At 32.6% G+C, this 72,089-nt stretch overlaps 1 protein-coding gene across 1 annotated transcript; it reads left to right on the top strand.

Moving 5' to 3' along the window:
• The first annotated feature begins 41,081 nt into the window (after nucleotides 1-41,081).
• LOC119604513 lies at nucleotides 41,082-67,956 on the top strand. The gene is made up of 3 exons (XM_037957192.1): nucleotides 41,082-41,113; nucleotides 41,178-42,313; nucleotides 67,760-67,956. Exons 2-3 carry the CDS (start codon nucleotides 41,245-41,247, stop codon nucleotides 67,954-67,956), a joined length of 1,266 nt encoding a protein of 421 aa, XP_037813120.1. The 5' UTR covers nucleotides 41,082-41,113; nucleotides 41,178-41,244.
• The last annotated feature ends 4,133 nt before the right edge of the window (nucleotides 67,957-72,089 follow it).

Here is a 72,089-nt window from a genome sequence, read left to right as displayed (position 1 = left end):
GGATTTGATGTACGATACATCCTCCTATCAACCTAACCTAGTTCTTGGTACAATAATAAATTCTGTTAAAAATTTGACAAACCGATCCACAATTTCTTGGATTTGAACCCACAATCTGTTAGTTTCTAGTTCTACGTTGTACCCGTCATACCATTACGTATTTGTAACATTATTTGCCAAAAAATGAAATTTTATTGAATGATATAGTGCAGTAGTTTTATGGTTGGAACAGAGAATTAACAAATTGAATATCGCCGGTTCGAATCTTGGTAAACCTTATGATTATTGTCAAACGAGGTAAGTGTGGATCGTTTTTAGACATTCTTATAATTCTCCATCAGTGGAACGGTTACATACAATACGTTTGTAATTTCATGTCTACTAGATACATGTGTTTGAATATTCTGTATCCTTCTATGTCGATTTACATAGCTATGTCCGTCTGTTCACTCATACTTCTGTTCATCTGTCCGTGTAAAACACGATCATATAAACAAACTTTACCCAAAATTTTCATTATACATTTTCGATATTGAATAGCAGAAAATTCGGTTCAATAAGTAAAAATCTCTGACAAATTCTAAAAAAATAATTGTTTTAATTTTTTCATACTTTTGGTACAAAGATGAAAAATGTTAAAAAAATCAATTAACAATTGCTTGTACCTCCCGTGCAAGATTAAATTAGTTCATCATTATTTCCATACATTTAACATTCATGCAGTTAACATAGTCTGTTAGGTGGTAGTTCTGTTTTAATGGGATATGGTAAGGCGTAATGAAAGTAAGTGTAAAATGTTAAAATAAATGTGAAACAATCCTTAAAATTTTGTAATTTATGCAACCAATTTAAGGTGGAAGTATTTAAAAGAATATAGCATTCTAACCTGTTTTTGCTTTAAAAATTAGAATTCTAAAAATTTCCGAAAATTTTTATGTAAATAATAATAAAATATACTGCATAGTAAATAAAATAATACAAATAGAATTTACAAAATATTTAAACTCTAGTTAAAAAAACAAAATTTATTATTGAGCACTTATTTTTTGGAGCCACTGTACGAGTATAAATATTGAAATTGAATTCTAATTTTGTTGATATTATTTAATTTACAAACATAATAGAAATAAATAATATAATAAAATTAATTATTTTAATTGTTTTTGTTTTTAAAAGAATAATAAGGCAGATCCTAATTTTGTCTGTTTTTGATTTCAAGCGTCCCTAATAAATGTTACGTCCTTTCAAACAAATTTCTGCCAACCACAAAAAAGAAACATTCGACAGTTGAAAGTTTGGGTAACCAAAGTTCGAAAATTTTTAAAAATATGGTAGGATGGTGTTTTAAATTTGTAATCTGTGATGTTATTAATTGAAAATTCCAGTTGAAATCCTCATCCAACAACAAGCCGTTCAAATGTCAATATCGAAGCAATTGATTCAAATTCCATAAAACTCCATATAGAATATATGTATTCACAATAGATATTGTTCAGTCATGAAAACAATATCTTTTATATCGCGTAGCGTTCCAAAAACTCTCTGCTGTCAAATTCTTTCAGCAGAGGGTTTATATAACTTAAATATTTATTTACTAAGGAGCACACAAAATAAATACATACTGAACATACCACCCTAATAGGTAAACATATGTACTTAGATATAACTAATTTGCAGTATGCAGTAATTTGTAACAATGTTTGCTTATTCCAAAAACAAATAGTCCTATAAAAATTATTTGTTTGTTTTCTCTTACCTCCTTTTTGTGATTAAAATTAAAATGCATAAATAAATATTATGCAATTTCCATAAATGAGCATTTGGCAATATTATTTTTTATCTATAAAACTATTTAGTTATATTTAAATTTAATTGAAATTCAATTTGAAATAATAATATGCAATTAAAATGAGATAAAAAAAATCATAAAATTTTCTGATGCTGCGTGTGAATACTGTATGTATAATAAATTAATAACTCGAAGGGATTTAAAATATTTTATATTGTGTTTTGTAGTTGCATGAATTAAAGCAAATCTACAAGAAATGCAAACCGTTAAACGTCGAATATTCCGCCAAAAACTGAAAGGAAAGTCGCTCCAACCAAAGGTCAAATATTCACATAATATTTCCCTAAAGCAGAGAAATATTAAAATATGTTTATCTAAAAACAATTTTACATATTTTATTAAATTTTATTGTTTATAAATAAAATCCACAAATAAATGCATAATAATTAATATTTTAGCTGTAAATACTAATATAGTTTAAATTCTGAGTTCCATATATTCGGAAATACCAATCGATTTTTTCAATTACTGCAATAGATTTATTTGCGGTTACTACAACGAATCTGTGTGTTTGTTATGTCTTTCCACCCATAGGAATGAACACCACATTACATCTCATCCACATGTATGTAATGTACATATATCATCCTAAGGCATGCCAAGGAATGACAAGATCTTCGTTATATCATCCGGTTTTTGAATATAGCTCGGGACAAAATGTAAAGTGGACAGAATTTTGCGAATTTGATTGGCTTCGGAGGAATCTTCAACATTAGTGCAGAAAGCCCTCCATATTTTTCTTTTCGCATGATGATGACTTCTTTGCCTCAGTGAATAATAAACGACACTCTTAGCATTCACTATTTCCGGACTCCATTATGAGAGTTGGGATTTACCCCTTTTAATGGAGGGTTAACAAGCAATAGTAGTTGCTAAACAGAAAGCATCCGTTAGGTTATGCACGGCTATCCTCAATACTTTCAGGAGCGACTGTACGCCTTAGTTGGTTTTCCTTCTATTTGGAATAGCTTTTGTATTCCCTCTTATATTACCAATCAATATACAGATGGTCCGTCAGAGAACAGTCATTAGATACAGTCCGATGCGAGATACATTCGCTGAGATTAGCACTCACGAGCATGACATTTTGTACCTTCCTATTATAGGATAGAATAAATATGGTTTCTAAATCCCTATTTACTTCTTACAAATTTATATTTATAATGAAATTGAAGAGTTGCTCACCTCTTATGTTTGTATTCGCTTCAACCCCCCTAATACAGTGGTGTGAGTTAGCGTCAACAGATATAATGACAGGGATAATGTGCCTGTTTGCCTTGGGAGGAAAATCGACATAGTAATGGGTCATGTAGCTGGAGATCGACCATGTTGTTACACCGCCATGTTCTAGTGCGGCTGCAACCGTATATTCATCACTGAAATCAGATAAGATGAAGATGTAGAAGAGAGCATTGGCCTTAGTACAGGACCTTACTTTACATTTTTATGTACACATAGTTGTAGTCTTAACACCATAAAACCTGATAGATTCATAATTCATGGACCATATCAGTATCAATGTTGCTGATACTGCTTTAGAGTAGTGAATATTGATTTGTGTCAATTACAACGTTAAGTAAAGAGCTTGATCAAACATCTTCTTTCGAAATCAGATAAGATGACCGGAGGTTTCGTGCACGGTCTCTGTATAATCACCCTGCATCTCCTCAGGAGTCACCACAAAAAGCTTCGATCAATCACATTTATTTGTTCACTATGAGAACTTGACAGAACACTTCGATAAGTTTTTGTTTTACCACATCCCAATGATGTCAATGATGGCTCAAACGAGTATGCGTCATTGACTGGCCTACATATACTGCCTGATCGCTTCTGTTTTCACTTCAGCGTGAGGAAAAGCATTATGTTTGCCAATAATGTGAGAGTTAGTCCACTGGATGGAAGCTTATTGCTCCGGTGTGAGTGAGTGACATATTACATTTTTAACCTAATGCCAGGTAAGTTAAACTGCCGTCCCCATATGGGAAATCAGAAGTAGATCACCAGTTCAATATGGGAACAGACGCTGGTGGATTCGGACGGACGATACCCCATAATTACAAAAATTGGTAGTATGATTTTAACTTTTATAAAATCCAGTTGTTAGGGTGGGTCGAAAATAGACTTTATGTCATTTTGTTTGCATATATTATTTAATTGCCTGTTAAGAATGATATTTTAAAAATATGAAAACATAATTAAATTTGTATGTGGTACAGTGAGTAGAACATTTGACTAACAAACCGAAGTCCCAATTATTTGTAAGCTAGCGTGGAAGAACTTGCCTTCAATGTCATCACCGTGTTAAAACAATGAAGAACTAGTGAAAAAAGGTATAATTAGCATTTTAACTAATTACTTATCAATGTAAGTTTTTTCTGGTTATATATCAGGGTTGGCAAAATTGGTACAATTGTTTTTTTTTTTTTTGTATAATTCGGTCTTCAAAAGTACAATTTTACACCAATGGCCCATTTTATACAATTTTAAATAACATTTCCTTAATGAAATAAAAAATTAAAAATTTTACTTTTAACACAAAGTTCAAAGAACTACCGACTTCGGTCAAATTTTCATTAAACGTCGGAAGAAGATATTGTAAAGAATCCTGGAAGAGTTTATAACTAGACAACATTTAACAAAGAGAGTACTTTTTTTATTATTATTTTTTTATCCTATCGCTTTTCTATTCTAGTCTTTGGATTAGTATCTAATGTCTAATCTGTAGACTATGCTCTTGTCTGGTTTATAGACTACTCTATCCTCCAGTACTATATCTAATCTATAGTTTTGAAGTACTTTTAACTAGACGCTTAAAGTATTTCAAGGACTATTCCAAGAAGTCTTTGGACTAATATAAAAAGACTAGATTACTGTCTGCATAGTCATAGACTAGTCACCCCTCTATTCTATAGAATAGCCTATTGCCTAGTCAATGGACTTGTGTATTGACTAATGAACTTGCTTATTGATATGTACATACAAATATTGATTAGTTCTGACTAAAGGAAGAAGTCGGCTTGAATGTAATTGTATTTTAATATAAATTTACAAAAAATATAGATTTGGTACAATCGGATTAAAAAAAGTACATTTTTATATGCTATTTTGTACAATTTGAAAATTACATTTGTCATCCCTGGTATATATACATAGTATTTGGCTTAACGTATGATTTATATGTACTACAAATAACTTCTAAGAAGATTCATCAACACCCATTAACAAATTAACAACATCATGCTTCAAGAACATAATGATTTTTAATTTTGGAAATTTGATCAGAAGACTCGGAAATAATAATAGCCATTTACTTAATGAAAATTAAGCAACAATTTGCAATAATATAATTTTTACTTAATTGTTGGCAGAAATTGCCTTTTTCCCGAAACCTTCAACTTCACATGTTTAATTCTTATATATGTACATATGTATATCCCTTATAACATCCAGTATAGAAAAATATAATTTTTTAAATCCATTTAACAAAAATTTTTAAAGTTTAAAAATGGAGTTTTGGAGGTTCTGTTAAAATAATGGCCCTTTTTTGACCACAGACTGAACCGAGTAACCGTTATCCAATTTGAACAAAAATTCGTACCATTTATGAATCTTATAAAGGTAAAGATAATAAATAAAATTTTTATTATATCGTGAACCTATATTCAAAATGTGCGAACTCAATTTTGGGCAAAGTGAGCTTTGATGCAAAAGGATTCCTCAATGCATGATCCACGTCTGGTATAAATTTTAAACCAAAAAAGTAATTTTTGAACTTTTAACAACAATTTTTGTTAATATGCTATCTCAAAGTTAAATATTTATTGAAGAAAATAAGTGCTAACTTCCATACAAATTTTACAACATTTTTTAAAACTTCAAATTTATTTAAAATTTATTTTGTGTATTAACAAGATGAACATGCTGAGCACAAAACAGGTGAAGATTAATAAATTGAATGTATAGTTTTTAAGATATGATCATTTATATATTTGTATATAAAGCCAGTTTTAGACTTTAAATAATGTTTTTCCGAAAAATGTAAAGTTATTTCAGAAATCGTTTATAACACTAAGATCTATAATATTCTATGGTTCCAATTTAGAATTTTGATTATAAAAAAGTCTTTAAATGTGCAAATTATGGAGTATTATTAAAAAAATATTGGTACTTTTTATATTCAAAAACTTTTCATAATTTAAAATATTTGTACTGAGAATAAGGAATAGTAAACAAGCAGATATGCCATGAGTTTTTCTACTTAAATGGTGTAAATGCATCTTATTGGACTTACTGGTTTGACTTATATCCCTTTAAAAAAAAAAAACATTTCATAAAATTATAAAATAACGCATATTATTAGAAGAAATTTTTGTTCTATTCTTTGAACAAAACATGCTAACTTAGAACAAATATTTGTTTATTTGTCGACCAAAAAGTGCTATCAAAATATTAAAATTTTTTCATAGGTAAGAATTAGCAAGGACGTAAAAAACGTATTATGGAAGAAATGTTGTATTTTAGTGCAATATTTCACGAATTAAATCGTTTTTTGCTTTCCTGAAAACTAGACTTTATTGATTTAGCACTTTTTGAATATAGGGTATCGATATTTACTTTTAGGTGAGAATAATAAAATTCTCGGGGGAATTTTTAATAACTCAAAATATTTTAACCAATTTTATTCTTTTGGATGTACTTCGATTTATTTTTGCTGGGTATAAGCTCTTGTTCTATAGGGGCTATGTTAAATAGTGTATTTCAACCAAATCCAATATCGTTCGCCAATAAAACACGTTTACATAATTATATTTAAAATTGTCACCTATTTTTGATTACAAGGTTTACATGGACGGACTAAGAACAGACGGACGGACATGGCTTAATCGACAAAAAAATTATTTGAAACCGATTGGTAAACTATAAATTGAGTGTAAGACCAATATTTTAGTGCGTTTCAAACATCTGCACAAACGCATACATAATATCATCCTCACAATAGTGGTGTAAGGCAATAATATATCATTGTTTGATTCTATGATAAAAACAAGTATGAATTTATAGTCAGGCATGATTGGCCATATAATACCCTGCGCCATTTAAGAAAATAAAATGTGGTTATTATACCCTTCACCTTCGTGAGAAGGGTATATATAAGTTTGTCATTCCGTTTGTAATTTCTATAATATAATTTTCCGACCCTATAAAGTATATATATTCTGGATCCTTATAGATAGCGGAGTCGATTAAGCCATGTCCGTCTGTCTGTCTGTCCGTCTGTCTGTCTGTCTGTTGAAATCAGTTTTAGAGGACCCCAGATATCGGCGAGATCCGAATCTTCAATAATTCTGTTAGACATGCTTTCGAGAAGATCGCTATTTAAAATCAGCAAAATCGGTCCATAAATAACGGAGATATAAGCAAAAATCCGAGACAACCTCTGAAAATTTCATTAAAAAAGACAATTTTTTCATGCTTTCATGCAACAACAACAACACTGCTTATTCATTGAGTATTTCGTTTCACATGTTTGGATGGCTGTGTGTTTCATTGGCATGTGTATATTGTTTTTGTTTCTTGGTGTATTCAGTTTTGTGTGTTTGGATGGCTGTGTGTTTCATTGCCTTGTGTATATTGTTTTTGTTTGTTGGTGTACAGTTTCGTTTGTTGGTTTTACTGCCTTGTGTATTTTGTTTTTTGAGTGTTTATTTCGTTTAGCGTTGTTGTTGTTCATTTTGTTTTGCTATTGCTATAATAATAATATAATCGGGAAAATTAAATAGGTACATAAATTTAAATTTTATAAAATTTATATTTTTTAAATACACTATGGTGAAGGGTATATAAGATTCGGCACAGCCGAATATAGCACTCTTACTTGTTTTTTAGTAATAAAGTATTTAAGATGAGTTGTACCTTGTCTCCGATATATTTAAGCAATTTATTGATGAAAAACAAATTTTCTGAAAAAGTTTTATAGGTTGGGTTATGAATCGACCTTCATAAAATTTGGTGTATAAATTTAAGTTTACATAGAATGTATTTATCCTGAATTTCATCGCGACATTAGTTTTTTTAAGGGAATTATGTTGAATTATTTGTCGAGATAGGAGTATATTAAACATAATTATAAGCACAAAAGCCCGATTTAAATATACTGATTTTAACCATTTTCAAAAGGCTTTGTTCATAGTATGATAGAAGATCATGTACCAAATTTGATAAAATTACCTTCAGATTTACCTTGTAGATTGATTACAAAGTTTACATGGACGGACGGACTAAATAGACTCAGAAAATTATTCTAGGCCGATTGATATACTTAAGTTAGGCATTGCTTTGCGTTACAAACATCCCTCCCCATTAAAATGGTGTAAGATATAAAAATATTTTGTAAAGTATTTATTTTTACATTATTCGTTTGTGCTGCTAAACGAATAATATCTTCCCAACCGTAGTGGTATAAATATAACTATTACATATATATGCATATATATACATATGTATGTACTTATAACTATGGATATGATTTCTGTTAGAGCAAAAGCGTTTATATATAACTAATTTTACAATTGAAGACCTATTGAAAAAGGGGTCTAGGTACTTGATTTTATTTTATTCAACCAACAATCCGAGTGCTAAAAAGTTTTTATTTTGTTGAATATTTAAAAGTTTTACTTATGTGGTAGATACATTTGTATATATGTATGTATGTATGTATATACGATTATGAGGTAGGGTTCTATAGTTGAAACGAAAAGTCGACTTTTCGACTTTTTGCATTTTATGAAAAGTCGATTTTTCGACTTTTTCATTTAATTAAAAGTCGACTTTTAGACTTTTCGACTTTTAGTATTTTATAAATAGTCGACTTTTCGACTTTTTCTGACTTTTCGATTTTTTCGACTTTTTGACTATTTTCGACTTTTTTCGACTATTTTTTTGAGTTTTTCCGACTATATTAGAGTTTTTTCCACTTTTTTAAGATCTTAGACTATTTTTGACTTTTTATACCCACCATCAAAACGGATTTTGTCATTCCGTTTGTAACACATCGAAATATTGGTCATAGACCCATAAAAGTATATATATTCCGGGTCCTTATTAAATTCTAAGACGATCTAGCCATGTCCGTCCGTCCGTCTGTCCGTCCGTCTGTCTGTTGAAATCACGATAGGGACCACACGAGAGGAGCTAGACAGTTGAAATTTCGCATAAATATTCTCTATTGTTAAGGTTTGTTTGGTATTGAAAATGGGCAATATCGGTCCACTTTTTCGGATAGCCCCCATACAAGTGGACCTCCAAAAAACAGCTTTAACGGGCATAACTGTTTTATAAGTAGGAGTATAGCGATGAAATTCGACATAAAAAAGTTTAATGTGAGCCAAAATCTTTCTACCAAATTTTTTGAGGATCGGCCTATAAATGACCCTACCCCCCATATAAGGTCCCCTTCTGAAAATTACTTTAACACTGATTACTGGTCTCAAAATGCAAGTAGAGCGATGAAATTCGGTATAAGTATGTTTCTTACGAACCAAAATCTCTCTACCAATTTTTTTTAGGATCGGCCCATAAGTGACCCTACCCCCTATATAAGGTCCCCTTTAGCAAATGACTTTAACACTCATTACTAGCCTAAAAATTCGAGTATAGCGATGAAATTCAGTATAAGTAAGTTTCTTACGAACCAAAACCTTTTAACCAATTTTTTTTAGGATCGGCCCATAAATGACCCTACCCCCCATATAAGGTCCCCTCCTGAAAATGACTTTAACACTCATTACTGGCCCTAAAATGCAAGTATAGCGATGAAATTCGACATAAATAAGTTTCATGTGAACCAAAATTTTTCTTCCAAATTTTTTGAGGATCGGTCCATAATTAATCCTACCCCCCATATAAGGTCCCCTTTAGAAAATTACTTTAACACTCATTACTGGTCCAAAAATGCGAGTATAGCGATGAAATTCGGTATAAGTAAGTTTCTTACGAACCAAAATCGCTCTACGAATTTTTTTAAGATCGGCCCATAAATGACCCTATCCCCCATATAAGGTCCCCTTCTGAAAATGACTTTAACGCTCATTACTGGCTAAAAAATATAAATATAGCAATAAAATTTTACACAATTAAGTTCCTCGCTAGCCAAAATCTTTTTAATAACTTTTATGTGGATAGGTCCATAATTGGCGCTACTCCCCCTATTGGGTCCACCTCAGGAAATAGCTTAAACGCTCATTACTGTCTTAAAAATACGAGTAAAGCGATGAAATGCTACACACGTAAGTTTCTTACGAGCCAAAACCTCTGTACCATTTTTTTTTGGATCGGCCCATAAATGACCCTTCCCCCATACAAGGTCCCCCTCTGCAAATAACTACAATGCTCATTACTGGCTTAAAAATATGTATGTGACAAAAATTGACGCACATAAGTTTAATGCGTGCCAAAATCTCTCCACCAAATTTAGGGAGGATCGGTCCATAATTTACCCTACCGCCCATATAAGGTCCCCTTCAGAAAATTACTTAAACGATCATTGCTGGCTTAAAAATATGAGTTATGAAATACGGTTATGAAATTCGCTCCGAATTTCATGCGGAATGTGTTGCTAATACACAAAAGGTTCCCTTCAGGAAAGAGTTTTGGTTAATAACTACGAGTGTTCCTTATTTAAAATACGAGTATAGCGCTTAAATTTTGCATAAACAAGTTCTATACATAATCTATGTACAAAATTTTATGAGTATCGGTTCATAATCGACGCTCACGGTTTAAGAATTGAAATAAAATATTTGTTTTTTTTTTAATTAATATTATGTTAGTTCAAAAGAGCTCGGGCCATAATTGACTTAAGCCATATTCCAAATATCACGCTGATGTTTATAGGGGAGCATTCCTTTTACGGCATACGGTTTGATGGTGGGTATATGAGATTCGGCACAGCCGAATATAACACTCTTACTTGCTTCTAATCGACTATTTTTGACATTTCGACTTTTATTTACAAAGTCAACTTTTCGACTTTTTTCATAGACGATAGTCGAGTTATCGACTTTTTTGGAGCAAAATAGTCGAATTCGACTTTTCGACTTTTTTCAACAAAAAGTCGATTGTTCGATCATTCGAAAGTCGATTTATAGAACCCTATTATGTAGTATTTGGTTTGCCAAAAATAAGTAATATGTATGTAAATTGTGAATCAAAACATGTGAATTTTTTATTATTTAAGGATTAGAAAATATTTTGCATACAAATGGATTCGTGCCAAGGACACCTAATTTAATATAATCGAAATTTAAGTTTCTGTGGTTTTGTTTGATAACATAATAAAACTTTATTGTTTATAGAATCTTTTACAAACACAACACGAAAATTCAATATATGGTCCAAGGCGAATTCACATAAGGTGGTGGCAGTTCGGCAACATCAAAATTTTATATGTATTTTGTTTTTGCATTTGCTCCACGTAGATGGCAAAAACTGTAAGTACGGCGAATTCATTTCATGAAAGTATTTGGTAAAATTTTTTTATTTTAATAAAAAATTAAACATAAGAAGTTAGAGTGCTATATTCGGCTGTGCCGAATCTTAAATACCCTCCACCATAAACAGGTTATATAAAGCATAAAATTTTAACGATGGATTTAAAATCACCATAATATATCTTTCATTTTCATTACTCCTTAAACTATACCATGTATGTACAACGGTAAAAATAATATTTTTAACTCATAAAAATGTAAGACCAAAAAATATAACTTCAGCCAAAGTATAACAAGTAGTCCGACTCTCACACATAGGAAATTACTCTCTCACATCTACGAGTTCCGTGTGAATTCAACTCTCTTGTGAGAAATTTAAACTTGTCAAAACACTCAAAAGTTTACTTTACTTTTTTGATCACTTTTAAGGATCGTACGCAAAATTTTAGCTATCCACAAAAAATCTATAATTTTTATACCCACCATCAAAAAAGATGGGGGGTATATTGATTTTGTCATTCCGTTTGTAACACATCGAAATATTGGTCATAGACCCACAAAAGTATATATATTCTGGGTACTCATTAAATTCTAAGTCGATCTAGCCATGTCTGTCCGTCCGTCTGTCTGTTGAAAACACGATAGAGTCCCAATGGAAAGAGCTAGAGTGTTGAAATTTCACATAAATATTTCTTACAGGTAAGGTTTCTTTGGTATTGAAAATGGGCAATATCGGTCCTCATTTTCTGATAGCCCCCATACAAGTGGCCCCTCGAAAAGCAGCTTTAACAGCCATAACTTGTTTAAAAATACGAATATAGCGATAAAATTCGACAGAAGTAAGTTTCTTATGATCCAAAATCATTATGCAAAATTTTATGAGGATCGGTCCATAATTGACCCTACCCCCCATATAAGGTCCCCTTCAGAAAACGCTTTAACGCTCATTAATGGCTTAAAAATACGAGTGTAGCGATGAAATTCGACACAAATAAATTTAATACGAACCAAATTCTGTCTACCAAATTATAGTAGGATCGACCCATATTGGTATTGAAAATTCAAACAAATTTAAAATTGTAATTTTTTATAAAACTCTGTGTGTTCAGAATGCACCAACACATATACATTTTTGTTACCAACACATATTTGGAGTTAGGTACTTTTTCACTAACACATGCTTAGAGTTAGGAACTGCTGTCAAAGAGTCGGACTACTTGTTATACTTTGACTTCAGCATTGAAAAAAATATAATTATTGTCGCTTCTTCGGAAGACATTTAACACCACTTTCACAGAACAATTTTATTCTTTTGGGAGAACTTCGTTTTATTTTTGCTGGGTAGTAATTATTTTCCAAATTGAAGAAAGTGCAATTTCAAAGAATTATTTTGATTCTCTAAATTTAAACATAGCTAAATCTACTCAAAATTTCAAAAGAATGTCTATATGTCTGTACCTTGTTGGGTCTGAGATTAATATTTTTCAGTATTACACTCAAAATAACAAACCTGCTCCAGTGATAGTGGTGGAGATGGGATGATCGATTATTCGACATTTTCCAAAAGCCGGTTTACAAATAGTTGACATTTGAAAAAAACCGGTTCATATTTTTTAAATACAGAAAAAAACGGATAACCGGGTTTTCATTATAAATAACAACATCTATTTTAATTTGAAAAATAACGTTTATGTCTAAATTTGATTAATAAAACATGGCCCGAAGTGATTTTTAACAGTTTAAAAGATTATAACTTTAGATATAGTCGTCTAATTTACATTATTTCTTTAATGTAAAAAAATGGAAAAAGTGGGACACTTCACAAATCCCTATTTAGACAATTTTCCAAGGCATTTTATCACTTCCATAATGTTTTAGGCGCAAATTAATTATTATAATTTGAATATAATCCAAAGATTAATAAAATTTTATGAAACAGTTATTCCAATAAATTTTACAAATAAAATTTGTTAATTTATTAGGATAATCAAATGTTTAATAAAAGGTATGTTAGAAAAATATACTCTAGTTCATAGACTACACTATTTTTAAAATTTAGACATTATTATTTACTACAAAGCAAATAAAAAAAATCTACATTTAGAAAAAATCGACACTGGTAAAGCAGAAAAAAACGGTTGAAAAACCGAGTCGATCACCGAGTTGAGGTTATAATAATTGAATTTTGTAAAGATACAGAAATTTTCCTTTCAGAAATCAAATTTTTGGAAGAAGAATTAAAAAAAAAACTTATAAATTTGCGACAACTAATTTTGATTCTTAAAAAATTTAAATATTTTTAATAAAATAACTTTAATAACTAATGTTAATCATATAAAAATACTATCTACATATATTATTTTTTGGGTGTAAAAAAATAGTCGCTGAAAACCTATTGAAAATGGTTACAATCGGTCCATTATTTCACCTAGCTCCCATACAACTGAACCCCTGAAGAAGGGCTTGTAAACCTTGTAATCAAACTACAGGTCGCAATTTCGAAGATAATTCAATAACACATATATACATAACACATATATTCTATAGTACCGGACACGAAACCTGTTGAAAATGGTTAACATCGGTCCATTATTTCACCTAGCCCCCATACAACTGAACCGGACGAATAGGGCTTTTAAGTTCATAATTATGTTTAATATACTCGTATCTCGACAAAAAGCTGCAAAACCAAGTTCTATACTAGCCTTGATGACCCTCATGAATTTTTAAATTATATGGTCTCATTTGACCATAGCCCCTATTCAAAGCCCCCTTCAAAATTCGACTTAAATGTCCACAATTTTATTCAACAATAAATGGCTTAAGTATATCTGAGGCAAGGTACAATTCAACTTAAATTCTTTATTATGAAAACTAAATCACATTTTTTTGTAACAGCTACCGGAGACGAAGCCTGTTGGAAATGGTTAACATCGGTCCATTATTTCACCTAGCCCCCATACAACTGAACTGGACGAATAGGGCTTTTAAGTTCATAATTATGTTTAATATACTCGTATCTCGACAAAAAGCCGCAAAACCAAGTTCTATACTAGCCTTGATGACCCTCATGAATTTTTTAATTATATGGTCTCATTTGACCATAGCCCCTATTCAAATCCCCCTTCAAAATTCGACTTAAATATCCACAATTTTATTCAACAATAAATGGCTTAAGTATATCTGAGGCAAGATACAATTCAACTTAAATGCTTTCTTATGAAAACTAAATCACATTTTTTTTTTGTAACAGGTGTAGGGTATTATATGGTCGGCCTCGCCCGACTATAATTTCTTACTTGTTTTTATCGCGCTTAGCAATGAGAAACGTATTTTTATGTAAAAACCACCAGTTAACAAGCAGAAGCAAGAGTAATTAATGGTGCAGTGGTCAAGTAAACTGTAGGGATCTAGGTTCAAACCCAGTCTGCTTGTAAAATTTTTATCTTTTTTTTTGGTAAAATAAAACAAGTTTTTGAATCCCCTTTTAGGGTTGGTATGTAAAATTACGGTAAATTAATTGATCCTTGTATATAAATCAATATATAATAGTTTATCTGCAGTGGTTTTTGTAAAAAATACAAAAAACAAGATTTAAAAGCAAGATTTTTTTAGAGGTTGTCTGAAATTTTTACTCACATCTCTGAACCTATTGGACCGATTTTGCTGATTATCAATACCTAACTGTACCGCTGAATGAATGTTTTGGGTGAATTTCGTGAATTTCCATTGCATCGCTTTAACGTGAGCGTGTTTTACACAGACAGACAGACAGACGGACGGACTGACGGATATAGCTACATCGACTCAGAGGATCAAGGATAAATATACTTTGTTGCATCTCAGATGAATATTTCTTGGTGTAAATCAAAAGCTTGAATCAGGTTAAAAATGCTGGAAAGAAGCATATTTTGGATCATTTCAATCTCATTTTAAGATTAAAGTATTTATTCGAAATTAAATCAAGAAAAAAATGTCTTAAATCAGGCACTTTCTGACATCACGTTGATCCCGATAAGGTGTACGTTCCAAATTCTAACTAATAATGAATTTGTATGTATACATATGTATATTTAATACGTATTTGTGTGTACGAGTTAGTGCCTCCGAGCCAGTATACATACCCTGTAAGCAATTTTGTAGTCGACTATGAAAAATAATACACTTCGCTAGCAAAAAATTATCGATTATTCCAAAAGATTTACATTTATCACTATTTCAAAAGTATCACTAATTGCATTCTTAATCATGCTTAATCAAAACTTAACATGTTTTATTCTTTATTAAAATTTTTATGAGTTAGAAAAATTTAGTATGGGTTTTTATGTCAAATGTGTGCACCTAATTGGCAAAACTTCGATTACAATTATAAATAATTGTAGTTGGTTATTGCTCAATTACACATTACAAGTAATTGTAATTGACCACGCTATGAATTACTTTATATAACAATTAACCCCAAGCCTGCTATTCAGCAACTAGCATTAAGTTAGTTAAACAAGTTTTAACTTTAAGCGAACTTTTAAGTAAACTTTAAGCTAGTTGGGAAGTTATGCAGAGTAAAATAACTGACTACAGCATATGGCATCGTAATGTTGAAATAATCAGTTGGCCCCACTAAAAATTATAAGCAAGTACATTGAAAGTTAATTGAGTTGCTGGCAGGTTATATAAAATGTATATATGTAATACATATTATGTATGTATGTATGTGTGTATGTATGTATGTATGTATGTATGTATGTATGTATGTATGTTTGTATGTATGTATGTATGTATGTATGTATGTATGTATGTATGTATTTATGTAGAAGTTCATAGTTACAATTTGTAACATACATACATATTTGTCTTGCACTTCTTTATTTCTGCACTGAATATAAACTACTTATTTTACTTTATTGTAAATACCTGTGTGTGTTAAATAAATTTCCAGCAAACACAGAGTAAACAAGTTATAGTGATATATTTGGCTTTTTTTGCATACATATGTATATGGAACTAATTTTCATCAGTCGCATAACAAATTAATGACCTTTTATGTACAAATTATCGGCTGATCCGAAAAATTTCGGAGGATGATTTATATATGTATGTATGTTTATGCAAAGGATATTCCTGTCGAATTTTACCCCGATATCGTTATTGATAATGACCTTATATATCTATGATTTAATTTTCGAAAATGAACCTTTTATGAGAAGTATGACCAATTATGGGCCGTTCCTAAAAAAGTTTTTTTCGGAAGTGGAACTTATATGAAATAATGAACATGGTTCATTACATTGCAATAGTAAACGGATCATGTTTTTCAAAAATGTTTGAGAAGAGTAGTTTCGGTATTACCTAAATGAATCATGTACTACATTTTGCAAAGTCCCAACAAATAACTTCCCAAAAAGCGAAAAAATATGTAAAATTTACTGTAAAAGACCTGCAAAATTGATAATTTTAACACAGGTTTATCATAGGAGGGATATCGTTTTAATTTGATTCCAAATTCACTACTTCTCAAGTCATTCCTAAGAAGTAATTATTATGTACTTTTTGAAAGTTATTTGGAAGTGTAATTGTATTATTATAGATTACAACTAATGTGACTTAAATAATATTAATATAAACCAGTTAGAATGCTATATTCTAATCTAAAATACCCTCCACCTTAAATTGGTTTCATAAATTATCAAATTTTATGGATTGATTCAAATTGACCTTAACATTTTTCACTTACTTTCATTACGCCTTACAATATGTAATTAACAAAAACTACCACTTAACAGACTGTTACAGAGCGTAATAAATTCAACAAATGTTAACCTATGTTCTGTATTTAAAATTATTTTATATGTTTAAAAAAATATATGGCAATATGATCAGTTATAAATCTTATATAATTTTGTACGGGAGGTACAATAGACTGGACGATTGAACGAGGATGCACGAGGGATAAGGGAGAAAGTAAGGATCTCTGGATCAAAATTCGTTCAGAATCCCTCCGACTCCTTCGTTTCTCTCAAGGCGTCATAAAGTACGGGCTCAACCAACTTCGGTTGATCTTGCCCGAGGAGAAACGCAGTGTTGAATCCAAGCGACCTGAAGGTGGTACAGATTAATCTGCAGGTGGTACAGATCAAACACTGACTCAGTCAGAATTCTTGATTGGAGAGTATCACTCGAATGCTCATTCTCCGATCATCACAGAATAATCTTTACGATACAGCTTACGCTGGCTAGGGAAACCCCCTTTAGAAATCCTAGGAAAAACGACTGGGTCAAATTCAGTAATCTGATTGATACCATACCACCTCCAGAAATGGATTGACTACATGGTATACAGGACTTGGACGACTCAGTAGATTATCTATCCAGCACTTTAAGGGAAGCCTACTATGCTTCATGTAGGGTGCGGCAGGTACCTAGAAAATTCCGAAAATTCGAAAATGCAGCTAAGGAAGGAATGTAGGAAACTATGATGAGAGATGATGAAATTGAAGGCTCCACTTTGAAGCACTTCGCAGCTTCACGAATCCACATAAGTGAATTAGTCAGTTCCATTGTTAGTATGGAGAAAATTTCGTGGGCGGTGTTATCCTTCAAGCCCTATAAATCTCCAGGACCAGATGGCATATTTCCAGCACTACTCCAAAAATCGATCACCACCATCATGCAATGTCTAATTATGATATTTAGGAACAGCCTGGAAACAGGATATATTCCTAAAGTATGGATAGAGGTTACAGTGGTATTTATCCCAAAGCGGGAAAAGTAAATCATAGTACCGCCAAAGACTATAGACCGATCAGTCTGTCATCGTTTTTATTGAAAACATTGGAAAGATTGGTAGACATCTATATCAGGAACATCATCTTTCCTGATAATTTCTGTAGGGCACAACACGCATACCTGAAAGGTAGGTTGGTGGAGACAGCCTTACATGACGTTGTCGGAACTAAAGAGAAGGCACTCGACATAATAGAATATGTTATGACATCTTTCTTAGACATTGAGGGTGCGTTTAACAACGTGAGCATATCCGCAATAGTCGATGCACTGGGTGACCAAGGTGTTGATCAGCGGATAAAAAATTGGACAGAAAACATGCTTAAGAGTAGGGCCATTAACTCTAATATGGGTATTGGCAAGACAAGGAAAGTTGTGACAAGGGGCACACCACAAGGTGGTGTCATCTCTCCACTCCTGTGGAATCTTGTCGTAAATAAAATTCTTTTCAGACTCAGTAGGATGGGCTTCAAAGTAGTCGCATATGCTGACGACGTTGTCCTTCTTATTCAAGGGAAATTTCTTCCCACATTAAGTGAACTAATAAAATCAACCCTCAGCGTTCTACTATCATGGGCCAAGGAAAAGGGTCTGGGTGTCCACCCGGCCATTATGTGCCTTCTATATATGTAAGAATACCTTTGGGAAAAGATGGGGTCTTAAACCACACATTGTGCACTTGATGTACACCGCGATCATAAGACCTATTTTGACCTACGGAGCTCTTGTTTGGTGGAGAGCGGTGGATACCAAGACTTATCTCTCTATTATAAACAAGGTACAAAGATTATGATGTCTTGCAATCACTGGCTGTTTGAGCTCCACCCCTCAGGTTAGTCTAGAGACGATGATATCTATACAGCCGCGAGAAGAACCCGGGAACTAAATCTCGAAAATTCGTCTATGCATATATACCTGGACAGCTTGGCATCAATCAAGGCTCTTAACTCCAATGTTATGAAGTCGAAATGTCTTCTCAATTGTATTCAATCATTGGCACAACTGACACAAAATCACGTTGAGTTTATATGGGTTCCATGACATGGGGGCATCCGGGGAAATGAAATATCTGATGAATGCGCAACCAAAGGGTCGTCCCTGGACTTAACCCTTGCGCAAAAGGATATTCACGCTCCCCTGACGACCCTATCAAAACTGATAGATGAATGGGCTCTGAGTGAGACGGAACTCAGGTGGTCAAATATCACCACTTGTAGAATATCGAGACTGCTCTGGCCCACTCTGACAGCAGATAGGACTAGGACTCTATTATCTCTTGATAAGAACTCGATTAGGCTTCTAACTGGTATAATTACTGGGCACTGTACGATTGGACATATGTCAGAACGTATGGGCTACCCAAATCATAGCTACTGTAGAAACTGACTGCCCAGCCTTACAAGAGCACAGACTACTCTATCTTGGTAGAGCTCTTTTCCATGATCTAGACTGTCTCAGAGATGCGTCACTAGTAAACATAATCGGTTTTATTAGAAATACCGGCTGGTTTTCACGGTTACCGCAGGAACCAAGTAGTCAAAGAAATTAGGAGGGGAAACCATTCTCTCAGAGTGAACTCGCTTGCCAGCGAGCAACCCACGTAACCTAACCTAACCTAAGTCAATAAACATCACTTCCACAGAATCTAAAAAAATCAGTTAGTTCTTCTTTTAAAGTGTTGATAAATGTAATTCTTTTGGAAGTACTTCTTTTTTTTGCACTGCAGAATTGAAGCCAATCCAGAAGAAGGATTTTCTAAAGTTTTATCTAAGAACCAGATTTTTTTTTATTTCATGTATTCGAAAGACGGTTTTTGTGGAAATATTAAATAATAGATCACCCTAATACATATACAGACATATATCTAGAGTGTGTGTGTAAACATTTATTTAGTGTTTTTTTTTTTTTTTTGGTTGTAGCTTGTTGTATTTTATTTTTATAGTATTTACTTAATTCTTCACTTACTGCTTTTTACAACATTTGAAATTAAGTTCCAAAGTTTTTTTTACTTCAGAAGATGACTGCTTGCTTGCCTGTAGATGAATGTTATTTTATGTAGATTTTAACCTATTAAGACTACAAAGTATTTGGATTTCAAAGTTGTAGAGGTTCAAGAGTTGTGTAGTGTTTATAATACCTTGAAAATGTGAGTTTCTTATATAATCTTCATACTATGTAACTTAAGTTTTTTCCTAAGAAAAGCACTTTTAAAGTTTATTGAATAAAAATTTATTTGAAATAGTTGAAACTTAAGTTTAAAAAATTTTAAACTTAAGTTTCAACATAAGTTATAACATAAAATTTTAAACGATGGATTTAAAATTATCATAACATATCCTTCATTTTCATTACGCCTTAAAATATACCTTGTAAAACGGAACACTTAACAGACTGTTACACAATGTACTAAATTTAACAAATGTTAAATTATGATTAATGTTTACCATAATTTGTATCAGTGTGAATATGGAAAAAATATATACTACAAAACTTTTTATATAATTTTGTTTGTAAAAACGCGTTATCGGATATAATATCAAAATATTTATGTCAGACAAAACTCATCATTGATCTGCATTAGTTTTTTTAAAAAATGCACAAGAAAGAATGAAAAATTTAGAGTGCTATATTCGGCTCCACTATAAACTGGTTGCATAAACCATAAAATTTTAAGGATTGATTCAAATTTACCTTAACATTTTACACTAACCAACAAACTACATAAGAATATAACTTAATTTTGGGTAAAGTTCATTTATTTGATCGTGTTTTACACAGCAGACGAAAAGAGGTTTGAATGGACATACGGACATAGTTAACTCGACTCAGAATTCCATGATGGTAATAACAGATTTTTGGAAAATACATGTACGTGGTTTTATGTATTCAGAAATCAATGTTTTTAAACATATGTATGTATATAAATAAAGTACAATAGCGCTTAAAAAATTCCACACTTAATTTGTTTTTAAACAAGATAGAGTGCTATATTCGGCTGTGTCGAATCTTAAATACCCTAAACAGGTAATATAAATCATAAAATATTATTGATGGATTTAAATTCACCATAATATATCTTTCATTTTCATTACGCCTTAAACTATACCATGTAAAACGGAACTAATACTTAACAAACTGTTACATAATATACAAAATTTAACAAATGTTAACTGTAACTGTTAACAGTTTAACATAATTTGTATTGTGTGAAAATGGAAATAATGATGTTTTTGCTGGACACTTAGTTCTACATGGAGTTAAAATTGTTGATTGAAAACATTTTTCATTATATTTTTCTGTTATAAGGAATAATTGGGAGTTCTTCTCTTTGTATAGAATACTGTTTTATCTTACCACCAAAACTAAATAAATACATATCGCTCATTTACTACAAGAGTGGCATAATCCAAAAAGTGGTTTTGAGAAAAATGGCTTTGATTATTTAATGAATTTTAATTTAATTTTAAACTACTGCAGATGAATGAATTTTGAATGAATTAACTGTGCTGAAAATCGGACCATAATTTCATATACCCACCATAAAATAGGTCAATATAGGTCGAGGAGTTAATAAGATGGTTTATTTTACCAAAGAAAAAAATAAAAACCTTTCAAGCTGACTGGGTTCGAACCTAGACCCTGTAGGAACAATTTTTAAATTAATTAATGTTTTTTATATTTTAATCAATTGATCAAGCATATTTATAATAAAAAAGTAAAATATTTTAAATCAAACAATAACAGGAATATATATTAATAAAATTATAAACTAAAGTGTTTTAAGGAAGAAGTTAGAGTGCTATATTCGGCTTTGCGGAATCTTAAATACCCTCCACCTTAAACTGGTTTCATAAATTATCAAGATTGATTCAAATTTACCTTAACATTTTACACTTACTTCCATTACGCCATACAATATGCAATTAAAAACGAAATTTTTTACACAAACAGGAAAGAAAGTTTCTATGTGAATATCATTAGTTTAGCAAACAATTCCAAAGGTGGTTAATAGTGAAGTGGGTAAGACGTAGAAGTAACAACTGGGAGGTTTTAAGTTCGAATCTTGTTCGTTTTGGTCAGTTTTTATTTAATTTTTTTCGTAAAATAATAAATTTTTTTATACAAGAAATTGTGGACCGATTTCGATTTTCAACACAGTGGATCCCTAAATCATATGTCTGCCGAAATTCAGCAATAGATATTTGTGCCAAATTTTTTATGGATATCATTATTTGGTAAGTAGTACTATGAGTTTAATTGATTCTCGTGAAAAAAAATTATAGTAAGATTTCTATAGATAAAAGCAATATTTGTGCCAAATTTTGTATGGATATCATTATTTGGTAATGAGTATTATGCGCTTAAGTGATTCTTGGGGACAAGGTCCCCTTTGTATGGGAGCTACGACCAATTACGGACCGATCGTAAACAAATTTTACAGTATCATTTCTGTATATAAAAGTAATGTTTGTGCTAAATTTTGCATGGATATCTTTATTTGGGAGTGAGAAATATGTGTTTAAGTGATTTTGAGAAGCAGACCTTGTATGGGAGCTATGACCAATTGTGGACCGATGGTGAAAAAAATTGTTAGTAAGATTTCTGTAAATAAAAGCAATATTTGTGCCAAAGTTTGTATGGATATCATTATCTGGTAATGAGTTATGTGCGTTAAGTGATTTTTCGAAGGGGACCATATATGGGAGCTATGGCCGATTCAAAAAATTGTTTCTTTATATCAATTCTATTGGTATAAAACTTAAATTTGTAAAATTTTGTAAAGATATCGGGATTATAACGGAAGTTATTAACAATAAATTAATTTCCGGGAATATGTACATTTGAATGGGAGGTATATGAAATCTCACAAAATTAATTAATTTATCTGCAGTAGTTTTTGTAAAGAATACAAATGTAAATGAATACAAAAAAATATGTGAAAAAACACAATTTTTTTCGAGGTTGTCTCAAATTTTTACTCATAACTCTGAACCTATTTCACCGATCCTGTTGATTTTCAATACCAAACTGCTTAGGATAACAATGAATATATTGGGTGAATTTCATAAAGTTCTGTTGCTTCATTTTAACGTGAGCGTGTTTTATACAGACAGACGGACATATCTAAATCGACTCAGAATTTCATAAGGACCAAGAATATACATATATACTTTGTTGGGTCTCAGATGAATATTTCTCGGTGTTACAAACGGAATGACAAACTTATATATACCCTCTATCACTACTGATGGTAGTCGAGGGTATAACAAGCTAGAATGCTATATTCGGCCGTGCCGAATCTTAAATCCCCTTCACCATAAACGGGTTATAAAAATCATCAAGTTTTAACGATGTATTTAAATTTACCATAATATATCCATAATTTTCATTAAGCCTTAAACTATACCATGTAAAAGGGAACCTACACTTAACAGACTGTTACATAAAGTACTTAATTTAACAAATGTTAAACTATGACAAATGCTTAACATAATTTGTATGTGTGTGAAATTGGAAATAAAGAAATTTTAAATTTTTACGCTTTTCAACATTGTTTATTCAATATTCTTTTTATTTAATTCCAAATTCACTACTTCTGAAGTCATTCTCAAAAATTAATTTTTATGTTCCTCTTTTTGGAAGTTATTTGGATTTGAAATTGCAGTATTATGTATAGAACATTATAAATTTTACATAAATAATATCTATATAATTAATAGGCAAGACGATTTTTTGTGACCTCTTTTACTCTTACAGTATACATCTGATCTTGGCAAAAAATATATCATTTTAAAGGTATTTGTTCGCAGATGTGCACAATATATATATTAATGAGATCGGTTCGAGCTATAAGCTTTTAAAGTTGTTACAAAAACATAGAAACAATAGTCACACATACGTATTCTTGAACTTAAAAACAAACAAAGCAAGAAACAAAACAAAAAGGTAAACCGTGTTGTTTACTTTTTTTTAAAAAGAGAGGAGAGTGCAGAAACGTTTTACTTCTCTGTTACTGTTTTCTTTTTGTATTTCGCATTGATATTTGTTTTATAAGAATTAGGACTCAGTTTTATATTGGAGGTTTTTCGTTATTTAAACTTTTCAAGATAATTAAATTGAAGTACATTCCCGAGGAAACAACGAGCTGGGAATATAAAAAGATGTGTAAATAATGCTTGGGGACACCTCAAGATATGTCAAACAATGTACTGATATTGGTATTTGACCTGGAAAAATATTGGTAGGACATCAGTAATTTTTTTTAATTTTAAGTATTGCTATCGTAAAGTAATGCTAAATATGAATTAACATTAATGAATTTTTAATTCCCTAACTTTTTAACGACCGTATAATATTTTAAAGACAAAGATCGGAAAAATATAAGAATGTCAAAAGTTATGTAAATTTTAAAAAACAAAATTATTAACGTGAACTTTTTATTGGTCGTTACACTGCCGATACCTTTCAATTATGTTTAACGAAAAAAAATCGGTGAAATAAAATACTGAATTGCGGTACATAATTATTAGTTTTGATTGATTTGGAAGATTTAAATGATGGATTAACGAATTGATTCAGTGTCAGTAAGTAATAAAAAAAGCCTGTATAAAATATAAGTAAAGTTTAGTTGGTCATGCCGGTAAATGATACACCGCAATAAATGGATAGGTATATCGCTTATATGCAGGTTTAGAACAGCGAGGACTTGATGATATTCTTCTTTTTTGGGTTATTCTAACCAATTAGGAGTGTAAAGTGAAAACTGTAAGTTGAATATGTGATGGTTATATGCTATATAAAAATAGATGAAACTGTTAGATAAAACTGCTAAATATAAATCATGTCTTTTGGGATGAAGAGTGTTTAACCGTACTTAGCAATTTATCGTTTATTTAATAAATGTAGGTCTGCTGAAGTCTTTGTCGAGTGTTATAAGGGATAATTTATACAGCATATACATATCTGATGTATGGACTACTAATGACATCCAAATAAAATTCATTTATAATTAAATAAGACATTATTTATTTTAAATATTTTTATTGTTTTGACAAATTATTTAGAACATTTCCACTCTGTATTTTGAACAGCTAACATTTTTTACTGGTGTGTACAGTATAGTACTCCAGCATTGTGAAGGTAGCGTATATGTGTAGGGAATAATAAGTTGATAGAAGAAATGTTCGTTATTTTTTTCTTTTAAAATAGTTGAAATACTTTTGAAAAACAAGTTATATAACTAATTTTGACAATTGAGGTTTTAAACTTCTGATGGGACTTTTACTAAAACCTATCACATTTTCTAAAAGAAAACATTAATCAAAGCAAATTATACACTTTGATAATATCAGTAAAGTTAATTTTTTGCCACAGATTTGACTACAAAAATAGGGTTTTATTTTAGCATATTTATGCAATATTTCCAGCATTGGTTCTGGTCCAATTTCGACCGCTGGGCGAACTCTAGTTAACATTAATAAGACTCAGCAAAACGTCTGAAATTTTTGGTAATGGTCAGTAGTTATTTCATACATTACTTGGTAATGAGTGTTCATTATCATCCACATTATTTCATTTAGCTGAATAAGTTATTACTGGTAAAGAACGAAACAATTTGGCACTGCTGGATACCGTTTATTTTTTTTTAAATTAAATTAATTTATATTTTTTTGTAAAAAGCCGTTTTCAAAATTAAAAAAGCAACATGTTAATGGAGCATGTAAAAATAGAATTATTTTCACTTCTTCGGAAGCAATTTAACATCACTTCCACATAGGGTTGCCAACCTGGCTGGACTTGGCTGGATTGTCCAGCTTTTTTGATGCTTGTCCAGTTTCAAGCTAAAATTTAATTTGTCCAGCTAAATAGAATTTTTTAGCACACTGCAATAATTTTTATGTTATCTTTGTCAAATCATGTTAGCCAACACTGATTGTACATTTTTTATACAACTAAGTTATGATTTCCCTCTTCTATCATCATGTCTTAACACTTGAACAGCTGATGTCGTAATAAATATTAGGTCTGTTCGCGTACTCGATAATTTGTAACAATTTGCAACAATTGTTACTGGATTCCGTTCGCGTTCGAGCGATAAAAATTACAGTTCGTTGATAGAGAATTTTTTGATTTTACTGGATATTTTTTCCCCAGTAAAAAATATCCAACTTATATTCACAGCATATGTTTGTTTTATGAATATGTAAACAAACCAAAGAAATCGAAAATTTGGTAAATTTTAAATTTTTTGAAAGAAATATATAAATTAATAACACACGAATATTAAAAAAATTATTTGATTTATTTTAATTTTATTTATCATAAATTAGTTTTTAAAAGAGTTTATTTGTTCTAAAAAATCATAAAAAATATTTCAATCTAGCGTTTTTAAAACAATTTAGTTTGTCTTTCTCTTAGCGATTTGTGTACATTTTTATTTTATTTAATATTTAATGTATCATAAAGTTTTAAAACAATTATATATTTTTAATGATACTACACATATTGTTTACTTTAAATATCCATTTATTTATAGGAAAAATCAAAGTTTCAATTATTTGTTTTTTTGAGATTTCAGCAAAAGAGCATTACTAATCTTTGTTTATAAACAAAAACTTGCACATTTTTTTAAAAAATTGGCTTTCGCGTACTTTTTTGGATATTTTTTTGATTGAGAGTAAATTAAAAATTACTCTCTATCATAAAGTTACTGGATATTTCTTACAGGAAAGTAAGCGTAAAGACATATTATTGCGAGCGATAATCAATTTCTTTACGTACAACTTACGTACTTATGATTTTTAAAATTTAAAACTTCTAAAATGGATATTTTTCACATCGTTTGCTTTTAAAAACTAAGTTAACGAAGTGATCGGGGAAAAGAAAAAATATATTCGTACTATATGGACTATAAAAAAACGGAATTGATATATGAGAACCCCTGCATTTTTTGGTGTATCACTGTGAAATTATTTACACAAAACCAAAATTAACATTTTCTCGGTATTTTTTATGTCCTTCGTTTATGAACTTCGTTTTATTTCGTCGATAGTAACTATTTTCCAAATTAAAGAAAGTGTAATTTCTGATTTGTCCCATGTATGGAAAAAATTCTTATAGAATTAAATTGATTTAAACGCTATAGCTAAATCGACTCAGAATTTCATAAGGACCCACAATAATATTCATATGTCTATACCTTGTAGGGTCTGAGATTAATATTTCTCAGTCTTACACTCAGAATAACAAACCTGCTCCAGTGATGGAGCAGGAGAAGTTTTCCTCTCAGAAGTCAAATTTTTTGAAGAGGAATTACAAAAGTACTTATAAATTTGCTACAATTAATTTCGTTTCTTAAAAAATTTGAACAATTTTAATAAGATTGACTTCATCAAGATTCGAACTACTGATGTTTCACCTCTCATTCCACTGTTATACCCACAATACTAGGCTGACTTCCAAAACGTCAGTTGCTTTGAATACGAACAAAGTATAGAGTTTCATAACGCCGCAGTACAAAACATTGACAATGCATACTGTTTCAAAACGTCATCGACAAGTATTAGAAACGCAGCGAAATTTAAATACCGCAGTGAAATTGTCTATAAACTTTGTATTGGTACGTTTTGGAAGTCAGACCTACTGTCTTACCTGGTTTTTTTAGTAACTAATGTTCATCATATAAAAATACTATATCCTTTTCTGTGTGTACAAAAACAAAAACAGTTGCTGAATACCCTTTGTCAGCACTGATCTTGCTGAATTGCATAAAAAATTACACAGATACGTTTTCTCAATGTGCGCATTTTTTTATCGCTTGGTAGCAACGAAAATCGTATTTTTATGTAAAAGACAACAGTTAGCAAACAAAATCGATAGTAATTAATGGTGCAGTGGTCATGACATAGGATTGTCAACTGCAAGGGTTTAGGTTCAAACCCAATCTGCTTGTAAAGTTTTTTTTTTTTTTTTTTAAATAAAACAAATTTTTTAGACTTATTTTATGGTTGGTATCTAAAATTATAATCCGATTTTCCCCGTAGTTGATCCTTGTATATAAAGCCATATATCTTCCAAAACTCGTTAGTTTTATCTGCAGTAGTTTAAAAAAAAATACAAAAAAAAAAGTTGAAAAAACAAGATTTTTTAGAGGTCGTCTGAAATTTTTACTCATATCTCTTAACCTATTAGACCGATTGCTTATTTTTAATACCAAACTGTACTGGATAATAATGAATGTTTTGGGCGAATTTCGTGAATTTCCAATGCTTCGTTTTAAAGTGAACGTGTTTTACACAAACATACGAACGGTCAGATTATAAGGATCAAGAATATAAGTATATACTTTTTGAGTCTTAGATGAATATTTCTTTGAGTTACACACGGAATGACAAAGTTATATATACCCTCTATCACCACTGATGGTGGTGGAGGGTATAAAAACAGTCCAAAACAGGAGTTGAACTTTTAACCTATAAGTTGCCTGTCCTACGTCACACACACTACACTACTACCTAGTTTCATAATAATTTGCCAACTTATGATGTTCACATAAATAAATAAAATGATAAAGTGTAACTGTTTAATTTTATCCTATGAAATAATGAAGTGGTGTGTTGGATGAAACAGGGAAATAACAAAAGAAACATCGCAAGTTCGATTCATGGTCGATTTAAGTTTTTTTGTCATTAATAATTGAATATTTTTTATCAAATTAAGTGTGGATTTTTTTTAACATTCTTGTAATTTCTCTATCTTTAAAAACATTTGAATACATAAAACCACGTACATAAATTTTCCAAAAATCTATTATCACCATCAAATTAATAAACTTTACCCAAAATTTGGTTATATCTCTATATAGTTTGGTATTGAATAACAGAAAATTCGGTTCAACAAAATTTCTGAAACATCAAAAAAATCATGATTTTTTAATTTTCTCATACACATTGTTTTTGGTACAGGGATAAACCATCTTGAAAATAGTAAAAATCGGTTTACAATTTCCTGTACCTCCAGTTCAAATTTGATAACATGATTATTGTTATACATTTTTCACACACATACAAATTATTTTAAATATTTCCCAGCAGTTCGGTGGGACAGTCCCGAAATCCCTATTTAACCTACCACATAGGGTTACACCTAGCTACCGACTGTCCAGGTAACTAGCTATTTTCCTACGAGGAAGTCAATCGTCACCCCATAGGTTACAAAGAGGCAGACAAGTGCTTTTTAAGTGTACCCTCTCTCGATTATCTTCACCCTCGTTTACAAAGATTACATCCGTGACGAAAGACGAATTAGAGCCAACCAGGTAGTTAGACGTTAACATAGGTTATCATCTGTTAAATATAGTACACGCTCTGTAACAGTCTGTTAAGTGGTAGTTTTGTTTTTAATGGCATGTTGTAAGGCGTAATGAAAGTAAGTGTTAAATGTTAAGGTAAATTTGAATCAATCCTTAACATTTTATGATTTATGCAACCAGTTTAAGGTGGAGGATATTTAAGATTCGGCAAAGCCGAATATGGCACTCTAACTTGTATATATTACGGGTTCACTCATATGTGCATATTTATAACGAATAGAGCTACAATAAAGTACTTTACAATCCTTTTCAGATTCGTTTATTATGAAAGTAAAGATATTTTTCTTTTAAGAGTTTTGGACCGATTATCGTCTTATATTAAAGGTGAATTTGTAAATCGATTCTAACCAAAATCATTTAAGTACGCCTTGTTATAGTGATTAGGGATAAAACTAAATGAGTAATAACATATGTAAGTTTGTATTTATCGTTATAAGGTAGGAAAATCATATATATCTTGGACGATGGCTGAGTTTTATGCTCCGAACTGTATATTAATGTAAATTTTTATATATTTACATACATATGTACATTGTACATATGTATGTAAATGTATATACATAATTGTGCATATAGAGTCTACTTTTGAGACACACACAAATCTATATACACATACATTTACATACTAATTTTTACATACTTATAGAGAAGTATAACTATATAAAAAAACACATTCATTTTAAAACACACATACACAACAAGTTCAAACGATATCAAGTCCTTGAGACTTTAAATCTACAAATCCCTTACATTCTCACATTTAATTTTATTGTTATTGTATTTTCATTGCGAGGGTTTTAAAGGCATTCATTTCTTTCTTTTTTCATACCGAATGGTATTAGGACGAACAACTCATTGGAGTATGGGAAGTGGTAAGGCGGTGAAAGTGGTGTGTGACAGCTCCTGGCCTCTTCGCATTGTTTAAACGAAGGCATAAATACAGAACGTAAGCAGAAAAGGACCAAAAAAATGTAATGAAAAAATAAAATAAAACGATAAATGAGGAGCAAAAGCAAACAAACTACTTTCAAAAGGCTTCAAGTTTATTTTTATTGGAATTTTTGTTGGGGTGGCTCCTTTTGGCATGTTCGTGGGTGAGTATGGGTAAGTTAGTGAGTGGCTCTGGCTGGGTGTTAGTATTTTGTTAATAAAGACGAAGGAAAAATGTTTTTCTTGTTAAGTTTAAACAACAACATCAACAAAAATAAAAATAAGAAAAAAGCGAATTTGATGATGTAGCTCTTCACTTTGTAATTTCTGATATTGCTGTTATTGTTGCTATTATTGATGTTGTTGTTGTTTGTGGTGGTGGTAGCTCATACTTTATTTCTGTTGTTTGCATATGCTACACACAAAAATACCAACATAAAAAGCAACAGCAGCAACAAAAAAAAACAACAAAATTAAATGAAAATTGCTACAAAATCTAATAAAATCTATTGTGGGGTCATTGATTGTATAGCAAAAAATCTATACATCTACACTGTATTTGTATGTATGTATGTATATGTTTAGATAATTTATTTTTTCCCTTTGTTGTGTTTTTGTCTGACATTATTTCTCTTTGTTCAAACATTATTTTCAACTGTATATTCCAACAAGGTAAATCCAGTGATGTTATTGTAGATTGTGATTTAAAATCATTTTCAATCATTTGAACGTAAAAATTTACGAAACTCAATAAACTACAAATAAATACATAATTTCAAAATCTCATTCGCTATTTTATAATAAAAAGTAATAGTAAACAAACTGAACACAAAAATTGTATCATCTGGTTTTTGTTAATGGGATTATAAAATGATACATCGGGGGATTAAAATAATAATTATTTTTTAAAGTTCTATAAATTTATTTAAATAAATACCTTAATCGTACATATGTAAATCCTTTTGAAAACCCTTGCACAGGGTATACAGAGGCTTCACGAGCAAAAAACTATTTGCCTCTCTTTCACACAAAACGATTTCAATGATTTTTAAACTGTATTTTATATTCCTCTTCTCACCAAATAATTTCAAAATCAAACAAAAGCTGATTTTAGACTTTTTTAAATGTCAAAAGTGACACCTCTGTATACTTTGTGCCCTTGCGAATTAAGAAAAATCTATGATTTGTTTGTTTTTCTACCCTCCGCCACCATCAGTGGTGATAGAGCGTATATATAAGTTGTAAAACACTTAGAAATACTCATCTGAGACCCAACAAAGTATATACATATATTGGTGCTTATGAAATTCTGAGTCGATTTAGCTACGTCCGTCTGTCTGTCGGTATAAAACTCGATCACGTTAAAACGAAGCAATCGCAATTAAAAATAGTTATTATTGTCCTAGGTAGTTTGGTACTGAATATCAGCGAAATCTGTTCACACTGGGAAAATCGCCACTTATTTGTTTCTAGACAAACACTTGAGAAAATTTGTGCACGATTTCATATATCCGGAAAATGAATTTCTTGTTAACAACTTCCTTTAGGTTAGGTTAGGTTGATAGGAGGATGTATACTACATCAAATCCGAAGAAATACACCTAGGCCACTATCGGGTCTGTTGTGCGCTCCAATTCAAGAAAGACCAAAAAAAAAAATTGTTCACTGAATGTATTATTTTTCCATGTTCAGAAACTCAGTTTCCTGGACGTAATTCCTAAGAATCTTCCAATCGGTGTTGATTAAGAATGTTATTTCCGGAATAACATCACTTCCAAGATACTTGGATCTAACTTCGACGAATGCCTGACAATGGCAAAGAAAGTGCTCCAGAGTTTCACTGTCCTCTCCACATGCTCTACATTCGTCTGAATCCGCACGTCCAATTTTGTATAGATGTGCTCGTAATCCTGTGTGTCCACTCAGAATACGTACCATCATACTAACCTCAGACTTGCTCATTTTGAGAAGATTTCTCGTCTTGCTCTCATCAGGGTCACCCCATAGAATCTTTGTGGTTCTACCCACCGTTTCATTATTCCAAGAGGCCTTATGGGATTCTCTCATCCATATTTTTAATTCAGCTTTTGTTGCGTCGAATGGTTTTGCGTTTGTCAGGTTAACTACATCGAGCTCCCTTCCCTTTAAAGCTATTACATTCGCCCTTTCGTTGCCGACTACTCCCGAGTGGCCTGGTACCCATATGATGTGAACCTTACCTCTGGGAGAGTATTCAGTTAAAGCTTTCTTACAATCCAATACGGTCTTAGATTTAATTCTATCACCTGATATCGCACAAATTGCCTTCTGGCTGTCGGTAAATATATTAAGCCCTGTGGGCGCCATATTTATTCTAATCCAATTTACACATTCCGTTATTGCTCGTACTTCTGCCTGGAAACTTGTGTTATGATTAGGTAAACGGTCATAATATAGAACCCCAGGCCCACTTTGTCCCCTAATTTAGAGCCATCCGTGTAGCAACGGATTCCTACTGGTATTTGCTCTAATGTTCCGCTTGACCAAGACATTCTATCTGGGATTAGCGTTTCAAAGTTTCCGACATATTCACAGCACCGATGTGCCTTGTTGATCCTATCTTCTATGTGGTGTCTCCATTTTAATTTCCGGTCAAGTATTACACCTAAGTACTTAACTTTGTCTGTCACCGGTATCTTCTTGCCCAGGAAGCAAGGTTCAGTATATGTAGAAATTTTTGTCTTTCTTGTGAAAAGACAGATTTCCGTCTTCGCCGGGTTAACATTGAGGCCTCTCGGTTGAGCCCAGCTCAAGGCCGTATTCAGAGCCTCCTCAGCTCTTCTACACAAGTAATTTGGATCCTTTCCCTTTAAAAGTATTACGACATCGTCTGCATAGCAGACAGGTCTAAGTCCTTTCTCGGTTAGGGTCCTTAGGAGGCTATTAATCGTGGTAACCCAGAGTAAAGGTGACAAAATGCCACCCTGTGGTATACCGCGAAATACCTTTTTCCTGATAGTTATATCGTACATCTCGCAGCTTATCCATCTGTTCAACATAAAACTGGTCTAGGGATTGGATAAGGGTATCAGTGTGCACGTTATTGAAAGCGCCTTCGATGTCAATGCATACCGCCAGTGTATACAGTTTGCTATCGAAAAATTCACCTATATAGTGGACAACTTCATTTAAAGCGGTTTCCACCGATCGTCCCTTTACATAAGCATGCTGCTTATATTTAAGGTCTTTGTATGGTATGCTGCTTTTAAGCATGCTATCGACTATCCGTTCCAAGGTTTTAAGTAGGAAGGACGTAAGACTTATCGGTCGATAGGACTTAAGTGTCGCATAGCTAGGTTTCCCTAGTTTGGGTATAAATATTACCCTTGCATCCTGCCATTTAACTGGGGTATATGTCAATTTTAAGCATGCAGTGAATATCTGTGACAGATGTACGGAAACCAGTCCCGCCTCCATCTGCAAAAGTGCCGGGAAAATTCCATCCGGCCCTGCAGCTTTATAGGGAGCAAAGCTCTTGATTGCCCCTTTAACCATGTCAGTTGTAATAACTATTTCCGTGTTACCCTCCCCTTCCTCCAATATCGGTTCATCTATGTTATTCGATATATCGGGTGGGAAATGAGAATCCATTAGGAGTTTCATTGTCTCCTCCATATCCTCAAGCCTCCTGCCCGTGTCATCGATCATAGATTCCGGTTGGACATGAGTTTTGGATAGGAATTTTTTTATCTTCGATACGTCATTTACGCTAGGAGGAGTCTCGTTTGGCTTTTCGAACGATTTTCTTATATTCACCAAGTTTATTACGATACTCATCCCAGTATACTGCGGTCTTTTTACGCCGTGCCCGGTTAAATAGTTTGCGAAGAGTCTTTCCAAGGTTCCGGATCTCCCCAGTTACCCAGGGTTTTTCCTGGGCAGATCTCCGCTCTCGCAGAGGGCAGCTGTCCTCGAACGATTCAACCAGGGCACTTGTGAACGTTTCCACTTTGGCATCTATATCCTCTTTATTTCGACATTGAAAAGTGTCCTGACCTAAACGGTTCTTTAGTAAGGTCCCGAACATTGTCCAATTAGTTTTAGACTTATTCCGAAACTTTATCGGCTTTGGTGGTGGCCTTAGTATTTTGAATCTTATGTACCGATGATCAGAAAAGGCGTGCTCGTCCGAAACTCTCCAATCCTGAATTTCGTTTATAAGCTCTTCTGAACATATAGTTATATCTAATACTTCTTCTCTGATTCTATTGACGAAGGTAGCTTTATTACCTAAGTTCAATGTTATCAAGTCTTTAGTATTAAGGAAATCCATGAGGGCTTGTCCCCTGCGATTGGTGTTTGTACTACCCCAAGCTACATGGTGCGAGTTGGCATCACAACCTATTACAATTTTCTTATTTTTTCTTTGTGCCTCTTCAACCAGTTTCATCAGATCCGACGTTGGTGGTAGTGTCGGAGAATCGAAAGGCAGGTAAATAGATGCAAGGAATATGTTGCCACGACCTTGCTTCAGCAGCGTTGCATCCGATGTTGATAATCCTGTTGAGAGGAGAAAACATAAGTTCTTGTGACATAAGATACATGTTCTCGGGCGAGATCCTGTATCAGCGTAGAAAAGTTGGAAATTTACGTGATTTAATCCAGAAACCTTGTTGCGAATCGTCCAAGGTTCCTGGATTAAAGCTACATGTATTTTACCTGTGTTGATTTTAGCCATCAGAGCGTTGGTAGCTGTCTCGCTCCGATGGAGGTTTATTTGGATAACCTCAATCATGGTCATCCATTAAACTGTCTTCCAGCGAGTTGGTGGTCACCTCCTCGCTCTTTGGATTTGACTCCTCCGGATAGCCTGAAGTGGCTATTAATGCAGTGGGTACTGTTGATGGCACTGCGGTGTCCTTATCAGGAATAGGAATAGCAGTATTTTTAATAGACACATTCCCAATTCTGGAGAGCACTGCTGTTCTGTCTTCTGGCTGGTGAGTGATTTCCTCCTAGCTTTTAGGATTTGACTCCTCAACATTGCTAGTACTTGCTAATGATGCTTTGGGTACTGTCTTAGGTGTTTCAGTGTCCTTGTCGGGGCCGGTTTTGACAGCCTTTTCAATCGGCGCCTTCCCAATTTTGGAAAGGGCAACTACACTTTCTTCTGGCGAGTTAATGGTAAATTCCTCGATTTTAGGATTTGACTCCTCAACGTTATCAGTAGTGGATACTGATGCTGTGGTCTTAGGTTTTTAGTGTCCTTTTCGAGGATTGTTGTAACAGCCCTTCCAATCGGCACCTTCCCAATTTTGAATATGACAGATTTAGAGGCGAAGTAAGCCCTACCTTTATTCTTGGCAAGACTAGTCATGGATTTCTGGTCGATACCTATTACAAATAAAGTTCCCTCAGGTTCCTCTTTCCTGTAAAAGACATCCCATTTTTCCACGACCAGCTCAGCATTTTGACCTCCAAGAATTTACAGTATACGTTCATTAGCCAGTTTACTGCCCCATCTTTTTATGTAGACAGTGGACTTAAGGAGCACCGGAAGCTCGCTCTTCTTTGCCAGTCCCAGCCTAGCGCCGTCCCAGGGAGGAGGGATACTTTCCACCAAGTTCTTTAGGGTGCTATCACATTGGTGAGATGCCAACCTCATTAACATCTCGCCCATGCTGAACTCGCAGCTCTCGCTCTCTATTGGCTGTTTGCCCTTTGAAGCGATTGCATGGTCCACAATCTTATTGTTGACCAGGTCTTCTATTTTACTCTGTTGGTCTATTGGAATTTTGCCTTTCGGATTACCGGCATCGTAAACTGCATAGCAGAGATCGTCCCGGTGCCTACTTCTGGCAACTTTGGCGTAAGATGGCGGCTCTTTTCCTTTTCCTCCGTCTAGCTTCTCCTTCCTCGTTTTTCGGGGCTTCTTTTGAGATTCCCTTACCTTCGAGGTTGATTTCGCCGACGTGTTCGTCTTCGGAATATCTGGCTTGGCGTTGTCACCCTTACTCGCAGGATTCTCACTTGAGATTCCTTTGAGTGAAGTATGGCTTGGCTTCGACTGTGTATTAGAAGACGGGAAGCTCTTTTTCTTCTTAGGTTTATTCTCAGTTGTCAACTCCTCGGGAGACCTGATCCTTTTTGCCTCAGATCTTGTGAGAGAATCCGATTTTTCCTTTGGAGTGTCGTGGGATTGACTAACTATGATTTCCTGAAGCATCTCTTTCAACTTCCTCCTCTGTGCTCCAGAAAGTCTTTTCTTAGTAATAGGTAGTTTAGCTATGCTATCACTCACCTCTTTCACCATTTGCTCTACTTCATCCTTTTTGGGATTTGCTATAATGGTATTATTATTATCATCTGAGGATTCAGAGTCGGAACCCTCACCTATATTTAAAGGCTGAGGTAGCTTAGAGCTCTCTCCGAGTACATCCTTCTCCTTCACCCCCATATTTTTGCGAGCGGAATGCTGTACACTTGACGCATTGTCCGCCACGGAGGCCAAGGTACCCACCTCCGTAGTAGTATTTTGCTCACGATTGCACGATGACGACGACACGTGACTCGCGAGTAGATCAACACTTGCCGCTGGGTTATTTAGGCCCTGCACCGTAACTTTTATCTTTTTATTTTTATTTTCCATATTTGTTTTCTCCAGTTTTTTGGTCCGCGGGGAATATAATATTCCCAGGTGGTGTAGTGGTAAAAAATAAATTTATATAAGTGAAAAAAAAAATATTATTTAGTTTTGTAACCGGCAGTGTTTGCCGTTGGTTACGCTAACACTTTTGCCGATCTTACCTTGATAAGGGCAAAAGGAGATTTATGAAATAAAATTCAAGGCAATGTAGCTGCCGATTTGAGTCTTAGTTTCAATCTGCTTTATTTGTGGCCAAGGGGCTCTTTTTATATAAAATTTACATATGTTCTAACTATTCTAACTTATTCTAATTTACATTCTATATTACTTAATCCTATTCCATACATGTACTTATTGTAATTTCGATAGTCGCAACTTGAAGAATTGACCAATCATATTGTCTTCAAATTGGGGAATTGAGTGACTTTATCAATGTCACTCAAACACCAATATGATCCCTTTAAGCATTCGTCACATTTCATTCAAGTGCAGCTTGATCGATTTTTGTTTATGTTTTGCAGTGTGAGGCGTGTATGTAAGTACGTGTGTGTGTTGATGTTTTGTACAGCGGTGTGTAATGCAAGAGCACACTACACCCTCGCCCTTAAGAGAAAAATTAGGGGATTGATTTTTCTAAGCACATGCATGGTAACAGTCAATTTTATAATATTTCTTATTAATATAGTTTTACAATTGTATATATATATATATATATATATATATATATATATATATATAAAATCTTAATATTAAAATTAATTAGTAAAAATTTATGATAAACTTATAAAATAGAATTAAATGGTTTTAATTGATTATTGTGAAATTGTTTGGTTTTTCCGTTATAGTCTATTGAAGTATTTACTCCATTTCTACTTATAATTCTATATGGTCCCTTATATGGACTTTGGTTTTTCTTCCTATTTTCTACTTTTAGTAATACTAGATGACCTACTTCTAAATCTAGCTTATTTTCATATTTATTATTTAATTAATTATTATTTAATTAATTTAATTTATTATTTAATGTTCTTTTTTCTTTGGTTTTGGTAATTATATTTTTGGCCCTATTTAATGCGAATTGTAGTCTAACTCGTAGCTCTTGTACATAGTCATCATAGTTGTAAATTTTATTTTTGTTTATATTAAAAGTATCAGATGGTAAGCATGGCAAGTTACCATAAACTAATTCAAAAGGTGAATAACCTGTATCTATATAAGGAGCCGTATTATAAGCGAACGTAAAATATGGAATCCACTTGTCCCATTCATAATCATTTGCTGTTGTCAGCAAAAATTCATTAAGAACTCTATGGTTTCTTTCAACTGAACCCAACGTTTCATGGTGGTATGGTGTTGAAAATATTTGTTTAATTTTAAGTAATGAGCATATATTGCTCATTAACTCATTTACAAATTCTGTTCCTCTATCAGATTTAAGTACTTTAAACTGTCCATACTTTAGAATAAATTGTTCAACTAGTGTTTTTGCTGTAGTGAGTGCATCTTTAGCTGACATTGGGTGTGCAACAACAAATTTTGTTAATTCACATTGCATTGTTAGTATGTATCGGTACCCGTTTGAAATACGAAGAGGACCTACAGTGTCGATTGAAATCACTTCAAAACTATTGTTAGGTGTATTTGTTTGTACAAGTGGTTCTTTAATGTGTTTTGTTTGTTTGTTTTTATTACATTTGTCGCAATACAATACAAATTTCTTAACCATCCTACTCATATTTTTCCATATGTATCGTTGTTTTAGTTTTATAATTGTTTTTCTTATTCCCAAATGACCTGAATATGTCGTGTTGTGGAATTCGTCAATCAGTTTATACTTCAATACGTCGTCTGCAATTTTTATTGGAGGCTTAAATATCAATATTTTTAATTGAGGGCTTTTATTACTAATTTTTATCTTCTCATAAGTTTCCTTAAATTCTTCTTTTGTATACAAAACAAATATTTTATCTTCATTTGAAAGCGCTAATTCTTTTATATTTTCTCTATTCATTTTAGATATCAGTTTTCTCAGAATCGAATCTAGTTTCGCTGAGTTTTCGCTGAATCTTTCATGCATATAATTATTTTTGTTTTCAATATTTCCTTCACGAAGGGTAGTCATCTTGTCGCGATGTGAAGGCTTAAGTGCAATGAATCCTATGGGCCATGCTGACGGAGTCAGCTCTGCCCAAGCTGGCTGGCTCCAAGGGGTCACCCTTGTCAGACGGGCCATAGGACGAGCACGAAACTAAGAACTACCCCTCCCAACTGACAGATGTCTGTTTCCCATATTGGGCGGTCTGTCAGTACCCGCTCTATCGATTGTTTTTCCTATCACTGAGATAGGGCAATCGATAGAGCAGTCCGATTGAATCCTTAAAGGATTCATGCACTTAAATGTGCAGTCCGAAACCCATCAAGCGTCTGTTCCATATTGGGCGGCTTGATGGTCTGTTTGATCCCAGAGGGACGGCAGTTTTTGTGTCCTGGCAGTAGGTGAAAAATGCAAACCTCCCCCCCCCCCAAATGATGTCTGAAGAAGAAAAATGCCCCTCGTATCCGGTTCGGGGCTTGACAATACCCGGAGACCCTATTCCCACAGCGGCGACACCGGGCTGTGGTGAATCGAATGTTACTGGCATCCGAGTTAGACAGGTGGTAGCACCGGGCCTGTCTAATTCGCAAGTTACTGGAGCAACAACAACAATAAAACCCGCAAGCAGCAAAAATGTCTCCCATGTGCCACCTTGTGCAAGAGAGGAATCGTCGACCCCGATGTCGGGTTCCTCATCCGCACCTCCCCCTACGCTGGAAAAGTCGTCGAACTCGATGTCGGGCTCTTCCAGCGTACCAGCAGATTCCCAACGGCACAAAACCCCTTCCCGTAGGGCTTTTGCACATCGGCGCGCCGCCGAGCGCATTGTTGAGCGACATGGCGCCAAGCCCAACAATGTATTGTCCAAGGACGAGAAATCGTCTCTTGAATGGGCCAAAAGTATCCTGGCTAGACAACAGGACTCAAATCCTCCAGCCAAAGCAGAAGTGACGAAGTCTGCTGCTGAGGCGCCTAAACGGCAAAGATCAGAGGAAGAGTCCCCTTCGTTGTCAACCATCCAGCCGACGACTAAACGTCCAAAGAAGGCGCAAACTGTCGTCGTTAATAGGCCTTTCAGTGAGGTTGCCAAAAATCCACTGGTAAGGGCTATTATCGACAGGAGCAATAGTGACGGGGCCATCTCTCAAGATAAATGGGGGATCATCCGTCAACGAATGCTAGGGGTGTACTGGAAAATCCTTAAGGAAAATCCAGGACCCGCCCCCCAAAATGATGACGCTGGCTGGTTCCAGGGTCATATAAAACTGCTGGCTTGATCGAATGAGCGCTCTGCGTTACTTCTCAAGCTAGCGATTGAGTCCCTTGGGGAAGTGTGGCCAGGTGCTATGTTGGACGTGGTCCCGGTATGTGAAATTCCTCGCAGACCGAGATCCATTGCCACCATCCCAACTGAGCCTCATGACCCGGCGGAACGACCGATAGGAACGATCAGAAAGGCGATTGTGGTCCTTAATAAGAAGTCCGTGTCGCCACTGCGAGAGTGCGGAAGCAAAGTATACTATGGCTTTGATAGTATTACTCTCCGTACCTACCGCAGTGACGACAAACGCAACGCCGCTGCCTCGAAGGTTAAGCTAGAGGTTCCGCCCAAGAAGGACGATGATAACATCGACGATCCCGCTGTTTCAGAAGGCGGGGAGAACTCTCAATCGACCACAGGTCAATTGGGAGAACTCCTCGGCGATCTGAAAGTGGCGGAGGACGACGACACCCTTTCGGATACTGATCCGGAAGATGTCGACGTAACCGTCGTCTACGATCCTGACTTAGGAGATGGTGAAGGTATTGCAGATTAACCTTCACCACTCCAAAGCAGCATCTGCTGCCCTCCTCCTCCGTTTAGCTGAAAGAGGGGAGGAGCTAATCCTGGTCCAGGAACCGTGGACCCACCATGGTAAAGTTCGTGGACTCTCGTTTAGAGGCTATAAGCTTCTTCATGCTAACTGTTCAGGTAATATAAGATCCTGTATTCTGGCTAAGAGCCATTTAAACATCTTTATCCTGTCTGATTACAGCGACGAAGATACTGTTGCGGCTGCTTGGGAGTCTGGTAACTCAAACATCTGGCTTCTAAGTAGCTATATGGCACACGACCATGGCGACCAGCCACCAAATCGCCTGGTGAGGGAAATTGTGTGTGAGGCAGATAGGCGACACATTCCGCTTCTCATGGGTGCAGATGCAAATGCGCACCACACGGTCTGGGGAAGCTCAGACATTAACTCAAGAGGTGAGTCTCTTTTAGATTTTCTATTAGATAATAACCTAGTAGTAGTAAATAGAGGTTCAGAACCCACTTTCATAGTTGCAAATAGAAACGAGGTACTGGATATAACGGTTGTGAATGCAAACCATATTGACCTAGTTCAGGGTTGGAAGGTCTCAAAAGAATGCTCCTTCTCTGATCACTGCTATATAGAATTCGAAATAGTGGTTCAGGCAAAGATTATAAAACCATTTCTCAATAGGAGAAAGACGAACTGGGAGGTACATAAAGCGACCTTGACTGATATTCTTCCTACTGCTCCGACGATAGAAAGTAGAAGTGACATTGATTTAGCCGTTAACTGGATCTCAAGCTCTATTAGTGTAGCCACAAAAAGGGCTTGTAGATTATCAAATGGTATGCTTAAGGGCAAACCCCCTTGGTGGGATCCCGAAATTGCGAAAACTCGAAGGTTATGTCGTAAATTATTTAACGAGGCAAAGAGATCTGGTAACTGGTCTCTTTATAAGTCAAAAGTTAATGAATTTAAAAATCAGGTACGAAGTGCGAAACGTAGCTCCTGGAGAAAATTCTGTAGTTCTATAGAAAATTCGTCAGATACGAGTCGTCTTCGTAAGATCCTGTCTAAATCTCCTTCCGTCCCAAGCTATATACAAAAAGCGGACGGAAATTGGACTGCAGGTAGTCAAGAGACACTTGAGCTTCTCTTGAATACTCACTTTCCTGGTTGTATCCCAACTGGTGAATCAATTGCAGATAATCAGCACGGTATTGAACTAGATAATACTGCTGAAGATGTTATGATAGATGATGACATCATTCGCTGGGCAATAAGGAGTTTTGACACCTATAAATCTCCGGGCCCTGATGGCATTATTCCAGCGGATCTACAAAATAATTTAGATCGTATCATTCCCTGGCTAAGTAATATTTATAAGGCCTGTTTATACTGGTCCTACATACCTGTACAGTGGACCAGGTGTAACGTGATCTTTATCCCAAAAGGGGGAAAGACATCTCACACCAAGGCAAAAGACTTCAGACCCATCAGTCTGGCGTCATTCTTGCTTAAAACTCTGGAGAGGATAATTGATATCAATGTCAGGATATCTATTGACAAATCTCCACTCTCAAACTCTCAACATGCATACATGAAAGGTAAATCTGTTGAGACGGCTTTACATTCCCTGGTTGGGTACATTGAAAAGTACATGAGCTATGGAAACTTCACTCTGGTTGCCTTTCTCGATATTGAGGGCGCTTTTAATAACGTCAGATCCTCACCTATCTGTCAATCCCTCTCACAGATGGGTGTGGAACGATCCATTGTGAGTTTTGTAAAGAACTTGCTATCTGAACGGACTATTGTATCTTCACTGGGTGATACAACAATCTGTAAAAAAGCCATCCGGGGCACTCCTCAAGGAGGGGTGTTGTCCCCTATTCTTTGCAATATGGCAATAAATGAACTATTGGTCAAACTTGACTCACTAGGTTTTAAGACGGTTGCCTACGCTGACGATGTTGCAGTAGCGGTAACTGGTACGCATCTTGAGACTCTGTCTCAGAGATTGGAAGAAGCGTTGAAGATAATAAGCTCATGGAGTGTTAAATGCGATCTCATCGTAAACCCAGGAAAAACGGAACTAGTATTGTTCACAAATAAATACAAAATTCCTCAATTCTCCCTTCCACGCCTCAACGGTGAGGTTCTCACACTGTCGGATAGCGCAAAATACTTAGGTGTTATTCTCGACAGAAAATTGTCTTGGAGCTTGAATATCATCTCCAGATCTTCCAAAGCCATTACGGCGTTATACGTTTGTAGAAAGGCTATTGGCCTGCATTGGGGTATCAACCCAGGAAATGTGAATTGGCTATATGAGGCGGTGATTAAACCGATAATGATGTATGGTGTAATTGTCTGGTGGCATGCACTTGACAGAATATCTAACAGAAACATTCTTACTAAAGTTATGAGACAATCTGCTCTTCTCATAACAGGTGTACTTAGGACTACGCCCAGTAAAGCGTTGTTTGCCATGCTGAACTGGCTGCCTGTGGATCTTCTTGCTAAACAACTGGCAATGAATACTGCAGCCAGACTAAGTATTACGAATAGATGGAACTACGGTTCCAGAGGTCATGCAAAGATTGTAGATCTTGTACCAAACCTACATCAAGCTATTGACTACCATATTCCGGAACCGTGCATATCGAGGAACTTCCGGTTTAGTTTAATCTGCGATTATAATGAATTAGCACCTGAAAGTGTTGGAAGCTATAATGTATATACAGATGGCTCAAAAACAACTAAAGGTGTCGGCGGGGGCATATTCATTGAAGAATTCGGGACGAAAATCTCTTTCCGACTCAACGACGAATGTACTATTTTGCAGGCTGAAATCTCAGCTATAAAAAGGGCTTCTAATTGGCTTAGGTACTATCGGATATCCAACAGAGATATCAGAATTTATACTGACAGTCAAGCCGCTATCAAATCCCTGATAGGTGTGTATTCTACATCAAAACTTGTCCAAGATGGCGAGATATTCAAGAATTACCCTTATTTGGGTCAAAGGACACGGGGAAACAATTGGCAATAATACTGCTGACATTCTGGCAAAAGCCGGCACGAGGATGACCATACTGGATATTGACCAGTTCTGTGGTGTCCCCTTAGCGGTCATCAAGAAGCAAATACTTGATTACTGCTTCAATTCAGCTCAGGAGCGATGGTCTCAGGAGCACACTTGCTCGATCGCTAGGTTACTGTGGCCTCGTATGGATTCTCATAAAACATCCTACATTTTAGGGCTAAACAGAATATATCTGAGTGCTTTGTTATCAGTTCTTACAGGTCATTCAAAGTTTGGAAACCACGCTAGACGTATTGGTATTCCATATAATGACTTTTGTAGGAGCTGTCAAAATGAAGAAGAAGAGGAAACTATTACTCATTTTCTGTGTAACTGCCCGGCCCTGGAATCGCTCCGTCATCAGGCGCTGGGTTCGTCTCACTTTTCTGATCTATCTGATCTGTCAGCTATTCAACCTGAGTGTATACTAGCATTCTTGAAATTGTCGAAGTGGGTGTGTAACTAAATACACACTATGATTTTTCTGGTAATAGAGTCTTAACTTCTTCGCTATTCTATACTCATCATTCTACTTTCTATATCTGTTTCTTCACTACTTTCTTTAGTACTACTCCTCCCCTTCCAAATGTTTTCCCTTATCTTTTCTCTTTACAGACGTTACAAAGGGACCGAATAGGACCCAAGTATAGACTTACTCGTGTTAGTAAGCAGTCTGAAAAACCTAACCTAACCTTTCAATATTTTGGGTTCGAGATTTCTTCATATTCGAAACGGGTTTCGTTGAATTATCATCACGACCTATGTGCACAATATTATTTTCTATATATATATATTCAAATTCTCTATATTCTCTACATTATTAAATTGCAATTTCTTTATATTTTTGACGTCATTAATGGAGGTGCATTCCCACATGTGAAGTTGATCAAGCTTCTGAGATGTGCATTTTTCCAGTTTATTTTCTTCTACACGTGTATTTTCTAATTCATTAAATCCATGTTCTTCATTAATATCATTTCCCTTATCTAATTCTTTCTTTGCCTCATTTTCTTTATTCTTCATGCCTCTTGTTGTTACTAAATTTTTTTTGTTTTTCGTCATATTCCTGTGGTATCATTTGTTTAAGTACATCAGAGTTAATTTCTATTCTGGAAAGTGCGTCTGCATTCGTATTCATTTTGCCCTTTTTATAGACAATTGAAAAATCATAGTCACACAGATCTAGTCTAATTCTAGTCATTTTTGATGATGGATTCTTATGTGAAAATAGTGAAATTAATGGTCGGTGGTCCGTTACTACTATAAATTGTCTACCATATAAATAAGGTTTAAAGAAATTTATACCCCAATGGATTGCTAAAAGTTCTTTTTCTATTATAGGTTTATTAATGTCGTGTTTTTGTAAAGATTTACTAGCGTATGAAATTGGTAGGTCTTGTCCAATGTCTATTTGTGATAGAACTGCTCCTAGTGCGGAATTTGAAGCATCTGTGGTAAGTATGAAAGGTCTGTTAAAATCTGGGTATTGTAATATTGGTGGATTAGTTAATTTTTCTTTTAATGTGTCAAAAGCACTTTGACATTCATTGGTCCATTCGAATTTAACTGATTTCTTTAATAAAGAATTTAATTGTTTTGCAATATCTGCAAAATTTGGTATGAATTTTCTATAATAGTTACAAAATGCAACAAATCTTCTGACTTCGTTTGTATTTTTGGGTATAGGGTAATTTTTGACTATTTCGTATTTAGATGGATCTGTTCTTACACCGTCTTTAGTAATAAGACGACCCAAATAAACCACCTCTGGTCTCAAAAAACAACATTTTTGTGGGTTTAGTTTCAGATTATATCTCTGAAGTCTGTCAAGAACCTTGACAAGATTTTGGTTGTGATGATTTAAGCTGCAACCATATACTATTATATCGTCTACGTACAGAAAAGCTTCAGAATCCAATCCAGACAATGCTATTGTAAGCATTCTCTGAAAACTGTGATACTTTCAAGCCGAATGAGAGTCGTTTAAACTGAAAATGACCATGAGGAGTGGAAAATGCTGTAAGTGGTCTTGAATCCTTTTCAAGCTCAATTTGGTGAAATGAACTAGTCATATCGAGTGTCGAAAACCATTTTGCTCTTCCTAGTTTGTCCAAAACATCTTCTAATCTAGTTAGTGGAAATTTATCATTGACAATTCTATCATTCAACTTTCTAAAGTCCACTACAAGTCTCCATTTCTTTTTATCCTCAGTATTCTTTTTCTATTGTAAGCATTCTCTGAAAACTGTGATACTTTCAAGCCGAATGAGAGTCGTTTAAACTGAAAATGACCATGAGGAGTGGAAAATGCTGTAAGTGGTCTTGAATCCTTTTCAAGCTCAATTTGGTGAAATGAACTAGTCATATCGAGTGTCGAAAACCATTTTGCTCTTCCTAGTTTGTCCAAAACATCTTCTAATCTAGTTAGTGGAAATTTATCATTGACAATTCTATCATTCAACTTTCTAAAGTCCACTACAAGTCTCCATTTCTTTTTGTCCTCAGTATTCTTTTTCGGTACCAAAAGGAGTGGAGCATTATATGGACTAACTGATGGTTCTATTATATCCTCGTTAAGCATCTTCCGTACTTGTTCATTTATTATTTGTGTATGTGAATGTGGAAGTCTATAATTTTTTATATACACTGGTGTATTATCAGAAGTTGTGATATTCTGTTTATAAAAATTATTTACTGTTAAACTTTCATCATCTAAATGAAATACATTTTGATATTTTCTAAAAATTTCTATTAATTGTTTTTTTGCATGTTCGTCACTATTGTTTATGTTAAGTGTATTTAGTATTTTGTTAAAACGCTCGTCATTGTTTATGTTATTGTAATTTAATATGTCATAATTTTTAAGTGGGTCAGTCTGGAGTTTACTGGTTGTATAATTTCTGTTCTTGGTGGTATTGTTATTGTTAATTCACTATATGTTTTTGTTTGCATAGGCAAAATTATTGTTGTATTGTTTACAAACAAAGTTAATGTAAATGTTTCATAATCAATTTTACAAAAATATTTCTTTAAAAAGTCTCGCCCAATAATACCATCTGTTTCAATTGGAAAATCTGTATCTACTAGTTGAAATGTATGTTTACATTCTATGTTTGTTAAATTTAGATTAAGGTCAATAGTTCCTATTGAATTGATTTCCTGATTTGTGATACCTGTTAATTTACATCTTTCTTCTGGAAAATATTCTTCATTTTCGAAATATTTGTTCATACGGCATAGGGATATGTCGGCACCTGTATCGACAAGAAATGTTAATGTTTTATTTTGTATGTGACGGTAATGAAATTTGTATTATTTTCAGTTAATTTAAAAATCCTTAATTTTGGCTTTCCGGAATATTCTCGTATTCCGAGCCTTCTATGTTTCTCGTGTCGTTTATTGTACGTATATATCTTCTGTCTCTGTTAGTGCTATTATTATTATTCCTATGTGTATAACTATTATTTCTGTTGTTAAAATTGTTGTTCCTAACATTTGTGTTACTGTTATTATTTGACCTAAAACTGTTGTTTCCAGCGTTATTGTTACTTGTCCTGAAATTATTGTTTTGTCTGAAATTGTTGTTATTTGGTCTGCAATTGTTGTTATTCTGTCTATAATTGTTGTTAATTGGTTTATAATTATTATTACTATTAGACCTATAATTGTTATTATTAAAATTTTGTCTATTCGGTCTAAAGTTATTGGTTTGCCTATAACCTCTTTCAAAATGCATAATAGAGCTTGGGTTTGCTTTTTGCTCATTTTCTAATTCAAGAGCAAGTTCTGTTGCTTCTTGAAGATTTTTGGGACGTGCAGCAAAAATTGCTGTTTTTAAATTGTCATTTATACCTCTTTTAAATGATTCAAGGGCTAGTTTATTATTCAGGGTAATTATAACATTTTTCTCCGGCTCTGTGGCATTATTCCCCAATTCTTCTATTCCCAATTTATTAAGGTTATCTGTTATATCAGTTAATCTGTCCCTATAGTTATTTACTGTTAAATTTCTTTGGTACAAATTGTTTAACCTATCCTGTAGTTGTGGAATTGTCTTGTTATTTCTGTATCTTTGCTGTAATGCATTCTTCAACGCGTCAAAAGTATCAGGCACAGCAACAACACCAATAGCCGTTCTAACATTTGAAGTTAGTTTAGCATGAAAAACGTACTGGAGGAAATCCTTTTTAGCTATTTCTGATAAGGTCTTATATATGAGGTCACCTGTCACCATAAAACATTCTAGTTCGTTGAAATTTCCTGAGAATAATGGGAGAGTTTTGGAAGTTGTTTCCAAACTAAATGCCGCCATGATGAATTCCTTATCTTCTTGCATTTGGGCCTTGTTCAAAAATTCTATTATTGTTTTACATAAATTATTAAATTCAATTTTCAGTGCAACTGTATTCTCAGTGTCACCTTCTATTTCCACCCAGATTTCTTGAGCTCTTTCCCATTGGATTGGGTTTTGCTCGTCTTTTACAATTCTTATATTCTCCGCGAGTTTTCTTCTTAATTTAACTAGTCGTCCACCTCTTTTTTTTATTTTCGTATCTATTTTTGGGATCGCTGTTAGTTTTTCCTCATTTAATCTTCCTTGCCTTCTTTTGTATTCTTCTATAGTTAATTTTTTAGGTCCTAATTTGGCCGGGACGTATTTTGGAATGTCTTCTTTTATTCCTGTAGGTTCATATTCTTCCATCTAAAGAAAGGATGGAAGAATCAGTATTGGCAGGACCAAGTTTGCAGGATCGAGATTGGCAGGATCAAGTTTGCAGGATCGAGATTGGCAGGATCAAGTTTGCAGGATCGCTATGTAGTGGTAAAAAATGTTTTTATATAAGTGAAAAAAAAAAATAGGATTTAGTTTTGTAACCGGCAGTGTTTGCCGTTGGTTACGCTAACACTTTTGCCGATCTTACCTTGATAAGGGCAAAAGGAGATTTATGAAATAAAATTCAAGGCAATGTAGCTGCCGATTTGAGTCTTAGTTTCAATCTGCTTTATTTGTGGCCAAGGGGCTCTTTTTATATAAAATTTACATATGTTCTATACTATTCTAACTTATTCTAATTTACATTCTATCTTACTTAATCCTATTCCATACATGTACTTATTGTAATTTCGATAGTCGCAACTTGAAGAATTCAAATTGGGGAATTGAGTGACTTTATCAATGTCACTCAAACACCAATATGATCCCTTTAAGCATTCGTCACATTTCATTCAAGTGCAGCTTGATCGATTTTTGTTTATGTTTTGCAGTGTGAGGCGTGTATGTAAGTACGTGTGTGTGTTGATGTTTTGTACAGCGGTGTGTAATGCAAGAGCACACTACAGTGGTGGACAATCTGCCCTCCCTCAGCTTAAGTGAAATTAAAGCTGGGAGAGGACAGATGGTCCATCACCACCCCCTATCCGCCACCCGGGGACGCGCTCGGTAGGAAAAAACTGGAAAACTCCCCCGAGACTTCCTTTAGAATGTCAATATCTTTACAAATTTTTACAAATTAAAGTTTTATGCCAATAGAATTCATAGTTTCAATCTGAATCGATCCATAATTGGACATAGATCCCATCCGAAAATCCTTAAAACGCATGTCCATAAAAAAATTAGCACAAATATTGTTCAATTTTGAAATCGTTCAACAATTTATTATACCTCCCATAAGGAGTTAAAATAAATGTTTATTTTTTTCAAAAAAAAAAAAAAAAAAAAAAAAAAATAACAAGTTAGAGTGCTATATTCGGCTATGCTGAATCTTAAATACCCTCCACCAGCACGCAACATTTTATTAAAACCCATATAACTATCTAGTTTTTAGATAACTCGGCATAGGTTTTGTTTCCATAGTGAGGGTACTATCATTTAGTAATTTCTTTATGCATACATGGAAATTATTTTGATTAGGTCGGAAAAATTTTATTTTAAGTGATTTTCGGATATGGTCTTTTTAAACGATGTTGTTGGCCTTATATGGGAGCTACGACTGATAACGGATCAATTGCAAAACATTTTAGCAGAATGATTTATCTATACACAGAATATGCTCATGTCGAATTCTATCTCGATAGCTTTATTTATCAATGAAATATGCGCATTTAAGTGATTTCAATAGTGGAATCGCGAATGCCAAACGTATAGGAAATTGCAACCGTTTAAAGTCGAATGGCATTTCCGATTTTGTTATTGGGATCCGAGGTAGTAATACATCCGTTCCTTTATATTGGCCAGTTATAATCGTTGCTTTGATTAAGTTGTTCATTAATTTCTTAACTGTTAATCGAGTACCATTACAAAGACGTGGTGGATCAATATTTCGCAATAAAATAATTGGAACGCCAATTTTCAACTTCAATTCGTGGGGTGGAAAGCCTGGTAAATCAAGTGTATTCAAAAATTCTACAGGATAATTGACACATCATCATTATTTGTAACAGTATCGATGGATTTATATGTTTTTAAATTACATTGACAAAATAATATTATTGATACAATTAACATCAATGTTTTTGGATGCCAGTAAAGCACGCTCACATAACCACTGCCTATTTTTGAAATTATGTTGAAGATTTGGAAAAACACAATTTATTAACTCAATCTTTGATTGTGTGATCCTGCAAAAGTTAGAGGGAAACTTTACACAATTTGTGGTTGGCTCAATTGGCATTTTTCCATTTCCTAAATCCAGCAAAACCTGAAGTTGAATCATCATTTTGCACTGTACACGCATTTTTGTTGTTAATTTTAACGTGTGAACATGTTGCCAGAGATATGATGATTTCTGGCAAGCATTGAGTTCATCAGCCGGTGTTGAACCAGACATCACAGGAAGTGTCTGGCGAAAACCACCCGCTAAAAGAATTAATGCACCTCCAAATAAATAAGAATTACTTCTCATGTCATTTAAAGTGCGATCAAGAGCTTCTAAGGATTTTTTGTGGGCCATGGTGCATTTATTCCATACTATTATTTTATATGTTTGCAGGAATTTACCCATTGAAGATTTTTCTTAACATTACATGCATAATCTTCAGAAAATTGTGTTTTCGGTAATTTGAGTGCAGAATGCGCAGTTCTGCCTCCATCTAAAATTGTATGCAATACCTGATGAAGCAATGGCTAAGGCAATATTTTTTGTGATCGAACTTCAGCTAAAATTAATGGCGCATCAATGAAATAAAATCCTCCTTGTAAGAAAAAATATATGTATGTACATAAATATCATTAATTAATAAAATACTTTAAACATCAAACTTTCTTTGTCTTATTACTTTATGGTTTTGGATAGTGACATACAAATATTAATAAAATGTTTATAAACTAAAAATGCATATCAATATATTTTGAAAATTTTTTATTTTATATCGACAGGAGTAGCAAAGCACGCCGGGTTTTAGCTAGTTTTTATATATATAGAAGATAGGTAGATTCATATGGGAGGTGCCAAGCCCTACTTATGAAAGTCCGCCCATTTTTCTCGCAAATATTCATATGGATGTTAAAGGTCTTCGTGCAAAATTTTAAGATTATAACTCCAATAGTTTTCCAGATAAACGAATTTTGGAATTTAATTCCTATGGGAGATACCACGCCCCCTATTGGTAATCCGTCCTAAATATTCATGTCGATACTACAGTGGCTCCGAAAAAATTTGAGGACTCTAGCTGTTATATTTTCTCAGATGTACTAATTTAAGATTTTCTTTATATGGGAGGTGCCACGCCCACTGTAGCTATGCTGCCCATTTTGTCAACATGTGTTCATATGAATGTCAAAGTTGTTCATACACAATTTGAGATCTCTAGCTGTTGCAATTTTTGAGATATGCTACTTTTAATACTTATTTTGTAGGTGGGCGTGGCACCTAGCCTACTTGAAATTCCAAAACAAAAGGTAGCCTATAGTTCCTTCCGGACATAGCTGAAGACACTCTGAAAATTTCAAGGAAATCGGTTCAGCCGTTTAGCTGTCTATAAAGTACAAACATACATACATACATACATACATACATACATACATACATACATACATACATACATACATACATACATACATACATACATACATACATACATACATACATACATACATACATACATACATACATACATACATACATACATACATACATACATACATACATACATACATACATACATACATACATACTACATACATACATACATACATACATACATACATACATACATACATTCATTTTTATATATATAGATAGATAATTCAATAAGAACGATGTGTGTTTTAGTTTATGTTTCTATACTATACCTATAGAATCTATAGGTTCAATTTTATCGAAAATTGAAGAAAGTACCAATTGAACAACCAAACCAACCAAAAAGGTCTCTCATACAGATTTTTTTAATCAGGACCCTACGTTCTTGATTTTTAGTTTCTAGGCTCAAAATTATCAGTTAATCAACGATAAAAAAGTAATAAAAAGTTTCCTTTTTTAGATTCTCATTCACTTCGTGCTTAATTTTAGTTCAATATTATAGAAAGTTCGTTGAATAATAAAAAAATATACTTCTTACAGATTATCATTCATTTAGGACTCTGCATGTTAAATTTTATTTTTATATGTTCAATAAAACATAACATTTAAAAAGTATCAGTTAAAGAACAAATCCAAAAAGTTCCGACATATACACATATATTCTTTTAATCGGGAGGGTAGTGGTTTAAGTTCTACTCTTGTAGACCGGAGGTCGTGGGTTCAATTCACTCCTGAGGCACTGGTAAAGGAGTAGGTGTGTATCTTCGGATTTGATATATAGACATCCTCCATCCAAACTAACTATGTACAAACCAATAAATAGAAAACAATGTTTTACAAAAAAGTACCAAAAATAAGTAAGATTTTTCTCATTAAATGTCCGAATTTTACAAAAGTACCAAACTTATATTCGTAATTTTTCGAATGTGATATTAATTTTATTTCTATGTCCACTGGTTAAAAAGGTACATAAGGTTCAAAAAGTACCAAAATACAGTTCATAGTGGATCTACATGACCAAAAATACATTTAGAGTCAAAATATCATGTTTCTAGGTTCAGCCGTTTAGGCTGTGCGATGATCAATCGTTCGGTCGATTTTAATACAGAACAAAATGTTTATAATAACTAGTTTTAGAGTTTTTCGATTCTTACTTTATCCCAAAAAGAGGAATTTTTATATGGCTCCGCTAGAATTTTTCTAAAATAGCTTTATATTTTGGTATTTTTTAACTGCATAAATAATGTTTTTACCTTAATACGCAAACGTACCAAATCCACTTATTATGGGACGATTTTAATACGGAATTAAACATGCTTATTCAATAAATTTGTTTGAAATTTTTAGATCGGAAGTAAACAACCAGATTCTGGAACTGCGACATTGCAACTAATAATATCGCCATTAATTCTGGAAACAGTTCTATCGAAAAATTTTGTGATTAAAAAGTTTCGATGAAATCATTTCTTTCAATATTTCCATTGTTACAAATATTTACATTGGAATACTAGTTCACATTTTAAAATGTGGACTAGTATTCCAACTTGTGGACTTCCGAACGGCTCATAACTTTAGGTAAACTGGCCAAACGCGGTTATAGGACACGTCATATATGTATACTGGACACATTGGAAGGCTATAAACAATCATCGGACCTTCCTGATCGTTGAGAAATTTAAAATAGGTTGAGATTCAACAAAGTTACTGATTTATAAGTGTATTAATGTACTAAACCCGTTTTTTTACCGTATCTTAAGATTTTGAAGGTGTTTGGGAAAATTTATTTATATTTCATTAAATTATTCGAATAAAAACTTTTATTCGTTCGAATAGTCGAATAATTTTTAAAATTTAATCGACTACTCGAATGAAAAAATATAGTACATTTTTATTCGAATAATTTTAAACACGAATAATTGACAACCCTAATACTATTCTATTTTTCTGAAATTTCTATTTTTTTGAAATTTTCACAGCGTATTCCTGTATGTCTGGAATAGGTTATAGGCTACTTTCTATTTAAAAGTTTCAAGTGGGCAAGGAGCCATCCCCATATTTGGAAAATATTAAATCCGTATATTGAAAATAATATAAATGTTAGAGTCCTCAAATTTTGTAGGAGCCACTTCCCATATTAATTAAATGGCGTCATGAAATAACTCCCCAAAACAAAAATGAAATAACTCTTTAAATTTGGGGACTTATTTCATTATGAAATAATTCCCCAATTTAAAAATGAAAAAAAGCCCCAACGAAATGAAATAACTTCCTAAATTAAAATAAAATAACATCCCATTTTGGGGGATTTATTTCGTATGAAACAAATCCCTAATTTTAAAATGAAATAAGTTCCCATTTAAAAATAACAAATTATGAAACAAGTCGGACATTTCTAGAAAAAGTAGGTCGCTCATACTTTCGAGTGGGGCTTCAAAGTTTAATACATTTCAGTTTAATCGCTTAATAAAGATTCCTTCAATAGCCGGCCTGCGGCCGGGCGCAAGGACTTTCTACTCTATGGTATGTCCAACAACGGCTTCGCTTAATAAATATTTCCTAAATAGCCGGCCTACGGCCGTACGCAAGGATTTACCACTCTATAATATGACCAACACCGGCTTCGCTTAATAAAGATTTCCTAAATAGCCAGCCTAAGGACGAACACTTTTGATACAAGGAGAATGTATTCTTAGCGAAGCCGGTGTCCAATGTAACCCAGAGGATGAAATCCTTGCGCCCGGCCGAAGGCCGGCTATGAGATATATATTATTTATTTCGTGTGACAAATGTAATATAATGAAATAATTCCCCAAAAATATTTTTAGGGATTTATTTCATTTTTGAATTTTGAGGAATTATTTCATAATGAAATAACTCCCCATTTTAAATGTGAAATAATGCCCCAAAAAACGAATTAAATCCCTAAATTTCGTTGTTGTTGCTTTCTGAACAAATTTTTAGATAGTTATTTCATTTTTGTTTTGGGGAGTTATTTCATGACGCCTAATTAAATACAAAAAAATCGTTTATCAGGAAAACTAATAGAACTAAATTCTTCAAATTTTGCACGAAGAATTTTAATATTTATCTGAACATTATGGAGGAAAAGGAGCGGACTTTCACCTAGGGGGGCTTGGTGCCCCATATGAATTAAATATAAAAATTCGTATATCTGAGAAACTATTAGAGCTAGAATCTTCAAATTTTAATTGAAGGACTTTAACATTCATCTGAACATTTAGAGTATAAGTATAAAATTTCGTTTATCTGTGGAACTAATAGAACTAGATTATTCAAATTTTGCACGAATAACTTTATTATTCATCAGAACATTTTGGATAAAAAGGGCGGACTTTCATCTGGAGGGGCTTGGAGCCCCATATAAATTAAATAGAAAAATTCGGCGTCATGAAATAACTCCCCACGAAATAACTTCCCAAAACAAAAATAAGTTCTCAAATTGGGGGACTTGTTTCATTATGAAATAATTCCCCATTTTAAAAATGAAAAAAAGCCCCAACGAAATGAAATAAATTACTAACTTAAAATTAAATAACATCCCATTTCTGGGGATTTATTTCACATGAAACAAATCCCTAATTTTAAAATGAAATAAGTTCACATTTATAAATAGGCGTCATGAAATAACTCCCCAGAACAAAAATGAAATAACTCCCTAAAAATTTGGTCAGAAAGCAAAAACCACGAAATTTGGGGATTTAATTCGTTTTTTGGGGCATTATTTCACATTTTAAATGGGGAGTTATTTCATTATGAAATAATTCCTCAAAATTCAAAAATGAAATAAATCCCTAAAAATATTTTTGGGGAGTTATTTCTTTATATTACTTTTGTTACACGAAATAAAAAATATATGTCTGATAGACGGTCTTCGGCCGGGTGCAAGGGTTTTATCCTCTGGGGTACATTGGACACCGACTTCGCTAAGAGTACACTCTCCCTGTATCAAGAGTGTTCGGCTTTAGGCCGGCTATTTAGGAAATCTTTACTAAGCGAAGCCAGTGTTGGTCATATTATAGAGTGGTAAATCCTTGCGTACTGCCGTAGGCCTGCTATTTAGGAAATATTTATTAAGCGAAGCCGTTGTTGGACATACCATATCCTTGCGCCCGGCCGAAGGCCGGCTATCAGACATATATTTTTTATTTCGTGTGATAAAGTAATATGTAATATAGTGAAATAACTCCCCAAAAATATTTTTAGGGATTTATTTCATTTTTGAATTTTGAGGAATTATTTCATAATGAAATAACTGCCCATTTTAAATGTGAAATAATGCCCCAAAAAACGAATTTAATTCCCAAATTTCGTTGTTTTTGCTTTCTGAACAAATTTTTAGGGAGTTATTTCATTTTTGTTTTGGGGAGATATTTCATGACGCCGAAAAATTCATATATCTGGGAAACTATTAGAGTTAGAATCTGAAAATTTTACATAAAGAACTTTGACATTCATGTGAACATTTATAGAAGAACGGACTGACTTCCAATGGGGGCTTGGGGAACTTGCAAGAACTTGCCTGGCATCTAGGTTTAAATATGGACCGAAACTCATAAAATATAATATAAAACTTGCTTGTAATTAATTTGAACACAATACTATTGTTTATATGCGAGTTATGGACTTTTATGTATTTTGCTGAAAAGTTACATTGTATGGGGGCTAGAGTCAAATGAGGCCCAATGATTACAAAAATCGCCAGTACGGTTGACAGTCATATAATTGATATATGTGCCGATTTTTTAGAAATACTAGTATATTTAACGAAATTACTAGCTCAAAACCGTTATTTACGGGTCCGTTAGTATGGGACCTAAGTGAAATAATGGACCGATATAACAAATTTAGTTAGGTAGGTAGGTTGATAGGAGGATGTATATTACATAAAATCCGAAGAAATACACCTAGGCCACTATCGAGCCTGTTGTGCGCTCCTTATCATGAAAAAAAGGGAACTGAGTGAATTATTTTTCAGTGGTCATAAACTCAGTTTCCTGAACGTAATTCTCAAGAATCTTCCAATCAGTGTTAGTCAGGAAAGTTATTTCCGGAATAACATCACTTCCAAGATACTTGGATCTAACTTCGACGAATGCCTGGCAGTCGCAAAGAAAGTGCTCCAGAGTTTCACTGTCCTCTCCACATGCTCTACTTTCGTCTGAATCCGCACTTCCAATTTTGCATAGATGTGCTCGTAAACCCGTGTGTCCACTCAGAATACGTACCATCATACTAACTTCAGACTTGCTCATTTTGAGGAGATTTTTCGTCCTGCTCTCATCAGGGTCCCAGGGTAGGATCTTCGTGGTTCTACCCACTGTTTCATTATTCCAAGAAGCCTTATGGGATTCTCTCACCCATATTTTAGTTCAGCTTTTGTTGCGTTGAATGGATTCGCGTTTGTCAGGTTAACTGCCTCGAGCTCCCTACCTTTTAAAGCTATTACATTCGCCCTTTCGTTACCGACTACTCCGGAGTGGGCTGGTACCCATATGATGTGAACCTTACCTCTGGGAGAGTATTCAGTTAAAGCTTTCTTACAATCCAATATTTTCTTAAATATAGTTCTATCGCCTGATATCGCCCTAATTGCCTTCTGGCTATCGGTAAATATATTAAGCGCTGTGGGCACCATATTTATTGGTCTAATTACACATTTATAAAGCCAATTAGTCATAGTATGACTAAAACCCCATTTCATGCCTATAGTTCTCCTACATATCGCCCAGCACCGATGTTCCTTGTTGATCCTATCCTCTATGTGGTGTCTCCATTTTAATTTGTTAAATTATCTTAAAAAATGCGAAAGTTAGAAGGTTTTTTATTTGTTCAGTCTTGGTAGACCTTCTCATGAAAATGCCCATATTCCGGGATTACGGGATTACATAAATTTAATAATTTTGTATATGAAAATCTTTAAAATATCATGTTTGTAAAGAAAATTGATTAATTTAGCAGACAGAAGATACATATGAGGAATTTCATGTCAATTGACCCAACTCAAAAAATCGATTTTGACGACATTTGCATTAAAGTTAGTACTATTGGATAGTAGGTCAGACACAAATTTTCGGGACCAATATGTGAAAAGTTACACTAATTTGAATAAAACCCTGTATGACCAAAATGTCCAACTTTGACCCCCTCTGACTCCGGCAGTTCTTGATCGATAGAGCTGAAAATTTGTGTCCGGCCTACTATCTCATAGTACTTTAGTAAATATTATCCGGAAGACATCGATTTTTAAAGTTGGGTCACTTGACACGAAATTCCCCATATACAAAATGCAAAGTAAGATTATTAAGTCTTTTTTGTTGGTGATTTCAATCAACAAAATTAAATAAATAATTCCATGCATAAAAAGCTTAATAAGACATTTATAAGCAAAGTTTGGAATTGACCTAAAAAATATAAATCCTTTTTAATTTTTTACTTTATTGCGATTATTCTAAATTATTCTGTATAAATAAAATCACATTATGGCTAAAATAACAAACCCATAACACTTTATTACTCAACAGAATGACTAAAACAACAACAATAATATAAAAAAAAACTCCAAAATTATTAAAAGAGTAAGGGAATATACTACATATAAGAACAACGCCGACCATCTGACACCTCACACATGCATGAATTTACATAGATACTACGAGTATGAACATCTTATCCTAAATCGCTATTGCAAAATAAGTAGAAATGTTGGACAACATTTCGAATAGAATTTAGAATTTTATTTATCTGAATTCGGAAGATATTGACCTTTTTCGAAATTTTTTAATACTACTACTTAATTGAAGTTTTTTAATACAAACCATTTTATGATTTCTTTTTAAAAATTTGGGATCTAAACCATATTCATGGACTCTGTCCTGTATCTGTTCTAAAACACAATATTATGTATATCAGTGTAGGGTAAATATATAAAATCACACAAAAACAAAATAGGTTTGTCAGCCACTTAATGTATAAAAACTTGGGGGTTGGTTCATTGGTTGCTACGAGTAATATTGCCTTCAATTGTTGTTATTTTTTAATTTTCTACATATACTTTTTTGTAAAATGATTCTAATATCTGTAGACAAGTCTAAAAGTACTTAGCCCCATAGTGGTGGTTATGTTGGTGCCAGTATAAATTGTATACAAGTTTGCATGTACGTATGTATGAATGTATCTAATTCTTTGAATGAGTGTTCCGAAATATGTTTTATTATATGTATGAAGTAAAAATGTATAAGTTAAAAATAGTATTTGTGTCTACTGAATTAATTTGGATTAGTCGCGACAATTTTTATCCTAGACGGGAATCAAAACTACAATATTTTTAAATAGATAAAATGTATCGGGTAAATTAGCGTGAAGACTATCCAAATACGCCATAGATTTTGAAATTGATATTTTGCGAATTATGTTATATATCCTAAGAGCATTTTCTGTTATTGTTTTAAAAACAAGATGTGCTTTCATTATACCCTACACCACCACCAACACAAACGCATAATACCATCCCCACGTATTATGCGTTTGTGTTGATGTTTGTAACGGACAAAAATTGGTCCTACACCTTAAAGTATACCAATCGACTCCAAATCAAGTCGAAACAAATTTCGAATTGGTTTCATAACTTACCCTCTCCAATATTTATGAAATTCTGTACGCACATTCTTTGGATAAATACGAAATTTAAGGTTCTCAAAAAATTCCAAATTCATTACTGTCTAGCTGTCGAGGTTCAAAGTTTACATTTTTAAGGTTTTGTTCAAAAACTATAACTTTGGTATCCTATATTTTCTAACACACACTGCAAATCACTTAAATAAAAAATTTAATTTTAGCAACTTTCAACGAAAATATCTTGTAAACTAGATATTACTACTAATTAGGTGAAAAAGTGGGCGGATTTCTTGTGTTTTTGTAAAGAAATTAGCTTTGTCTTTTTATCTATTATAAACAGAAAAAAATTATCGGTACACAGAAAAAAATTATCGGTAGTTTATTTTTAATTAACATGTTTCGCTTTTTCTTTAATTTTTATACCCTCCACCACCATCAGTGGTGATAGAGGGTATATATAACTTTGTAATTCCGTGTGTAACAACAAGATATATTCATCTGAGACCCAACAAAGCATATATATTCTTGATCCTTATAAAAATCTAAGTCGATTTAGCTATATCCGTCCGTCTGTCTGGTAAACACGTTAAAACATGCTCACGTTAAAACGAAGAAATGAAAATTCACGAAATTCACCAAAACATTCATTATTATCCGGTACAGTTTGGTATTGAAAATCAGCCATATCGGTCCAATAAGTTCAAAGATATGAACAAATACGCGCGATTAAAAAAGTGCGGATATTGAGAAAATGCAACTGTTTAATTTTTTTATGCAATTCAGCAAGATCAGTGTTTTTTTTGTACACAAAGAAAAGCAAATAGCATTTTTATATGCATGGAAAACATAAGTTATTGAAAGGCCAGATAAGGCAGTGGTGTTATGGGTAGATCAGTTTAATGTGTGGTGGAACGTCAGTGGTTTGAATCTTGGTCAAGTCATTCTTATTTTTATACCCTCCACCACCATCAGTGGTGATAGAGGGTATGTATGTATGTATTACTTTGTCATTCCGTAACACCAAGAGACCCAACAAAGTATATTCTTGATCCTTATGAAATTCTGAGTCGATTTAGCTATGTCCGTCTGCCCGTCCGTCTGTCTGTCCGTGTAAAACACGCTCACGTTAAAACGATGGAAATTCACCCAAAACATTAATTATTAGCCAGTACAGTTTGGTATTGAAAATCAGTTCAATAGGTTCAGAGATATGAGTAAAAATTTCAGAAAACCTCTAAAAAAAATCTTGCTTTTTCAACTGGTTGTTTGTATTTTGACAAAAACTACTGCAGGTAAACTAAAGAATTTTTGAAGATATATGGCTTGATATACAAGGATCAACTATGTGGAAAATCGAACCATAGTTTTATATACCGACCATAAAATAGGTTTAAAAAGGGGGTTACAAAAGTTGTTTTATTTTACAAAAAACTATACAAGCACACTGGGTTTGAACCTATACCCTGTAGATGCCTGTTCTATGTCCTGACCACAGCAGCATTCATTACACTTGTTTTTTTTTTTTTTTTTTTGTTAACTGGTGGTTTTTACATAAAAGTACGATTTTCACTGCTAACGTGCGATCAAAAAAAAAATGCGCACATTGAGAAAACGTAACTGTTTAATTTTTTACGCAATTCAGCAAGATTAATGTTGACAAAAGGTATTCAGCAACTGTTTTTTGTACACACAAGTAAAGCAGTGGTGTTTTGGGTATAACAGTGGAATGAGAAGTGGAGCATAAGTGGTTCGAATTTAGGTCAACTCAGTCTTTTTATTAAAAATATTTAAATTTTTTAAGAACAATATTAATTGTCGCAAAATTTATAAGTACTTTTGTAATTCCTCTTCAAAAAATTTGATTTCTGAAAGGAAGTCTCCTGTATCTTTTCAAAATTCGATTAGTATAACCTCCACCACCATCACTGGAGCATGTTTGTTATTCTGAGTGTAACACTGAGAAATATTAATCTCAGACACAACCAGGTATAGACATATGAATATTGTGGGTCCTTATGAAATTTTGAGTCGATTTAGCTATGTACGTTTGAATAAGTAGTGTTTAAATTTAGAGAATCAAATTCTTTAAAGTATTTTTTCCATACATGGGCAAATCAGAAATCGCACTTCCTTCAATTTGGAAAATAATGAATACCCAGCAAAAAGTGATGCTAAATGACTTTCGAAGAAGCGAAAATAATCGTATTTTTTTATCTTACATTTTAATGGGTTAAAAAATATTATTTTTAGGCTTTTATGTTAAATGTGTCTATTTCTCTTATTAACGTTAATATTATTTATATCAAATTAATAATATTCTATAATACTACAACTTCAATTCCATATAACTTCCGAAAAATAACATAAAAATTACTTATTGAGAATGACTTCAAAAGTAGTGAAATTGGCATCCTATAACAAGTCTGTTTTAAGATCATCACTTCTGCAGATCTTTTTTAGTACTTCCATAGAGTAAATTCTACTTCTATTTCGCTTCTTTGGAAGTTCTTTTTTACAGGGTAAGTGCATTTACATAAGGCTGAGGTTAACAATCGTTTTTCACTATTTCTTGTTAATTTTTTAGACCAATGATTTTGTCCTAAATATACATAGATTTTGGTACTAGGATAAACAATGGAGAATTTCATAAAAACGGATCACACGTTTTTCAAACAAAATTATATAAAATGTTTTGTAATACATCTTTATTTCCATTTTCACACAGATACACAACATTTATCATAGTTTAACATTTATTAAATTTAGTACATTATGTAACAGTCTGTTAAGTGTTAGTTCAGTTTTACTTGGTATATTTTAAGGCGTAATGAAAATATGGTAAATTTAAATCCATCGTTAAAATTTGATGATTTATATAACCTGTTTATGGTGGAGGGTATTTAAGATTCGGCAAAGCCGAATATAGCACTCTAACTTGTTATTTATATAATTTTTTATTTGTCTTAATTATCACGTTGTTTAAAACCTATGTTTACAAATTTATAATTGATTGAATTAATTTTTCAATGCTTGAAACCAACTTTCATATTCTAGTTTTTATACCCTCCACCACCATCAGTGGTGATAGAGGGTATAAGTTTGTCATTCCGTGTGTAACACCTAGAAATATTCACCTGAGACCCAACAAAGTATATATATTCTTGATCCTTATGAAATTCTGAGTCGATTTAGCTATGTCCGTCTGTCTGCCTAAAACACGCTCACGTTAAAACTAAGTGAAAGAAATAAACCAAATTCACCGAAAAATATTCAATCAGCAAAATCGGTTCACAACGTTAAAAGTTATGAGTAAAAATTTCAGACTACCTCGAAAAAAATTACGTTTTTTCGTAATTCTTAAGTCGTTTTCTCAGAAACTACAAAAGATAATTCGATGAATTTTGTTACACATTATTTTTTTTACCCAGGGACCAATTATGTTGAAAATCAAAACAATCGATCCAAAATTTCCCGTAGCCCCCATACAAAGGTACATATTTCCGGAAATGGATTTAATAACTTCCTCAAATATATCGGTATCAACTCAAAATTTCGCACATATACATAAAATATCAACAAAAATCATACTATCAACGTAGATTAGTATCGGTCCACAATTGGTCATAGCTCCCATATAAGGTCCTCTTCCGAAAATCACTTAAACGCGCATATTTCACTGATAAATAAAGCTATCAAGATAAAATTTAACATGAATATATTTTGTATATGTATAAATCAATCTACGAATTTTTTTCCGAATCAGTCCATAATTGGTCATAGCTCCCATATAAGGCCCACTTCCGAAAATCATTTAAAAGCTCATATTTCATTGTCAAATAAAGCTTTCTTGATAAAATTCGACACAAATAAGTTTAGTCTAAAAATGAATCATTCTACGAAATTTTTTCAGGATAGGCCCATAATTGGTCATGGGTCCCATATAAAGTCCACTTCCGAAAATCACTTAAGCGCATATATTTCATTGAATTATAAAGCTATCGGGATAAAATTCGACACAAATATGTTTTGTATACATACAAATCATTCTACAAATTTTTTTACGGATCGGTCCATTATAGGTCATAGCTCCCATATAAGGCCCACTTCCGAAAATCACTTAAAAACACATATTTCATTGTCAAATAAAGCTATCGTGATAAAATTCGACATAAATATATTTTGTCTAAATATGAATTACTCTTCCAAATTTTTTTTCGGATAGGCCCATAATTGGTCATAGCTCCCATATAAGGTCCACTTCCGAAAATCACTTAAACGCATATATTTCATTGAATTCTAAAGCTATTGGTATAAAATTCGACAAGAATATGTTTTGTATATATTCAAATCATTCTACCAATTTTTTTACGGATCGGTCCATTATTGGTCATAGCTCCCATATAAGGCCCTTTTCCGAAAATCACTTAAAAGCACATATTTCATTGTCAAATAAAGTAATCTTGATAAAATTGGACACAAATATGTTTCTATATGAGTCACTCTACGAAATTTCTTCCGAATAGGCTCATAATTGGTCATAGCTCCCATGTAAAGTCGACTTCCGAAAATCACTTAAACGCATATATTTCATTAAATTCAAAAACTATAAGGATAAAATTCGACTTGAATATATTTTGTATACATATAAATCATTCTACCACTTTTTTTCCCGGATCGGTCCATTATTGACCATAGCACCCATATAAGTCCACTTCCGAAAATCACTTAAGCGCACATATTTAATTGTCAAATAGAGTTATATTGATAAAATTCGACACAAATATGTTTTGTCTTTATATGAGTCACTCAACTAAATTTTTTCCGGATAGGCTCCCATAGAGGGTCCACTTACGAAAATCAGTTAAACGCATATATTTCTTTAAATAATAAAGCTATCGGGATAAAGTACGACTTGAATATGTTTTGTAAGCATATAAATCATTCTACCAAATTTTTTCCGGATATGCTAATAGCTTCTATATAAGGCTCACTCCAAAAAAATCACTTAAATGCACATATTTCATTATCAAATAAGGATATCTTGATGAAATTCGACACAAATATGTTTTGTGTGAGGTCATAGCTCCTATACATATAAAGTCCACTTCCGAAAATCACCTAAACGCACATATTTCATTAATTAATAAATCTATTGTAGTAAAGTTCGACTTGATTTTTTTGGCATATTATACGAATTTTTTTCCTTATCGGTCGATAATTGGTCACAACTCCCATATAAGGACCAATTCCGAAAATTACTTAAATGCACATTGACCATAAATGTTATCGGGATAAAATTGAACATAAATGTGTATTTTGTAAATATAAATTCTACGGATATTTTTTCGGATCGGTCCATAGAGTCATGTAATATTCCTACATGAATACCCTTAATATTCCAAATATTCCTTATTATCATAACATTCATCATTTACTTCATTTTATTCTTCTTTAAAATACAATTATCAACTATTTTCTTTTAATATACTATTATCAAATATTTTATTTTAAGATGTAATTATCAAATATTTATTCTTTTATGTCATTCTTAATATTATCGTTATTTCTTACACTTACTTTAAACTTGTTAACCGTTACTTTAAGCATTGAAATTATGTCATTGTAAAATTTAAATTAATCATATTTTGGCCCAAAGAATAAACAAGAAGTGAAACGCTGTCATTTTTTTACAACAATAACATTACGCTCTTCTCACAGACGAGTGCTGTGTAAATCCAACACATATGTAAAAATGTTATTCTCTCTCCAAACTTCAAAACTTTTTCGCGAAAATTTGAGGATAATAGCACTTTGAAATATTTTTTATCACTTAACATTATATTTTATAATTTTTTTGCACAATTTAAACACATTTAATAGCCCGAAAATAATATATTTTCTACAAACGAAAAAAAAATATTTTTTATTTTTTGACATTGAATTTTTGTTGGTTGAAATTAAAACTAAAAAAAACAATGTTGTAAATTTTCGTATGGTAAACAAAAAAAATATATTTCAAATAAATAATTTATTTTTCCAATATTATAGATTAAAAAACAAATAGACGTGTTTATAAAATGTTTGTAGATAAAATATGTGGAAAATATCTCAAGAAACCTTTCAAAGTATAAATTGAAATGTAATATTTTTTTTTCAATATTTTTCAATACGATTTTTTGCAACTATGTTGACTTGAGAATTCTACTAATACATTCTTAGAGTTAGGTACCGGATGACAGTAGACTTAGGTACTTTTGACAGCAGTTTCATTTCTTATTTATTCTTTGTTTTGGCCTTTGAAAAGAAGACATCAAATTTTAAGTAAATAAATAAATCACACGGATAAACTCAAAAGTCGTTTTTTAATTAACTTTACTGGCGCAGTCGGTTTTACGGACTAATTCTTTAGTAAAAAAATTATTAAAGAAATTAAAATAGTATTTTATGCGAAATAAAAAGTGTTAAAATCCACTTAAAGTGTAAAAAAAAACAAAAATATATAAATTCTTAACTAAAGTTAAGTTGTTTAAAAGAAACAAAAAGTGTTTAAACAAAATTTCTTCATATACAAATTTTAAACGAAAGACGTTTTTTTTCAATATTGTGTTGTGAAAATAAAATATTAACTTTTAATTGTTAATATACAACAATTTTAAATCATCACAATAAAAACAAAAACATTTTTGAGAAATTAATTGTGTGATAATAAGACCTTAACTTTATTTTAATAATATGTAAAGTTCTATTTAATTGTTGGTTCGACTACAAAAACAAAAACTATACAAAACCCTTATTACAACAACATAAAAACTACAAAACTCTTAAAATGTTGAAATGTTCAAGGTTAACATAATAAGAAAAAGAGGTTTGAACAAAAATAAATACTTTTAATAAAATATTACAACAACAATACATATTAATATAACAAAAATTTAAAGTCATACAAATCAACAACTAGAACAAAAACAACAACTATTTACAAAAATTACAACAACTATATTAGTATAAAATTTTAAATCGACAAAAATAAAGAAATTTGAAGGTCAAATTTAGTACGGAACCTAATCATATGCAAAAGGAGAATAAACAAATATACAACATAGAAAAATTGCAAACAACAATAAAACAACAACTGGAGAGTAGTGCGATTACTATAGAAAACAGAAGAGAGTGGAACAGATTCCAAGTGCTTAGATTTACAAGAAGGAGGGATAACAACAATTACATAAGAATCAGCAACAACAACAACTATAAGCAGCAGCAACCGAACAAAATATTTGTCATCGCTATAACTGGAGAGAAAAAAAACAAGATGTCACTCAACGTATTCCAACTTCTCGATGGTGTTCCTCAATTCGAGGGAAAAGCGGAGGAACTCCAAATGTTTATTAAACATGTTGATGAAGTCCGTCAACATGTTGATGCAGCTTTATTGACTTTGTTTGATTTGAGAATCCGAAACAAAATTATTGGAAATGCAAACAACACGTTAATAAAAAACAACAATCCGACTAATTGGGAGGAGGTAAAAATTATTTTAAGAATTAATTTTAATATTTCTGACAGTATTGAAAGTATTATTAATAAGATTAAAACAGCAGAATTGAGGAGTAGCATTAGCGATTTTTATGATTATCTTTTAAAATTGTTAACAAAACTAAACTTGAAAAGTAGCATTGACATAGAAACACAACAATGGTTTAGTTGTAGTAACAATGAAAGAATGGTTTTGAAAATTTTTATTAGTAAGTTACCCAGTGAACCAAAATTAGTTCTTGATGCAAGAAATCCTCATTCTTTATTAAAGGCAAAAGAAATTTTGATAGAAACAGAATATTTCTTTAAAAAATATAATAATTTACAAACTTTTTCATCAAAATTTTCTAATAACAATCCTAATAAATCATTTTCTGGAAACAATTCTCGTTCTTTTGAAAATTCACAATCTTTTTATCGTACAAATTATGGTGAAAATATACAAAATTCTAATCAAAATTATCAATTTAATCGAAAATCTAATTTCAATGGGCGAAACTCTACTAATCATCAAAATCACAACAATATTTCACCTAATTTAGATCAAAATCAACAAGAAATGAGACACAATACTTTTACGAACAATAGTCAAAATAGACAAGATAATTCAGGATTTTTTAGTCGTAATTTAAATACACGTACATCTCAGCAAACGAATATTAGTAGTCAGTCAATGGATGTTGATAATATTCAAACATCAAATTTTCAATTATTGGCCGAAGATCTCTTCCCTGCATAATAGTTAAAACGAGAACTACCCCAATAAAATTGTTAATAGACACAGGATCAGGGACGACGTTAATTAGAAAAGGTTTGTTTCACAGTTCATTTAGAACTGAACTTGAACGCCCAATTATTCTGAATACAATTTGTTCAAAAACTATAACTGACTCCAAAATAACTATACCACTTTTTAAAGAATTCAATCGCTTTAATTCTAAAATAGAAATGTTAGAGACTGAAATTTTTAGTGAATTTGACGGTATTTTAGGTTGCAATTTATTGAAACCATTAGGAGCTAAAATTGATTTTAAGGAAAATATGTTAGTGACAAATGATGCTAAAATTCCTTTAGTTTTTGATATGCCTTCAGAAGAATCTTTGAAGTTTGATGAAACTGTTGACACGATAATTGAAATAAATTTTAATGAACCAAGATTAGATATTTTAAAACAGAAACTGCAAAGACAAAACTCTAATGATGAGGAAATTAGTGAACTATTGAAATTATTAAAAGAATTTAAACACATTTTTTATTTAGAAGGTGACAATTTATCTTCTGTTTGTAAATACAGACATAAAATTCCTACGGGAAATGAAATACCAGTTTATTCAAGGACATATCGTTTACCAGAAATTCATAAGGAAGAGGTAGAAAAACAAATCGACGAAATGCTACAATCGGGCATAATTTCGAAATCAAATAGTCCTTACAATGCTCCTCTTTGGGTTGTTCCCAAAAAGATAGACAATTCCGGTCAACAAAAATGGAGGGTAGTAGTTGACTACAGGAAACTAAATGAAGTGACAATTGACGACAAATTTCCGATGCCTAATATGGAGGACCTCTTTGCAAAATTAGGAAAATCACAATATTTCAGTACAATAGATTTGGCTAAGGGTTTTCACCAAATTAAGATTTCAACTGAAGATAGGCATAAAACAGCATTTTCAACTTCCAGAGGACATTATGAATTTACTAGAATGCCATTTGGCTTAAAAAACGCCCCAGCCTCGTTTCAGCGTATGATGAACGAAGTGCTCCAAGATTATATTAACAATATATGTGTAGTATACTTGGATGATATTTTGATATTTTCCACATCACTTGAAGAACACATATTATCATTGAAAAAAATTTTTAGAAGATTAGCAGAATACAATCTGAAAGTCCAAGTTGATAAATGTAACTTTTTTAGACATGAATCAGAGTATTTAGGTCACATTATAACGCCTAATGGAATAAAGCCAAATCCGGATAAAATTGATGTCATTAGGAAAATTTCATTACCAAAAACGGTTAAGGAAATAAGATCATTTTTAGGTTTAACTGGATTTTATAGGAAATTCATAAAGGACTATAGCCAGATAGCCCTACCTATGATTGAGAATCTTAAGAAAGGTTCAGTGATCAAATTAGATGATTTTAAATACATTGATTCCTTTAATAAATTAAAGACAATTTTATGTAATACACCGGTTTTAGCATATCCCCAGTTTGACAAATTATTTGTATTAACAACTGATGCCAGTGACAGAGCACTAGGATCAGTATTGTCCCAAAACGGTCATTCAATAGCATTTTCATCGCGCACATTAAATGAGCACGAAATCAACTACAGTGCTATACAAAAAGAACTATTGGCTATTGTTTGGTCAGTAAAATATTTTAGGCCATTTTTATTTGGAAGGAAATTCAAGATTCAGACAGATCATAGACCACTTATATGGCTAAATTCCTTGAAGGAACCAAATTCAAAATTACAAAGATGGAAGATACAGCTAAATGAGTATGATTTTGATGTAGAATATATTAAAGGTAAGACAAATAAAGTAGCTGATTATCTTAGCCGTTTAGATATTAATATTTTGACAGAGGAAGATGATAATATACAATCAGATCTTGCCACAATTCATAGTGGAAAAGAAAATTTAAATGACCATATTTCAATATCGGAGTCACCAGTTAATATATATACAAATCAAATTATTATTACTTTAGGAAAAACTTATAAATATGAGAAACAAATTTTATTTGAAAGAAAGACAAGACATATTATTACTATAAAGGAATATTTTGAGGAGAAGGTAATAGAATTTTTAAAACCAATTTTACCCATAAATGGTACTGTAGCAATTTTTTGTGATAATTTTAATATATTTAAAAATTTTCAGGAAACTTTAGTTCACTATTTTTCGAATGCTCCTAAAATGAAATTTGTGGGATGTTCGAAATATATAAAAGATATCTTTAATGTTGATAATCTTTTGGAAATTATTGACAAATACCATACTGAGAAAAATCATAGAGGAATTGAGGAAACATTTTTAGAATTGAAAAATATAATTTATTATCCCAACTTGAAAAAGAAGATTCATGAATTTATAAACAACTGTATTATATGTAATATGTGTAAATATGACAGGCAACCTATTAAGACAAAATTATGTGTAACAGAAACACCATTAAAATCCAATGAAGTTCTTCATATTGACATTTGGTTTTTAGACAAAAATACTACATTTTTAACTTGTATTGACAAACTTACCAAACATGTTTCAATCCATCATTTAAATGACAAAAACTCAATAACAATAGTAGAAATGATTAGGGAAAGATTTGCTATTTTAGGAAAACCGAATAAAATTATAGCTGATAATGAATTTAATACGGCATATGTAAGAAATTTTCTAAATTCGGAAAATATAGATTTTCATTTTACATCCCCCAACACCCATACGGGAAATTCTGATATAGAAAGATTACACCTGACTTTAAATGAACACATACGACTTTTTAAACTTCAGGAGAAAAATAGGGATTTAAATGATAAAACGTTAGTATACAAGTCTGTACAAATTTATAATGATACAACACATAGTACTACAGGGCACAAACCAAATGATCTATTGCACAATAAAGTTGATAAAACTATATGGAACAATTTACATGATATTGTCCAAAATAAAAAGATTGAAAAGATAATTAGATTTAATGAAAATAGGCAGGAATGCCATGATTATAAGGACAGAGAATTGGTAAAAAATTTAGGATTTCAGAATCTAAAACAGAAACCTAAATATATTTTAAAAGAAGTAAAGGAAAAAAATAATACTAATTTTATAGATGAAAAAGGTTGTAAACGTGATAGACAAATAGTAAAAAGAATTTATAAATATCAAAATGAATTGCCTAATATAAAGTTTGAAAGGAAAGTCACTGGAAGAGATTACTCTAAAAAGAAGCAGAAGAAAAAATAATAATAAAATGTTATTAAATATAAAACAAAATAATATTATTTATAGTTTATGTTAAAAAATTCATTTATTGTCATTTAGTTTCAAAAATTATTGTTAAATAATGGTTATATTAAATGTAATATAAAAAAGTTTAATAAATTTTAGTATTGTTTAAAATTAGAAAATAGAAAATTTAAATTTTAAAATTTGTTATATATATGTATGTCTATTAAATGCTATTTGTATATAAAATAATTGTTAAGTTTTTACCATTATTATTTAGCTGATTATTCCAGGAGTAATGTGTCATCAAGGGGTGGAGGAGTCATGTAATATTCCTACATGAATACCCTTAATATTCCAAATATTCCTTATTATCATAACATTCATCATTTACTTCACTTTATTCTTCTTTAAAATACAATTATCAACTATTTTCTTTTAATATACTATTATCAAATATTTTATTTTAAGATGTAATTATCAAATATTTATTCTTTTATGTCATTCTTAATATTATCGTTATTTCTTACACTTACTTTAAACTTGTTAACCGTTACTTTAAGCATTGAAATTATGTCATTGTAAAATTTAAATTAATCATATTTTGGCCTTTGAAAAGAAGACATCAAATTTTAAGTAAATAAATAAATCACACGGATAAACTCAAAAGTCGTTTTTTAATTAACTTTACTATAGGTTGTCTTAGCTCCCATATAAGGTATACTTCTGAAAATCACTTAATTCGTAATTAAATGATTATATCCGGATAAAATTCAAAATGAGTATGTTCTGTGTACAGATAAATCATTATATTAAAATGTTTTCAAACTGGCCTATTAATATACATTTTTTCTCGACCTAATTAAAATTAGTTTGACATATGCATAAGTGTTAGTAACCTCAATACGG

Source organism: Lucilia sericata, unplaced genomic scaffold (assembly GCF_015586225.1).
Source record: "Lucilia sericata isolate MDLA Ls3-8-SP2 unplaced genomic scaffold, ASM1558622v1 Contig000400F_arrow, whole genome shotgun sequence".
NCBI classification, from domain to species: Eukaryota; Metazoa; Arthropoda; class Insecta; order Diptera; family Calliphoridae; genus Lucilia; species Lucilia sericata.
This window is presented reverse-complemented; position numbering and strand designations above follow the sequence as displayed.

Excerpts from the sequence above, each read along its gene's own strand:
- LOC119604513 (XM_037957192.1), top strand. The coding sequence starts at position 41,245 with ATGGCACACGACCATGGCGACCAGCCACCAAATCGCCTGGTGAGGGAA. Across the intron at positions 42,314-67,759 it reads TCGTATCATTCCCTGGCTAA|ATCAAAATCAACAAGAAATG; the intron begins GTAATATTTATA and ends CACCTAATTTAG.